A 70749-nucleotide genomic window follows, 5' to 3' on the forward strand; every position below is an offset into this window, starting at 1 on the left:
TATGCTTCAAATAAATACAAAATACAAAAAGGGTGATTCGAACTAGGGAATAAATCTGCTCCAAACAATGTTGCTGCATCCACGTCTTCAAATTTTACTCAACTTTGAGACGAGAAATTGATAAGAATTACAGCCACTTCAAACATGTATGTAAGTTTGCCCTTCAATCAAAAGAACAAATATTAGTTCATAGAACATATCAATAAGAGCATCTTTATTGGAGATATGCAAATTTGATACGAAAAACCATATTTGTATTTTGTTTTACATTTTGGAGAGACGAAATGTGAATTCTACTACAACAGATATAATACAAATTTACGATCATACTTACTAAATTTTGAAATTTGTCAATTAAAGAACTTTCCGTCCAATAAAAAGCATAAAATGTGTATTTCAAAACAAGGTAATGCTAGGGAGATCAAATTTTATAAATTAAATGATGTGGTTGCAGATGATTGAATTATTAATTAAGCGTCAATTAACCTGCTTATTTCTTATTGATGACAGAACATTTGGTTTGTCTAAAAATTTAAACCCACTAACATTACCCTTCAAAACATATTGCTAATGTCAACAACGGTAATCGCTCGTTGGAATTTGATTAATATAATATGAAAAGTGGCGTAAGCACATAGCTAATGCAGCATTAAACCCCGACAAAGAAAAGTTGCGAAAAGCTGACTTTTGACTTAATCTTCCAATATGACCTTTTGTTTCCGAAATTGAGAGCTCTAGAACCAAATTCAAGCCCAACAAAGCAGAAAACTGACTCTTGACTTGTGAAATGGAAGCTTAATCTTCCATATGACATTCTTTTTCCAGAATTCAGACCTCTCTAGAACAAAATTCGCAACATTAGAACAAATTTAGGTAAATAGTGCTTCTAGATAACTGTATTTTTGGGCCTTTAGATGAACAATACAAAATGTCTTCGAGTTAGAATGGTTAAAAGTGCTATTACATCACAAAAACGCATTTGGTAGTGCTTGATAGAAGTAGTTAAAAGAGTTTTTTTAAAATTTATGGATTGGACTACAATACTTACAAGTACTTAGTATTAGATAAATTTTATTTAAACTATATAACCTCTTCCTACACTAATCTTAAATTTTAAATATAAATTATCTTTTTTACCCACTACAATGATTACCATCAAGTACAAAATGAAATTAATAATAAAACTAAAATTTATCAATAAGGCCACACTCAATAATTAAACCATATCATTAGGCAGTATTTAATTTTATCCTGCTTCATTTCGGCTAAAACTCTAAGAGCTCTCATAGAGAAAAACAAACTTTTCTTTTATCGATGAAGGGTAATTTTGAAATTTTGAATCTTCCAACCAAGGTATCAATCAATTTATGCAAAAAAAAAAAAAGAAAAATTCAGTTGATTTCAATTTTTTTAGAGTTGAGAAGATGAAATTTTGGGTATAGCAGTGGATATGGTGGCAAAGCCTCCCCTCCCAAACATTATGAAGGAAATCTTATTATTACTTCTTCCTACTTTCTTGTTTTTTTTTTTAATTAGATGTGGAGAAGTATATAGAGGAGTTGCAATGGCATTGAGTAGTAGATGAGGATGGAGGCTGAAGAATTTTCCCTTTTTAACCTAATATTCTTTCATTTCCGACCAAAAAAAACCCTAATATTTTTTCTGGATATATTTTTAATTGATTTGAAGTTTGTTTTAACTTTTTTGCCATTACCACACATCTAGTCTTCTCAACAAATAGAAGTGTTCGTCAAGTTCACGCCATACAATCCAAAGGGGGAACCAAAAAGATAAACTATTATTAGTATATGGAAGATTCATAAACAAGTAAAAACTTCGTCAAATTATTCAACTTGTCCACATAAGTCGAACTCCATAAAGCTTTCATTCCCATAAACAAGCAGAAACTTCACCAAATTATTCACTTTGGGTTTTTTATTTTCTAAATGGGTGTAAAGATAAATTTACATTTTGAATTGGCTTTGTCAAGGTAGTTTAAGTAAAAAAATTGTGTTGAAAGAGATTAATTCTTGAATTAAAAATAATATGGGTGTAAAGAGTAAGTTAGGTATAGAAAAATGTTATATAAATTTAAATAAAATTTCTCTTAATATTATCATCATCTGACAGTTATATAGGCATCTAATGACATATTTAATCGTCAAATGGTACTAAGTGCTAGGCAGTCATTCTACTATTTTAGAGTGTTTTGTAGGAAGTACTTATGATTTAGTAATGGTATTAGTTTAGAAAATCATATTGTAGTTATAAATAGTCATTATCCTATTATAGAGTGCTTTTTAGAAACTGTATATGATTTAGCGATGTTATTACTTCTTACAAAAGCACTCTAAAATAGGAGAATGACTACATGGCCCGGGACTTGGTCCCCTAAAAAGACTCTTCTATACACTCTTATGATTGAACTCGACTATATAACTCATATAATTTAGCAAGTGCGTGAGGATAATAGTGATTCTTGTGAATGATTTTCCTTTTTATGGGGATTAAATCAGAATAAGCATAAAAGAAACTTATCCCGTCCAATCTTACGATTTTGTGAGAAAAAATTAATTTTAAATTTGGATAATGGACAAAATCTCTTTATTTACTCTTTCAGCATGCTTTAAATATAATGAGTTATATAATTTAAAACCAAACGAAACTTTTCTTTTTTATGACGCCATTAAAATTAAGCATTGAAACCACGGTCCAGACTGAATGTCCAATGTTCATTAAACATGCATTAAGCTATACAAGTTAGATCACCTTTCCTAAACTGCGTGGTTGATCATATCATGTCCCGCCACAAAATATCAAAACCTTCGCAACCATTTTTGTTAGCACTAGCAGCTCCAATTTAGAGGCAAGACGAAATGTAAACAATTTCGTCGGACCAACAAAATTACCAAATTACCCTTCTATACGCATTACGAAAACCCCATAAAAGTCAGAAACAAAAGGCATTTGAAGATAAAAAGGGTAACGAGTATCACTCTTACTCTTCATATGTTGATCATCATGGAGAGTAAGGTTGTACAAAGGCAGCAATGGTTACTTTTACAACAATAATCTTTCCAGTTTACTCATAAGACGGCATCCGCTTTGACAAATACTTCCTTAAACGAAAAAATGTTTGCAGGGATGGAACGAATAAGAATCGCCAATACATATCACAAATCTTGTATTCTTAAGTGATCCATGTCAATGCAAAGCTGCCAGCTCGACAAGCTCTTTGTATTCATCAGAGACGAATGACTTCACCTTCAGAGGACCTCTTCCATTATCCTTTTCTGGAGAGGCGTACTTAATCCCAATTACTGTTACCAAACCTGCAATATCCAGTATGATTATGATTAACTTGTTTTGCTCGTGGATTTCTTATGTGTAATAGAAAGTGAAACGGCAATCAGATACACGTGAGAGAGCTAGTAATTATAAAAATGAAAACAAAGAGCATTTTGACTGTGAAAACAAAATACTCACTGTCGTGTATACGTCCATATAACAGCCGCTCCCCTTTCCAATACTCCAAAGGTCTCGTCTTGATCCTCGTGCTTCGCCTTACACCAGATTGCCACGTTGTACCAGCCCCTAAGAAGTTGATTTTCAAACAGAAAATGAATATTAACAATAGCAGTAAAGAAGCAGCAGCAGAAGTGGATATTAGTATGTTGGCACATATGCACGAGTACACACCTGCTAGACTTTTCCTTCTAGAAACTTCTCTACTCTTCCGTTTTATCTGTGGGCGTGAGTTTGCTTTGATCTGTATATTTTCATTCAGAGCGCTGCTCGTACTCTCCAAAGTTGAGTCTGCCACGTTAAGTTCAGGCTCCTCGCTAGCCAATGTTTCCTCATGTTTGTCTTCCACCTGGATCTTGTCATAATACATCGCAAAATCAGCAAATGTTTACAGCTCAAAAATAAATATAAACAAGCCAAAAGGGTAAACAGACCTGGTCCCCATCATTAGTCACATTGTCCCTATTATCTGTATCAGCATCAGGGTGCACATTGTCATTCAGAGTGCTGCCCGCCTTTCCCAAAGTTGAATCTGCCACATCAAGCTCAGGCTCCGCACTAGCCACTGCTTCCTCATGTTCATTTTCAACCTGTATGTTGTCACAATACATCACAAAATCAGAAAAGGCTTACAATTCCATAAACAAAAAAATGTAAAAAGCCAAAAGGTAGACAGACCTCATCCCCATCATTATCTCCATTGTCCCCATTGTCCCAAGCATCCGTATCGGTACCAGGGCTATGTGATGTGTCATTTATAACCCTGTTATGCATGTTACTCCCTCCAATGTTTTCCTCAAGGTCAACATGAGATCCACTTGAGCCAACATCAATTCTCACATCATGTTTACTTGAATCTTCACTCACAGATCTTTTCAATGCATAACTCAATTCTTCAATATCCACATCAGATGTACCACCTACCACAGCAACTTCAATATTGTCATTTGGTTCAATGAAAGGTGACTTCAACGTATTAGAAACGGTAATCTGCTCTCTCATGTCAACCAGCTCAGATTGTTTGTTGCAGTTCTCAACTGATGAAGGATTTGTCTCTGGCAACCGATCAATATCATGAGCTGAAAATGGATCGCTTGATGGACTTGAATGTAAAATTCTCTTATGCAAATCCAGAATTGAAGCAAAGGGGCTTTTTGGTGGTGTTGGAGATGCAAAACGAATAGACCCTTCTGGCCGCTTTCTATGCTTCGCACCTGTTGAACTGATTAACCCTTTTAACAAATTATCTATGTCTGTCAAACAGTCACCCTTAGGGATACTTTGGAATTCTGGGAGGTCAGATTTCTCTGGTTCAATTGATTGCATTCTCAAACACTTCTGTACATGAGTAACCGCCCCATCACCTTCTAGACATTCAGTATTTAGAGACAGCAGTTCATCAAAATTTCTATTGTTCACTTCCTCAGCTAATGAACCTGTAATGGTCAGAGTTATCATGCCCCTAGGAATGAATAATAAGGGGATGGGAAGTGAAAAAATATATATGCATACTTCGCAAAGATCGTGATTTACAGTAGATACTAAAGACCTTTTTAACAGGATTTTCTTACCAGCTAAATCCATCTCCTCCTGTGCAACATTTTTGTTAGGTTCTATTCGTGTGCTATGATTCAGTGGACTACCATTCTCACTACTTTCAAAATCCATCAGCGGATAGGAATGCTTGTGCTTAGCCCGCTTTCTGCATTATAAAAAACAATGATGTCCTAATCACAAAAAGAAAAAGCATGCTACGTACCAATGCAGGCATAAAGAACATATAGACGAAAATATTTATTTTATGGCCATTAAATAAAATTTATTATTACCTTAGAATCGATGGTCGACGGGTCCGTTTAATTGGGGATGGATTGTGCTTGTGTGCATCCAACATAGCACCACCCTTCAGTTTCTCCAATTCCTTTTTAGCATCTGTGTACGAATCAGAAAGCAGTAAAATTTACAGTTGGACTAGGATTTGCAAAGATTACGAAATACAAGTGGGGTGCAATTTACTCTCATATTTTTCAAGTTCCTTGAACAATTCCTCTGGGTCTGTATATTTTTGGGCATCAAAAGGTGGTAGCAAACTCGTATCAGGTTGACTGCATGTAACAAACGTCAACCTCTATATGTAAAAGAGTAAAAGTACTTTTTAATAAAATGAAGCACCAACCATTAGCATTACCTGGAATCAGGCTTCATAGAAAACCGAGCACGTTTAAGACCCAAGGCTGGTCTTCTCTGTCGGGGACTTTCTGCACCCTTTTCAGTAACAACTTTACTTTTCTGTTTCAATGCTTGTCGATTACCAGGCTCCAGAATTTCTGATGTACCACTTACAATGTTTTCCCCTTCATCTTTAAGTTTACTTGGACTATGTTGTGAGGCCTGAAAAAAGTGCCATAAGAATTAACTTTTATTGCTTTTGTGATTAAATTGCAGTGTACATATGATTGCATTGCATGTATAACAATGATTAAATATAAAAAGTTTTATTGGAGACAAAAATTAACCCTATAATGAGGACGTACTTATACAGTCAGTCCCCCACTGTATGCAAGATGATAAGGTATAAATTCACTTTTTAAAACTTAGCAAACCTAATCATAAATAAAAAGATAAATAAATAAATAGTATTCTGGGGGCTTTCCCAAGATTAAAAATGCCAAAACTTTGAAAGGGAAAAAATTCAACCCACTCCACTCTTCATACTACCCAATTACAAGGTTCAAACAGATTGTCAAAAAACCCATATTAATATGCTTTTATCTACTTGTCATTCGTTTTCCCAGTTATAAATTTAAGGAATAAGTACACTGGAAAAGGTAGCATGTTAAGAAAAACAATATTTACCTTAGATAAACTGAGACTAAGCAGAAATAAAAGTAATTTTAAAATTTTTATTTGATATAGTAGAATTAGTAAGTGGGTCAAAAATGAGATGGAGATTAAAAAATAATATAAAAAAAATGAGATGGAGATTGTGTGACTAAGTACCATCAACTTGAGTCGGATATGGAAAGCTTGCTGATCTGCATCCAATGCAGCACCACCCCTAAAATTCTCTTTTGCTTTTCTAGCATCTGTGCACCAATCAGAAAGCATTAAAATTTACAGTTGCACAAGGGTTTGTAGTATAAATTCAGGAACACAGAGGGAGTGCAACTTACTCTCAAGCCCATTGATATCAAAAGACGGTAGCAAACTCATGTTAGGTTGACTGCAAAATGAGTATAATAAAATATCAACCTATATCTGTAAAAAGTACTTAAGGAAATGAAAGCACCAGCCATATACTTTACCTAGCCTTTTCAGGAAAACCTTCACTTTTCTGTTTTGTTGCTTGTGGATTACCAGACTTCAGAGTTTTTGAAGTATCACTTAAAATGTTTTTTACCTGATCTACAAGTTTAACTTGTGAGGCCTGAAAAAGCACCAGAAAGAATTAACTATGAATGCTTTGCACCCACTGATAGAATTCCATTGTGCAAGAGATCAGATACAGAAAGACCTCATTTGAGACGAAACTTGAACACAAAAAATTTCATTGAGAACATATTTATAGAACCAGTTTTGCATTATACTAAGCTATAAGTTCAGTAATAAAAATTAAATTGGTTCTCAGTCTGCTTGTTGAATTTTAACAAAAACAATCATAAAATAACATAAATAATATTATCAGCTTTCCAAGGTATCCCAAAAACTCCGAAAAGAAAATCAAACTCCTGTCAGATTTTCAGCTTCTCAAATTCCAATTCAAAACAAAGTGCCAAAAGTATATTTATACGTTTTCCATTAGTTTTCTCAGCAACCAACAGAAATATAGGCTTCAATTAAGCACCCACATCAAAATAGTCAAACTGAGTTCAACCAACTAGATAATAAAAACAATATACAAGATTCCAAACAAAAATGAAATTACTAATCCTATACTTTCTGGGTCATAAATTTAAAAATAAATAAATAAAATAAAAATAGCAACAAAATTTCAGAAAATTAAAGAAAACAATATTTACCCGATATAAAGTAATAAACTCACAGTAAGCAGAAATATAATTAAACTGAAAACTTTTCACCCAAAATGAAAACTGAACTCAAATCTATATTTTGGAGAGTGGAGTAGTGTTAGCAAGTACCGTGGAGTTGAATTGGGAATGGATGGCTTGGAGGTCGCGGTCGAAATCAAATGGAATGGAAGTTGAACTGTCTGGAATAACCTTGCAGCTCTGGTGGAAGAGGGCGAGGCCTGTGAAACCCTGCAGCGGATCCACTGGATCGGAGTTCCAAGCGTCGTTCATCTTTTCTCTCTCACAATTCAATTTTCCGAAGGGAGAGCCCTATGAGAGATGAAGAGACAAAATACAGGGTTTAGGGCTTGTTTTGGGTAATTTAATTAAATGGTATATTGCTACACCAGCAATAATCAAAACCATAACACTCCACCACAAATTAACTTTAAACAAACCAAGCAGCTAAATGCTACAAAGTTCTTAATTAACAATATACCAAATCCTTAAACCCGAGCTCTCAGAAACCCTTAACCCTTGTAATTGTGGTCGAAATTAACAATTTATTTCACTTCTAATACTAAGTGAACACAAATTACAGCAAATACCCAGAAGAAATAAAAAGAATTGATTTCAGAAATGGGAAAAAAAAAAAGAAAAAAAAAAAAACCTTAATCAAAAATAGAAAACAAAACGGCAAAGAAGTTGCGTACCTAAACACCATTTCAGATCTGTTTATCCTCTTCGAAAAGATGGATCGATTCCAGAGAGAAGGAGAGTGGAGAAGGGAGACGACGGAGGCGATTTACCGTCTGTGTCGTTCTCGCGGGGTCTGCGAGACGGAAGAGGCGAGGAGGATTTGAGTTTTGAAATTTTGAGAGACTGACATCGTTTTGGAACTTGAGCGGGAGTTGCATCGGAGGTACAAATCTCGTGTCCCCCTTTTATCTGTCTCCTCCGTATCAATTGCTTCCGTTGATGACACCTGGCCTAACGTAATAGAGACGTTTTGAGTGTCAAACGTGTCACCACGGTAGCATGGTACAGGGAGGGGACAGCGAAAAAGAGGACAGTGAACTTTTTTCTAACTCTTGTACTTTATTAGTTTGCAGATGTGCCCTTCAAGTTATGCGTTTTGACAGTGCGCTCCTCAGAGCCCACCACTCGCACTCGGCCACGCCACTCCTCGTTGGCAGGAGAAAGCAGCTGAGGAAAATCGAAGCAAAACCCAATTTCTGTACGGAATTGGAAGCAATTGCAGGGCCCCCAAGTGAAAGAGAAGCCAACGGTTCTCCAATTACTCTCTTCCTGCAACTAGGGTTTTTACTTTCCCCCAATTTCCTCTCTCTCTGTATTTTGATTTGATTTGGGAATTCTAATTTATTTGATGCTGTCTCTTACTGCATGAACTGTCAAGATTGTAACTTTTATACTTAATTGTTATTTTAATTTTTTAAATTATATTTCTTGGCCTGTGATTGTATAAATATCACTTGAACATGTTACCAATTGTAGGTGTATATATATTATCACGGTGGAGCTTGTGGAAACTGTGATGTTTTTCCATTAGCCTAACTGGGTTGCCGTAAATTTTGTATAGCTGTTGATTGGAAGCAATTTGGGGGTTTAAATTGCTTTTAAAAATGTCTCATTCGAAAGCCAGCCAGGGTAATGGTTCTGATAAGGCCGGGAAGCGAAGCCTTCCTTCGTGGATTAGTTCAAGAGACAATGAGAGTGAGTCTCCTGGAAAGAAATTAACTGGGGCTGCTGAAGGTGAAGAAAGCAATGAGGAAGGAAAGCCAAGGGTAGCCAGGGGGTGCGGGGGTACGCCTTCTAAGGACATCAAGAAATCTTCTGCATCCAGTTCCGGAACTGCAAACTTTTCCAAATTCATGGTACTAGATAGTGTGGAATAATGAGATTTATCAAGCTGCATTGTTCTGTTTGTCTTTTGACTTGACAATGTGAGGATAATATCATAACTCATATGTGACCAGGAAGGAGTAGTGTTTGTGCTGTCTGGGTTTGTTAATCCTGAGCGCAGCAATTTGCGGTCACAGGCTTTGGAAATGGGAGCGGAATATCAGCCTGACTGGAGTTCAGATTGCACTCTCTTAGTTTGTGCATTTCCAAACACCCCAAAGTTTCGACAAGTTGAGGCAGATTGTGGAACTATAGTTTCAAAGGTTTCTAATTTTTCTTTCAAAAGTAGACTATTGACTTGTGTGTCGTATGCATTTTTTATTCTGTATAGAAATGCATTCTTTTTAGTCAATTGAGATGGTTTGTTATTTAGGGCAGGCTACAATAAATTAAGAGATTATTTCGTATTTCATAAAGCCAAACTAAAGTAAAACTTCTATGGTATATGAGATGCACTGATTATTTATTTCTGTAGTATTAATATCTTGTCCGAAATGATAATTTGTCTTCAGCCATTGACTGGTTTTGTTGGTTCTTCTTTGTTTCCGCAAGCTGCACTAAAGTCACTACGTGCTCAGTTCTGTTATTATAGATTCATTAGCTTGTCATATGCACTCTTATGCTAAATACAAGTCCCATTTCACGAGATAAGAGCAAATTAGTTTTCTATAATCACACTCAATGCACCTAAGAGTGTTTAGTCTAATGGTCAGGCCCTTGGTTTGCTACCAAGAGGTCTGGGGTTCGACACCCCTGAAGGTACCCACCTAGCAATTGCTAGAGTTTCTTGCTTCCCAAATGTTGTGGGGTCAGGCAGGGGGGGCCTAGCAATTAGTCGGGTCAAAGATCCGGAGACACCAGTTTCAAAAAAAAAAAAAAAAAAAAATCACACTCAATGCTGATGCTTCCGCAATTGTTTTCTGAATGATAATTTATACTTTGTGGTTATTTAAAGGTGTCTATTTTGTTCATATTAGGATTGGATATCAGAATGTTACGCCCAGAAGAAGCTTGTCGATATTGAAAGTTACCTTATGAATGCTGGAAAACCCTGGCGTAAAAGCAGTGTTTCCCATCAAAACAGCCAAGGTGTAAGAATGTTTAGTGGAATTCTAACTTTTCGAGCAAGAATATCTGCTAGGTTTGATAATTCTGTACAACAAAAAGTATTCTTGTCTTAATATTTAATTTATTTTTAATTTAATTTTAATTTGTTACTACAGTTTTAATACCTCATGTTGAGTTTAATCTTTCAAAATCTTAGTTAGGATAATTTAGTTGGTCACTATTTGGTCTTAGATTCGTATTGTTGTTGCATTTATAGCTTATCAATGCTCTAGTGACTGTCTGCAGACAAAAAGGTATCCCGACCTAGTAAATCTAAGAAGCAAGATGGAGAAACACCATTGAAATCAACTGCCCCAGCAACTTCAAAGGTATGTTTTGACTAGTTTAATGATAAAACGTGTCAGATTTTACTTTTTAAATTTTTAGTAGTTTTCATGCCAGTGGAAATTTAATATACCAATGTCGGTTTCTTGTGTATATATTTAGCAGATAAAAGCTTCTAATACTGTTAAAGAGTGCTTTTCTCCTTCTCAAGTGAAGAAGTGGGCAGTTGATGATTTGAATAAGACAATATCGTGGCTGGAGAGTCAAGAAGAAAAGGTTATTGACATTCTACTATTTGTGTGTGTGTGTGTGTGTTAGCACATGTTTCTTTTTACAGCCGCTGAATTTCACGGACTCACAATTGTCATTTATAGATGTCCCTCTTGGAAATAATGTCTTCTCTCGACCCGCTGATAGAGTAGTGGTTGAGAGGTGTAGGATATTTATTAATTTCTTTTCCTCTTTCAATTGTATACGAGACTTACCTTATCTTCTGGATAAATCTGATCTTTATTCTGTTCTTCTACCTCTTACAGCCAGAGCCTGATGAGATAAAGCAAATAGCAGCTGAAGGGATTTTAACTTGTTTACAAGATGCAATAGAATTTCTTGAACAAAAACAGGTATTCCTACAGAAACTCACTTTGTCCCTTTGAACTAGTGCTAAACTTTTTTCTTGCATACTTCAGTCCCTTCCCCCTCCACCCACTCGTGTGAAAATAGAAAGGGAATAGGAAACTAATTTAGACCCTGTGTCGGAGGTACATGGAAAGTGAACATGTAATTTGGGGGTTTGGATCCTGTCAGAAACACGTATCAAATTGTTTCCCTTCACCATTTGTAGGCAGTGACATCTCTGTTGAATCACATTATCTGATATTGAAACAATCAATGGGGTATACATTTTACGAATTTTGATCTCCGTGTGCACAACAATTGTTTTTAATTTCACAAGAGTGACCAATACTTTGTATATTTTCTCTCTAATATATTTTATTTTTACAATGGTGATCAATATCCTATATTTTCTTGATTAAAACCAATCATAAGTTCCTTATACCTTTCTTTTCTTAGCGCACCATGTCTGCATTTATTTTGTAAAGACAGCTTGTGCTCGTGTATGCATAATTCAGGCCGTGCTCGATTCAATCCACTGAAAATGGGAAAGCCATTAAACAGGGCCATTTTTTTCTTTAAATATGGGATCCATGGGAATTGACTTGATCATTAGATCATTCAAAGCTGGGCACACTCACATTCCGCATTTCTGCATTTCCTGAAACTGACTTGTTAGCCTTGTTAGAGCATGAACTTGATGACATCCTAGTTGAATTAGGATTTGCGGTCATCCTGTTACATGATGATTGATCTTATTAAGAAGTGACAAAACTATATCGTTTAATTTCTTCAACAGATACCCATTGATGCTCTCCACTATTCAGTTGCAAGTTCAATGATGGCATTTGTGACTAGACAAAACAATGTTGCTTCATCCTCGAATCCAATTTCTGTTTGATGACTTTGTTTGTACTTCGCAGGATGTCCGGAAAATAACTGAGCAGTGGAATTTCATTCCTCGTGTAGTCGAAGAGTTGGCAAAGCTCGAGGGCACCGGAAGTAACTCTGCGGCAGTATTCAAGGAAGATCTCTGCAAACAGGCTGTGGACTGTAAACAAATTTACGAGGCAGAACTTAATGGTTTAGGTGATGAGTCCTCAAAGAAAAAACCAAAGGTGGAAAGACAAGAGAGGGACAGTGGGAAAACTGAAGGCATATGCAGTGGTGCAGCAGGATACGACAGCGATGATACAATTGAGATGACAGAGGAGGAAATAGATCATGCATATAATAATGTAGCTTCTAAGATCCCTAATGCTGTTTAAACCATCTCTGATGTAGATGAATAACTGTAATGTTTTCGCAAATTTTTCTTAAGGGATGGATCTTTTCTTACGCGTGCATAAAATGCTTAGAAGGATTTTGTATTATCTTGTGTGGTTGAAGCACAAGACCGTTAACTTAGGCTGTGTTTGGAAGCATTTTTAAAATGACTGAAAGCACTTTTAATGAAAGTGTTTTTGGAACCAATCTTAGTTAAAATGTAAGTGCCTCCTGCAATAAGCGTATAATTGGTGCTTCTTTCAAAATGCACTTCTAAGAGCTTTTGGAACTCAAAACTCAAAAGCATTTGTACCAAAAAAGGTTTCAATCATGTTAAAAGCATTTTGAAACGAGCCATTAATCACCAAAATGCATGTTTAGAAGTTTATAATACTGAATGTTGCTAATCTTAGATGAAAATTCAGATAGGTACCCACCATCCTGTATATAGATTTTCCACATTATCATTTCCAACTTGGTTAGGAGCTTCCTCTTAAATCCACTGCGTTCTAAGTTCAAATCCTTTTACGTCCCTTTAGTGAAGAGTAGTGTAAAATATCGCTTGTAATAAAAAATAAAATAAAAGAGAGAGAACCAAGGAAGGTAAATGTGTTAAAAAAAAAAGATGAGGTCAACCAAGCAATAAGCTTATTGATTAATTTTAAAACAACAAACATTTATGATTTTCTCTGTAGACAACAAAATACAAGCCTAATTAAATAATACCAAATAGGTAAACATAATTCTTTGAGAACAAGGAAACCTACATCTTGTTTTAAATACACCTCTCATATTTTGTTGACTACATTTAATGTGCTTAATACACATCATATTTACTTTTTTTAATTAAAGTTTATCTTAATGCACCCCACTTACTTCCCAATATTATTCCTACACCTCACACTCTACATACACCCCCACCTTCTCCACTTAAACCCCACATCAAAATCTTTGCGATTTTTGTCAATTAGGGATTTTGCGTGTTTTCTCATACTCTCTACTCAATTTTGTTAATCTTTTTTTAAAGCATAATGCTAGGAGGACCAAATTTCTAAACCAAATTTTGTAAACCAAATGATATGGACGTTGATGATTGGATTATTACTTAAGTGTTAATTAACGTTTTTATTTTCCATTGATTACACATAATTTGATTTGCAAATTTGATCTCCTTAGTGTTACCATTTTTTATAATATTGTACTTAAAGTGAGCATCCTAAACAAAAAGCAAGTCATAGTTTGGTGACTGTAGTTAATTTTAACTTGGTTTACTGATAAAAAGGTCAGTATCCCCTATATATTATATTAGTAATTCAATCAATGAACCTCGAGAAGTGATATATCGTAAGGCTTCAGCCATATTTCTCTTACATCTACCTCACAATCCTCTACCTGTTTTTATGACCTCCATTGCTGCTATGCCTTCTTCCCTCCCCGTTCCAACACCACCAATTTGCTCAAACTCACTCTAATCGACTACCTTTGTTGGCTCCGCCAAATTAAACCTTTTCTTATGGGCCAGGATTGTGCAAGGCAGCTACAGGGGTAAAACTCGGCCACATAGTGGAATTCGACCCCAAGGGGAGAAATTTGGGCAAATTTGTCATGTCTAAGAATCTATCTTCCATTGGGACAACTTCATTTTGAAAGTTAGAAACCTCTATCTTTGTATTCCGCTTGAGCAAAGTTTGATTCAAACTTCTTATAATGAGAATGATACTCAGCTACAACCTTGGGAAGAACTCAGCAAACACGGGATCAATGATCATTTGAACCACATCGGTGACATATGTCTGCATCCATGGTGTAGGTGCTTTGCCCTTATTCTTGAAGTTTGAGGCCTTGAGAGCGAGGTTAAAATGCTTATGGGCTTGGTTTCCTCCCTTAGATGGGCCTTGGTTTTATTGACCTTGGTTGGACGGCTTCTAGCCGCACCTACCACGCCTAGAATGGTAGTTCGGGAGTCAATTCTCGCTATTGTGTGGTTGAGGCACAATGGTCACGCTAGTAGGTCAAGCTTGATGATTCATCATCAAAAGTTTATTCTGTTTTTCAACAAGAAGTAAAACAAAGATCAAATCTGAAAACTTAGTGGACTTATGAGCTCTATATTGTTGTTACCTAACGATATTGGTCATAGAGAAGGTCGAATAGGTATTATCCAGAAGATCATCTTTGGTCAAGTCTTCATTACAGAACTTGAGAAGTGATCGAATTCGGAAAACTTCACAATTGTATTCATTCATAGACCTAAATTCTTGGAAGCACAAGTCTTGCCAATTGTGTCTTGCTTTAAGCAACAAGATGTCTCTTTGGTGATCAAAACCATCCGCCAAAGCAACCCATAAAGCTCGTGGATCTTCCTTAGCGAGGTACTCGGTTTGTAGTGTGTCATGAATGTGTCTTCGAATGAAGATTATGGCAGTGATCATGTGATTTGCGGTGCACTGGTGTCGCAGCCACACGGGCTAGGACCTAGAGCGATGCAGCGCAGGGGCACATAGTAACCACACAAGCTGGTGTCAATGTGAGCTGAGCAAAGCAGCTACAGTGGGCTACTGTAAGCAAGCCTAAGAGAAAAAAAAAATACTTTTTTTTTTCAATTGTTGTGGCCCAAGGTGCCAGGTGCCCAATTAAGACGTAGTGGACCATTAAAACATCCCAGCAGCTGCTAAGTGTGCTCGCTGGAGAAGAAAACATGTGTTGCCATTTTAGGCAACTTTTTTTGTTGAAAAAACTCGAGGCGAGTTTGTGATACAACTTTGATCAGGAATATGAATGGAGAAAGGTGAATTTCGACATTTAAGAACCAAAACCCTAGAAAATTCAAATTGGAATTTTGAAAAATCCAATGAGATTCGAACGAATCTTGGTCAGAGAATCGCTTGAGACACCTTCTGGTCGTCAGTGACAATGACCAAAGGTGGTCAATGACGAGGACGCCATGGATGACGTTGGGTTTCTTGGTTGCAAAACCTGGAGCCTGTGGTTGTGTGGTTTGGTCTCGCGACTCAACTTAGGAAGTCGCACCGCTGCTCTCTAGGCTTCCATCGAAATGCTAAATTTTTTTTTTCACTTTCCAAATTGTATAATTTAACAATTATGAATGTAATGCATCAACAATATATGCAAAATCTAAAATTTGTAAACGTAAAGTTAAGTGATGCATTATGGTGAATGTTCATGCTATTATGACTGCAAAAATATCGAGATAAAAATCGTTGTTTTGATGCAAAAAATTCCACGTTAGATTTCCTAGCGCAGTGGAGGAAAGTGCCAATAACGTGTTGCAGTCAATTTATCTAACAAGGAGAGCAAGGGGTGCGGCAAGAGAAAGTGTAGGGATTTCTCTGTGTGTATCAGATATGTTATTTCCTTACACTGTGCCTTTATTTATGGTAGTAAAGAGGAGAGGAATCCTTATACTCCCAAGTAAATACAATCCTGGTAAGGAAAGAATAATTATAACCAAATTTATACGGGATTTAAACCGCTAATACAACTGTTTCCTATACAATCAAAATTAAAGGCCCCTATAGTCAAAATCGGAAGACAGTAATCCAAAAGATGAGGGTTGGCAACAGTGAGGCCCACATGAGCTAATGCGTCCACCACAAAATTAGTCTCCCTATAAATATGCTTCCAACTGATATACTAAAATCCATATGCCAACCATTTGATGTCCTCTATGATAGGTTTAAGATGCCAATATGGCATCCAAACATCTTGCACCACCTGGATGACTAGCTTGGAACCCCTTCCACCATTAGTTTCTTCACACCTTTGCACTTGGCGAACACAAGCCTTTCCTTTAAAGCAACAACCTCCACAACCGAAGTGGTGGCGCCATCAAGATTCAATGCCCTAACACCAATAGCAGCTGCAGGACGATTCAAATTAACCAACCCATCAAAGTTTAATTTCACATAACCATGAGGAGGAGGGCTAGCAAATGGGGTGTTGGTGGCAAGGATCACCCTTAGAGATCTTCTTACAATTAACCTTAAAAAAAGATAGGCCTACACTTGTGGCAATGGAGACACTCCTAGCCAGACTAGGAATCATACTTCTAAAAACTTTATTATTTCTATCATTTCACATTTGCCAATAATTCAAAATAGCTTTACTAAGATCACTCAAACCATTGCATTCAACATTGTCAATTAGCTCCATCCAATAACACATTAATAAACTGAGTCAAATTATTATTCCAAGGAGTTACCGGAGAAAGGTTCCACGTTTCTTTAGCGTGCTCGTTATTAAGAAAAAGGTGATTTTGAGTCTCATCCTCATTGCCACGCATAGGGCACAATTTGTCAATATTCTGAATGAATTTACTCAATCTCATCCTAGTACGAAGTTTTTCATGAGTAAGAAGCCATGCAAAATTTTTACCTTGGGAGGTATCATTAACTTCTATATCTCCTTAAGGAGCTTCTGCCTTTTAACTTCTTGGTTATTATTACTTTGAATCCAAGTCACCAACTTAATTGAGAATGCACCAGTAGATGAGTGTTTTCATACCAAACTATCACGTTTATTTTGTAGAGAAATAGGCACCATACAAATTTTTCCCACAACATCCAGGTCTGACACTCGAGAGAGATAAACTCTATCCCAACTCTTATTATCAATAAACTCACTCATTTTAGTGTTCTAATTTATGCTTTGTCGTTGATTTTCAGGAATTAGTTGAAATAATCAGTAAGTAAGAACCCTATGATGAGTTTAAAAATAGAAATCCTCCATTACCCCGCAACCCAACTAAATTCTATGTGAATAACATGTGTCCTATTCACACTCCATAACAAATAGAAAACAAAATACATAAGCTTCTTTTGTAGAAACTCCCAAACTTCTCCTACCAAAAATTATAAAAAAAAAAAAAAGGAAAAAGAAAAGGAAAAAGAGAAGTAAAATCCTAAAAACTTCGAGGTCTTATTATATTATTCTCTCTGTGCTTCTCCTTCACCGTAGGGTTGCAGCAGATAAACGCCCCCATTTTCCTCTTTTTTCTCTGCACGCAGCTCATCACCGCCGAACGCCACACTCTCGGAACCCTCTCCGGGCACTCTAGGACGTGAGGCCCTTTCTCTTTATCCGCAACAATGGGAGCCTCACTCCCCCCCAAAGAGGCCAACCTCTTCAAGCTCATCGTCGTAAGCTCCGATTCCGCTCTCTCTCTTACTGATAATCGCTAGGATTCAAGTTTTATCACTTGTTCTCACTAACGCAATCGCAGAAGTTGAAAAGAAGCAAAACCCTAGATTTTGTGTGCGATTCTGTGCTTTGCTTGTATACCGTATTCTATCTTGCTCAGGAATTAAAGAGCTTCAGTAAAGTGTAGTAATTGGGTTTATTTCTGATTTATTTTTGGGGTTTTGAACTAAATGAATGGTTAAGTCTACGGGGTATTCTGTAATTCCGGCAGTAGCTGATTTGTTTGGCTTTCATTGGTAGGGAGGGATACCAGGTTAAGTTTTATTAGTTTTCTTTGGTTTTAGTGAGTGTAAAGATTATTACTTTTGGTACTGCATCGGTTAAAAGATTGAGTTTTCTAGTAGAAGAAAGCAATTGAAAAGTGAGATTTTGAACTGGGTAGTGATTATTATGAACAAATCAATAAATAAAAATTTATTTGAAATAACTTACCGTCTCTGGTAATTTGTTGCACCACGGTGCTACATTCTTAAGCATAATTGAGAAAATGTGCACTCCAAAGCTCTGTGGTGAACGTAAAGTTGGTTAAATATTGTCTATCCTTGTGGTGCTGATTCTAATCCCGGATTATTAGCATGGAATGCAAGCCTTTTACAGAGACTTTAACTGAGATTGACCTTATCACGAGTCACGACTGCACTACCATACATTTAACCTCTGGTTTTGTTTTGTGGACAGTAACAAAAAATCCTCATATAGTTTTACCTTTTCGTTTCCATTATATGAGCTGTCTTGGTAGAAGAAAGAGATACATCCAGAAAGTTTTACATAAATTTTGTTTTGGTTGAAATTAGTATCCAAGTTATTAGCACAGATTATTTTTATTTACCTGCTGACTTTTCCACTTGAGCTATGATTATGATGCTGGGTTTTGTTATTTTAGCCTGTTATTATATTACTATGGTGATAATAATTGGCAATGCGATCTATATCTCTTATAATTTACATATCACACATCATTAGTGTTTGAAATCTTTCTGCTACGACTAATTTAAACCTGTTTTTACTTATTTGCATTATTGTAGAAATCATATGAAACTAAACAATATAAGAAGGGACTGAAGGCAGCAGACGCCATATTGAAAAAGTTTCCAGACCATGGAGGTATGCTTACAGCCTTTACTAAATGTTATGTTTAATTTAAAATTGCTTATCCTTTGGCCCAAGTAAATGATCTGTTTTGTAGACTGATAATGAAAGCATGATGCCAGTGATATTAAAGTCATTAGTTAGGTTGTTGATTGTGTAGTATTTTTCCGTTGTTAAATATATAGTTTTCAAGAGATGATTCTGTAGTTTGGATTTGATGAGATATTTCTGTGTAGCATGTGGCTCATGAAACTGAAGATATTGGAGATGGCGATGAGCTTAGTGTGTGTGTGTGTTTTTTTTATGTTTTGCTATATTTGTTTTTACTGGGGCTATGTTATTATACTTATGCACCCAAAAGTTTCGTTTTGTCCTCTTCACCCCCCCCCCCCCCCCCCCCCCCCCCCCCCCCCCCCCCAAAACCAAAAAAAAAAAAAAATTTGCTGTGATTTTCTTGTGAACACTCATACCATTCATATATATGATTGTTTTTTTAAAGAAAAAAAAAAGGTTGTTTCTTGAGTTGTTAGTTGATTTTACTTGCTGTTTTTGTCTATGGTAGACTGATATTGACCTTGAATGTAATATACTAAATTTTTTTGTTAGAAAAACACTCTGTTTCCGATCCCTGATAAAATAAAAGATCAAACTTATGAACTCATGCTACCCTTTCAGAAACATTATCAATGAAGGGGTTAACATTAAATTGCATGGACCGCAAATCTGAAGCATATGAACTTGTCCGGATAGGACTGAAGGTCAGGATATTGTTTCAACTCTTTAGTATTGTTTCCCAGATAATTCCTAATTACTCTGTAATTTATGTGACTTACCTTTATGTCTTTCTTTACCCAGAATGACCTGAAAAGTCATGTTTGCTGGCATGTTTATGGTCTTCTTTATCGGTCAGACAGAGAATACAGGGAGGCAATAAAATGCTACAGAAATGCTCTGAGGATAGATCCAGACAATATTGAAATACTTCGTGATCTGTCACTCCTACAGGTATACATAGATGTCACTTAAAGCTTAGAACCAAGTAAATGCCTCTGTTGAATTCTTCTTATCAACTTGCATGCAACAAGACGATAGTGTTGCCTAAAAAACATAAAACAGAGCCATTGTAACTTGTCAGTGTCTGACATTGGCGCATGACTTTACATTTTCCAACCTATCGATAGCTACATATGTCTTGTTATTTGAAACTGAAATGTTATGTGTCAAGAGTGTTTTTGCATAATTGATGATATTTCCTGTTTTCTCTCATTATACCGGTATTGGAAGTTAATGCATGTCTGGAAAAGTAACAGGATGCATTATGGGTACCATATAATGATTGTTTAGATTCATTGAGATTTTATTTGCCAAAATATTTGCAGGAACTACTGACTATTATAAAGTCAGACTTGTGTAGAATTAACAAAAGGTTTTATAAAAAGGTGACTGAGTTTGGGATAGCTGAGAGGAGAGAAAGCTTCCAAATCTTGTGACCTCATTGCTCTAAATAAAGCTTTGAATTAAACTTGGAATAACATGGATAAGTTTTTTTATATGTGAGGAGAAAGCGTAATGCATAAAGTGTTGAACATTTTTGACGCAAATTCAAGGGTGGTGCAAAATGAAGTCAATGTCAGAAGTGGCTAAACAGCACACATAGGTTTGGCTGCTATTGGAGAGTTGGTCCACAGTTGATGAATTATTTGGCTATCTGTCATTACCTAAATTAATATTCTTTATGGATCTCTGGACTTTACCACCAAAGGGGATTGTGCTACATTTCATTAAGGACGAATTCCACCTGTATGTTATGTAGAATGCAAATCCTCGCCTTTGCAATTTGGTGCAGTTGTGTAGGAAGTGGGACAATAAGGACATGCTTATTTTTAATGTATGGAGATGCTAATTTCTATATATATATATGTAAGTGTAAATCTATGTATTATAAATAGGTTTATACTTGTCGCCTGGGATCTATTAGACTTGTAGAAAAGAGAATTTATATAAGAAAATATTTTGATCTCTCGCATTAGGATTTTGGTAATGTATCAGGCTTCCAGTCAATACCTTTATAAGATGAGTCTACCTTACAGGTTCACAGCAGCTTCAAACATTTTTCAGGACGGGGGTGTAAAAGTTCTGTATATTCGTGTTAATTCTCAAGTCCATCAGGGTTTTTTCTGCTTCACATACACATTTTACTGGTGTCACTAGTTTTATTGCTACTGATGTGATGCTTTTGTTACATTTTTATTCTTTCTATTGTGCTTTCTACTACAAACTTTGGCTTATTTTGTTTGATTTATTTATACAAATTTCAATCAGCTACTGATGCATTTTCCCATCATGTTACAGGCTCAAATGCGGGATTTGAGTGGTTTTGTTGAGACAAGGCAGCAACTTCTGACTTTGAAACCAAATCATCGCATGAATTGGATTGGCTTTGCTGTTTCCCATCATTTAAATTCAAAGTATGGATTATAACCTTTGATGTTTTGAATTTCGCAGTGAGTAGTACACTAAACAAATTTATTTGCTTTCTGTTAGTGCTTTAAAAGCTGTTGAAATTCTGGAAGCATATGAAGGCACTCTAGAAGATGGTTATCCTCCAGATAATGAGCGTTGTGAGCATGGGGAGATGCTTTTATATAAGGTATTTTTCATTGATGCTTTTCCTATAGGTTCAACTGCTTTCTGTTTGCAGTATGAAATGGAGAATACCTGTATGATCTGGAATTGTAAGTCCATGTGTGAATTGTCTGGGTCTGTAGAGGGGTATGCTTCCAGTATAGGGAATCTGTTCACTAAACTGTCTGTATCAAATAATTGTACCTCTTCGTTTCCTATACAAATGGAGAGGAGGCGTGCCCTTTAATATAAATATATTTATACTGTTAACATGTCAGAAGTAATGAGTTACTATGATTAGATCAATTTGGTTTGAAATTAGTTAACTATTTTAAGCATAATTTATAAGTAATTCTTTTTATATTAAGCGTATTTGATGAATATGTTTTGGAGTTTGTATAAGCCGTGGAAAGATTTAAAAGAACTTAAATGGCTGAAATTGGAAGATAAAGTTGGTGTTTGTCAGGTCAAGTTTTGATCACTACTGAGCTGTTATACCACAAGGAAAAAAAAGACTTCTACTTTGTAGTGACTGACTTTCTATTCACGGGTAGCGGTATCATCAAAAGAACATATTTTATGATGGTCGTAACCTTTCAATCATCATTCTTTTTAATAATAGCCATAACAATTTAATTATCCTTTCTGAAGTAAAGCTTTCTATATATCTTTCTTAAAAATCATATAAAGTGATTTGGGAAACTTTTTTTATTTTTTTTGTTCTTGTCATAAATGGTGCCATTGCTCAAGCTAGGAATAATTCAAAATTTGGAAAATTTCCTTCTGCATAATCATGCCTAGTTCTTCATAATGCTGCCAGCATGACTCCATTAGCTTGTTATGGTACCAGATCTTTCTACTTTCATGCAAATTAATGTTATTTTTGGTGGCTGCCTCATAAGTTTTTGATTGTTGTCTGTGAATGTTTCTAGATTTCGTTGTTAGAGGAATGTAGCTTAATTGAGAGAGCTCTTGAGGAATTGCACAAGAAAGAGTCAAGAATTGTAAGTGTGTATTTCAATTTTTCTGGTCAATACGGGCCGTTTGATTTCATGCTCTGAATATTAGTGGCTTCTGGGTGTAACCATTCTTTGTTGATTGTTTTCTAGGTTGATAAGTTAGATTATAAAGAACAAGAGGTTTCTCTTTTGGTGAAGCTTGGTCACCTAGGAAAAGGTGCTGAATTGTATAGGGTATTGCTTTCCATGAATCCTGACAACTATCGGTAATGTCCATTTTTCACTTTTCATGTTTGCATTTAATAAACCATTTACAGGTCCTAAATTTCTTTTTAGGTATTTGGATGAGGTGCAAGAATTTTGTGGGAGGAACGACGTGCTTAATTTAAGTTGAGATTCTTGAGAACAGTAGTCGGATTTTATTTTATTTTTGAACCTTAGTATTGCTGATGCTATGCTATTATAGAACAATAACTTTATTGATTAAGCAAGTTAAAGAGAAGAATGTTACTTGGGGTTGGTATTACAATAACGTTGACTCCTGGTGGAATGATTCCCAATCCCAAGTACCCCAACAGGAGTGAAACAACGAGAATGAGATCCCTAATTTATGTGGGTTCTTGTGGATCCCACATGCCTTTAGATTCTTTTATTGAAAGTAAACACTGAACAGGTTCCTTTCTCCTTCCCAATAAACATGCCCTCAATCAATGGTGTGTGACCTTGGTCATCTCCTGATAGTGTTCCATCTTTTCTGCTTTAGGTTTTTTAATATTGTTGACTAGTATTTTGGCTGAAAGTATTACTATGTATCATGTAATCTTTCTCTTACACAGTCCCTATTGTTTAAGGTGAGTTTAATTAGTTGTTTTTTCATGGTCAGATATTATCAAGGCCTGCAAAAATGTCTTGGGCTGTATGCAGAGAATGCCCAGTATTCACTTGATGAAATTGAACGCTTGGATGCCTTGTACAAATCCCTTGCGCAGAAATACAGTTGGTCGTCTGCTGTTAAGGTAACACATTCTCTCTATTGATGTTTTTAATGCTAATTCTTTTTTCCTCATTTAGAAATTTTATTTTATCTTATACTATCTTGGCGTTCCCACATTATTCCAATTTTGGGGTGTGGTGTTTGCTTAATATCATGTTTATTTTATCTCTACTGTCTTAACGTTCCTGTTTTCTTCAAACAGAGAATACCACTTGATTTCTTACAAGGTGACAAGTTTCGAGAAGCTGCAGATAATTATATCAGGCCTCTCCTGACTAAGGTAGCTACAGTCATTTGCATGCAGTTCTTATCCAACTGCCCAACTTTTGGAGTTAAATGTTGACTGATCTTTTTGATGTTTCTAGGGAGTTCCTTCGTTATTCTCAGATCTTTCTCCTCTGTATGATCACCCTGGAAAGGTTAGTCTAATCAATTGGTATTTTGGTCTGAATTTTGAGGAGTTTGTGGGGAAGTAAATTGTATTTTTGGGGTTATTAACTCATTGGGTTCAAATTTTTATTTTGGAAACTCTTATCCAGGCAGACATTCTGGAACAACTTATTCTTGAGTTGGAACAGTCAGTTAGGACGACTGGTCGATACCCTGGGAGGTAATATGCTGCTGTAATTATTACATGTGAAATTATGAATTAGGTATAAACTATATCATCTGGCTAAGCATTACATCATTATTGTCGAATCCCTCCTAGCTGACTGTGAAAAGCTATAACTTGGTGTAATGGGGTTTATACTCCTTCAGTATTATTATCTCTTCTGGTCCTATTCGTTTTTTTAATGTGTACACTTTTTTTTATATTGTGTCTTGGGGTTCTCTTAGTATTTGTTTATGCTGATGTGCTGTTTCTTTTCATCTTGGATGCAGGGTAGAGAAGGATCCCCCTTCGACCCTTTTGTGGGCCTTGTTTTTATTGGCTCAGGTTGACTGTCATTCTTTGAATATATGGCCTTTTTTTCTCTTTGGTGCTTCTATCTACACCTTTGATTCTTAATGCTTTGAATTCACATGTACTTATAGATTTTGTGCTGATGCAGCATTATGATAGACGAGGTCAATATGACATGGCTCTATCGAAAATTGATGAGGCCATAGAGCACACTCCAACTGTGATTGATTTATATTCTGCAAAGGTTGATTTGAGCCATCTGTCTGTGTTCTTTTGCTGTTTATTACCGTCTTTTGATTTTACCTGCCATGGCTTTAAATAATTGTTTTTTGAGGTGTTCCTATTCTCTATTTCTCCGTGCTATTTGCGAGCAAAACATAGCAATCGGTTAAAACTATTGAGTTGTCAAGATAGTTTATTTTAGTATTATGTTAACGCATATTTATGTTTCTTTGGGAGTTTTAATCTGAGTTGTGAATGTGGGGTGAAAATGAGATCCATGTAACAAAGAAAAATTTATTAGTGAGATGAAAGCCTTGATAACTTGAGTTCGGACACATGCCATATTGAAAGGTCAACTGTAGGTGCTGTATCTGGTCGGTTCCTATATGTTGAAAGGCTTTGAATAAAATTCTTACCCCCTCTACATTGGGGTCCCACAATTTTCCAGACTACAAGCTAGGCCTTATGCAGACTGTTTAAGTTTTATTCTTGGGCTGCTAGTGTATTTTTTATTTATTTATGTTTTGTATTAACATCCGTTCACTGTTAAGGATTGCCTTCATTTAAACTATCCAAATTAGCATCCTTGGGTAGTACTGTTTTTCTTGTCATATTCTGTCTTTGATGTGCACAAAAAAGTGATGGATTATTTTAATTGAATAATGTTTTACATGTACTGTTGGAAAGCATTTGTTTGTATCAATAACTAGTTCTGTCTTGTCTCCTGTTCACAGAGTCGGGTTTTGAAGCATGCTGGTGATTTGCCTGCTGCTGCTGCACTGGCAGATGAAGCTAGATGTATGGATCTTGCAGATCGCTATATAAATAGTGACTGTGTTAAGCGTATGCTGCAGGCTGATCAGGTTTTAATTCTCACTTTTTATGACTAATCTCTTTGTTCTGTTCATCGGAAAATCTTTTGTAGAAAGAACGGAACATAATTGCAAAAGGGGGGATGGACATAGGGTCCATTAACCAAGTCACCTAAAATAAAGCAAATAATGCCAGACTTATACCAAAACAAACGATATATGGGAGCCATATTTTGTATGCGTTTTTATCATAGAAATTGTTGTTGAATTGTGTGGCCTTTTCTATATAGTTTCTCTTAATACTGAGCTTGTTTTCATGTTTATTTCCCTCCTTTTCAAGGTTCCTTTGGCAGACAAAACTGCTGTACTGTTCACAAAAGATGGTGATCAGCACAACAACCTTCATGATATGCAGTGCATGTGGTTTGTGTCAATTTTGTCTGGGACCATTTACTGCTTGCATGAAATAACACTTTTGGTTGGGAATTCTTAATATTCCATATTTTGTCCTTTTGAAGGTATGAACTTGCTTCCGGTGAGAGTTATTTCCGCCAAGGTGATCTTGGACGAGCCTTGAAAAAATTTTTAGGTGTGGAGAAGCATTATGCTGATATTACAGAAGATCAGTTTGACTTCCATTCTTATTGCTTAAGGAAAATGACGCTGCGTGCCTATGTCGAAATGCTTAAATTTCAAGATCGATTGCATTCACATGCATATTTTCACAAAGCAGCGGTTGGTGCAATCAGGTGAAGTAGAGTTATTTGTTTGTAGTTTTTCATATACAATTTAAGCAAATGAGGTTATTTCCATGTCACAGCTTCATCCAAGATTTATTGTTATTTACACCATATAAACTTTGTTGGTTTGTAGTTTGTCATTCACTTTGAAATAGAATAATATGCAGTACTTTAATTCTAGGCCCATGTTAATATTTGTGGTTATTGAATTTGACATGCAGATGCTATTTGAAGTTGTATGATTCTCCTTTGAAATCTACATCCGAAGAAGATGATGAGATGTCTAAGTTGCCCGCTTCTCAAAAAAAGAAGCTGAGGCAAAAACAGAGAAAAGCAGAAGCACGGGCTAAGAAGGTATTGTATTTTCTTTGTATAGTGTGTGGTTGTCCTTGTTATTTTGACCATCCTAATGCTCAGCATTTGTTTAGGAGGCAGAGGGCAAAAATGAAGAATCCAGTACAGGTGGTGTTTCTAAGTCTGGGAAACGAAATGTAAAGCCTGTCGATCCTGATCCGCATGGGGAGAAGTTGTTGCAGGTTATTTTTTAATTCGCAATTGCTTCTTGCCCCTTAGCTTCATGTTTCCAACTGCTATACAGTCATCTTTAGATTTCGCTATATACTGCTGTTACATAGTAATTGGTGTTTTATTTCTCTCTTACACTCTTAAATATTTGCTCAGGTTGAGGATCCGATGTTAGAAGCTACGAAGTACTTGAAGCTGCTTCAGAAGAACTCGCCTGAGTCCTTGGAGACGCACTTACTTTCTTTTGAAGTAAATATGAGGAAGCAGAAGATTTTGCTTGCCTTTCAGGTAATTTTGAGCAAGATGTTTCTCATTGATTTTTGTTTACTTGAACAACTCCCTGTTTGTTTCATGGTTGGAAGAGTTTGAATTTAATATCCAAGATATCTGTCACAAATAACTGGAGTATAGGAGTACCTGGAATTTGTACTTGTTACTTTACCAGCTATAACAAAGTGCATTCTGCAAGGAATGAAATTTCATTATTGCTAGTTCAATCACTTTGGATTTTGGAAGATAATTGACCTGTTTTAGGTAAATCATTCTTTTGATTTGGAGAACAATTTTATACTCATTTTTGTAAGTTTTCTTTTGGCTATAGGCTTTGAAGCAGCTTCTGAGGTTAAATGCTGAACACCCAGACTCACATCGCTCCTTGGTATGTCATACATCGTGTCTTGCTTGTTTGTGTGTGTACATATATGTTGTGATTGTTTCAGAGGCCCTTATTGCAAGACTTTATGTTACAGATTAAATTCTTCCATAAAGTGGGTTCAATGCCTGCTCCTGTGACGGATAGTGAGAAACTCATTTGGAGTGTCTTGGAAGCTGAGCGCCCAATGATCAGGTTTTCTTTGAATGTGCACTTTGCTCTCTCTCTCTCTCTCTCTCTCTCTCTCTCTCTCTCTCTCGTGTGACAAATTTCAATTCACTTACCGAAGATCTGTTTTTATTCTTTCTATAGTCAATTGCAGAATAAGTCTTTGGTGGAGGCAAACAAGAATTTCTTGGAGAAACATCAAGGTGACTATTAATTTTGAACTTTAAACGATAAATGCTTGAGCTCATTATTGTTTGAATTGTTTCCTTATGACATTCTTTGTTCGTCTTTTCAGATTCTTTAATGCATAGAGCTGCAGTTGCAGAAATGCTATATGCTCTGGAATCTGACAAGAAATCTGAGGCTATTAAATTAATAGAAGAGTCAACCAACAATATGGTGCCCAAGTAATGCCATGTTCCATTTCTTTTATTTTTTTTCTTTGAAAATTGTTTACCTGTTTACATATCTTTAAAAGTAATTATCGTAAATCTTTGCATGTATTACCATATTAGAAATGAAGCGCTTGGGCCTGTCAGAGAGTGGACACTCAAAGATTGTATTACAGTCAACAAACTCCTTGAAACAATTCTTGGTGACCCTGCGGCTGCTTTGAGTAAGAGTATTTTGTTCCTCTGTACTAAAAATATTTAAAGGAGTTTTACATGGGGTTGGGTTACTTCTCACGAAATGGGAGATATTGGTAATTTGGTATCAGATGGCGCATTGGATTGCTCCAGTCTGTCTCACTTAAGTAAAAAGTGTTTGTTCCAAAAATTTGTAACCTGTACTCTTGACCTTATGTTTTTCTGTGTTTGAATCTCTCCCTGGTAGTAATCCATGTTACAAAGACACTTTTTGGTTTGGAAATAGTTAGATTTTGTATTGCGTGTATATTAGAGCACTTCATTTGTATCCATAAAATGTTCATCTGGTTGAAGACATGGGCTCCTCTAATACTTTGTTTCTTTTGTAGGATGGAAAACACGGTGTGCTGAGTATTTCCCTTACTCAACATACTTTGAGGGTAAATGCAGCTCTGCCGTACCCAACTCACCATACAACCAAAACGGAAAGGCGAACACGGAAGGGGAGCAAAGTGCAGATTCCATTGCAGTAAATGGAAATTTAGAGGCATTCAAAGGCCTTACGGTCCAATCACGAAGCTGAATAGAAACATTAACTAGAGAAACATGCAAATTCAGAGTGTTTGATTGACAAATCACAAAACCAAGCTGCAGGTGAGAAGCGTATGTGCAGGGTAGATCGGATTGCCAGCTTTTTTGAGATAACTATACCGCAGTTTTGTGCAAAGTTATGGTTTGCTTGAAGATCAGGTTTACTTGGAAATGTGTATAATCAACTTTCTATTGTGCCTCTATGGTTGGTTTTTCTTTCTGAATTTTGAATGTGCTCGCGTTTTTGTGAGGGTCTTGAGTCTGCTTCTTGGTACGTGCTTGTATGCTTGAGCTTTACTAATAGGTCGGAGGAGCTACAGAATTTCATTTTTTTTTTTAGCGATGGTTTTACATCCGGTCGGAATAGATCCAGAGGAGCAATGTTGTACTTTTACCATTTTATTTCCATTTCCTTTCATTATGTATGAACACTAGATTATTTGAAATTTTTTGCCATGGATATTACTTCAAGATCAACGCGTTTATTGTCTAGTTTTCCTTTCATTTGTTTTGCAACAAGATTTAAGATCAAAGGACCATTTTCTTGTGTTACATATGAATCTTATCATATGATTTTCTTACAAATCCAGGTGATGTTCCAAATTTCGATACCCAATGGACGTCTATTTGAACTCAAATATAAAACCGAAAACTATGGGTGCCTATATTCAGCTGTCGGGACATCTTGACATGTTCAAATCCCGACAGCCGAATATAGGTACCTGCACGCAATGGAATTTTGATCTGGTTTAAGGACGCTTCTGAGGTGGCATGCCTACTAGAAGGTAGAATACGTTTTAATTTTTTCTCTCCGTCGCAACGGATGCCAACGACAAAAAGAAGAGGGCAAAGTACGAAACTCACGGTATATTTTGAATAGTATACATGAAATTTACAGATATACTGAACTGCAAGTCCACGCAATAGAACCCGAGACAAGAGTCTCAGCTACCAAAGGCATCTCTCTGTAAAATGATATGGAAATTTCCGCACTTGGATAAACCACCCGAATTGGGTTTTAAACGTTTGAGAAATTTGAATTCTGGAGTCCCTGGCCATCACTGATCTCATCTTTTGCTTACCCTACTGTTGGCTGGAGTCCCTCGCCAATGGCGAGCCACCGCTGCTCTCTCCGACCTCGCTTTTGCATAGGGGACATGATGCATTGATTTTCAACCATTTGTCAACACACTCCACGTGAAAGACATGTAAACATGGTAGCTCCCGTAGCTCATCGTCATCTGCATACTTCGCCAAGCAAATACAACAAACCTGCACCGTATGGAAGGAGAAAAGAAATCGATCAAATGACAATTGCAGAGAAGGAAACGGTCTCGTTGTTACTTGCACTTTCCAAAAATTTAGGAATGTATAAAGCCTCGTTTCCTATAACAAACGAAAAGCTATATATAACCAATATGCGACCATATAACTCTACTTCAAGCAAACCAAGAAAGTGATTATAGCCAATTAACCATTATCATTGATTGTAATATTTTGGTTTACAGTAAATATTATAATAAGATTAAATAAAATTCTATTTGTTCGAATATCTGATACCTCCACCTAACTTAATAACTAATCACACGAGTTAGGTGATAAGTAAGAAGTATAATGTCTTTTTATTTACTGTTAGGTAGAATTTCCTGAACTCGATCGTTAAAGTTGACATGAGAATCAAATTTGATTAAGCATGGTTTAATTTCAAGACCATGAACTCGGCAGGGACAGAACTTACTCACCGCATCATCTCCAGATATCTCACGCTCCTTTTCTGTCCCTGCAGCCAAGAGCCCACCTTCACTACCTGGGCTGCCCTCCTGATCATCATTGGTCACATTTTCCTTTAACTTGAATTTGTATGTCGGGAGAGCATTAATTGATTCCACGGTGGCTCCTCTAGCCTGAGAAAGATCCTCTCGAAATCCGAGGACAGAAATGATACAAGGCAGGCAGCAGCAAATTGTTGCACATAGTATGAATGGCATGGCATATCCAATACAGCTAAAGGTAAGGAACACTATACATAACCTATAAGAAACACTGGATATGTTAAATGACTCGATAACCAAGAAGAAACCAAGGAAATGTTAGATGACTCGAACATAGTATATAGCAACATGATGTACCTGTACAGTTTAGGAGCATCAGAAGGGACAGAGTGACCTCCAAAAATCCACACATTGCCTACAACAAACCAGACTGCAAAGAAGCAATCTAAGGCCATCTTGAAATGATCCACTAACCCATTAATTCTGCAAAATTGAATGAGCTTCCTCACTTCATGACACCATCTATAAATTGCATAAAACACATAGAAAGATATAAAGAGAAGATAAGATAGATACAAGAAAGTAGTATTTAAACTGTTTGATGTAAAATGGCCTTAAAATCTTAGCGCTGTCATCGTGTTTCAGTTTATTGTCTAATTCATATGTACATATGCTAAAGTAAAAATTGATCATTATAAACCTTTTGATTTCACTCTCCAAAGTAACTAATTTTCTAATACGGCCTATCAAAAGTTTGATTTATGTCAGCATGGATGACAACCGGTAAATTGTAGAAACCCAAGTAGGAAAACCATTAGAGAAGAATTACAACAATTGCAGCGCACAAGAAACCCAAAACTGAAATTTAACATGTAATATTTTATGCAAGCCACTTCTTGGTGATCTAGCATGCACTACGACACATTTTTCCCTATCAAAATTATTGAGTTGTGAATAAATGAGAGGTAGTTCATCCTTCAAGTACCATATATCACTTGGTTAATCGATAAACCATATATATACCCTTTCAGTCCATCTTCAATGACTGGAAGGCATAAGGTTCCTAGCAAGGTATAATACTTGCTTGCATTATTGCTCAAGGAGGCTCAATACTTAAGATTACTATTTGACAGAAGAGGCCCTGTATGTTGTCTTTCACCTTCTTGGTCTGTTAAGAACACGAATGGAAGAGGTTCTTCAAATGTTAATCATTTATTTCTTCATTATCCAATTAGACAGTGGCCAATACTTTTAAGGAAAAGAGAGTTGGGTGATTCTGCCGTCTTGTGTATCTTTATTAGCTGCCCGTGCATTTCAACTTTTAGAGAAGACTTGCCTTATTTGGGACATATTGTTGAAAAGTTATGAAACGTGTGTGTAATTATCAGAACAAACACAACTTAATGAACTAAACTAAATTCATTCTCCTAAAAGCATGTTCACTAGGAAACCTGACAGGTGAGGTGACAATATAAGTAAGTAAAATGCAAGACATCACCCACCAATTAAACATAAAATGAGAAGATCAAAGAAATGGAAAACCTTGCACTTAAGGGTCCTCCAATTTGAGGGTTAGTTGTAACTGTTTCGGAGGTGCGACCGTGCTCTTCATCAGAAGCTTGTGTAATTGAAATAGCTGTATAAGACGTTGGTTCAGGAGGACTGCTTTCAGAAGACCCTTGATGCGATTGAATGGATTCTTGCTCAGAACCCCTGTTGCGGTTACGGAACCTCCAGTAAAGAACAGGAAGTGTTGCAACACAACCTGATGCATAACCCACAACCCATGCAAACAAAGGGGCTTGTGGATTTTCATTTGTTGACAGTGACAAAACAACAATAGATGCTATAATCTGACTCACAGTGACAACAAGCTCAACAGAAATCCATAACCCTGAATTTAAAGGGCTTCTTCGGCGACGACTATACCCATCACCTCTCCTCATAAATGAGGAATTCCTAGAATTCAATCTGTTTGAGGAAGCAGCTTGATAAGTGGGGGCATGTGTACTTGCTGATGATCTGTCTTCATGCTGGGGCATGTCCACTCTAGGAGGTTGGTCATCACTAGATGTACTTGATGAAGCATCATCATTCCTTGTTACATCAATTACGTGCACACGATTGTTATGACTTTCCATCTGCTCTAGTAGCAAAGGAAATTGGTCACCTTGGGTGTCACTATTTGGTTCTGCAGAGGGAACATCCATCTAACTCCACCAACCAAATTGGAAGGTGGGAATGCATAGATTTTGCTCAACTTTTTAGATTTTTCACTTTATAAAAAAGTCGTCCTCTTTCTTACTCGCAATACATGGCACAGTCTGGAACTGATAGATTCAAAGAATTTATTTCTATCTCATATCCAAGGCTGTAAGCTGCAACAAAATCAGAACTATGATTAGTTCTCTTAATCATTTCTATAAAACATAAATCGAACAATGCTAACTAAATGCAGCAGAACAGGATTGCAATATCACATAATTGGTAAAATGAGCAATGCCAGCCTACCAAAATGATCAACATCACACAACCAATCAGATGGGGGGTTACATGGTTCACATGACTAGTTGACGTTCATACATTACTAAATTACTCCCAAATTTTCAGGGATATCACCACGACAAACAAACAAGAACGAGACATTAAAAACAAAACCAAGATTTAACAACAAGGTACAACCGGACAAGCGGGAAATGAAGAAACATCTTCTACCCCATCCGATTAAAACTACAGAATTGTTCTCAAACATAATAAAAGCCTCAAATTTTCTTCCTAAGTGGATGAGCATTCACAATTATAAGTTCATCCGATGTGCATTACATTTTCGACTAATTATTCGGTCTCAAACCAGTAGTACAACACAAGTCAATGCACAAAACAGCATCAAAACACAGTTACCCACTTAGTGAAAACTCAAAATAAATCAAATCCCAGAAAATCAGAGCCTTATTTCAATCTGAGAAGCAAAACCCATGTCTGAAAAACTTCATCTATTCACTAAATTCACTAAATTACACTAAATAAAAATTAAAATCTTCCAAAAATTCACGGTCCCAAATCGATCGAACCAAAGCAATTGTGCTAAGCTATTAACTCGAATTAAAACTTAGAAACCCACTAATGATCAAACAAAATTAATAAAAAAATAATCAAATTTCACAGAAGTCAAAACCCTACAACCCAAAAATGATGATATAAAAAGGAAGAAATTGCAGGGGTTCAATCAAATATACATGATATAAAAGATACAATGAGTAGTACAGTCAGAAGAGAAGCTTCAGAGCTCACTTTTTCTTCCCCTTTCTTTTAATTTTCTCGCGGATTTTCAGTTTTCTCGAGAGAGAGAAAATATAACGTCAGCTTTTTTTCTCCATTGCTCACGCAAACGCATCAGATACAGAGAGACAGAGTAAACGTTGAGGTCAGAGATGAGCTGGGGGCAGTGACTGCGAGCGGTTTTGCGCCGTTGGATAGCGAGAGTGATATCATCATGTAGTTGGTTTTGATGGACGGTTGATATTTACTTGATTTGGTTGGAGGTATCGCACCAACACGGGCTTGTCGCGACTCGGCTACTCTCGAGTCAAAAGCCCAAGCTTCAGTCCAGCCTGCTCGAACCGGCTCAAGACCCGACTCAACTCGCTTACTTGATGTGTTTAGATTATTGAACTCTAATAATAGTTGTTCGTGTCCTCGAATTGTGTACCATGTAGTAACAATGGTTATTTTCGTTAATTCTATCAATTTTTTTGATGAATTGAAGGGTAAAGTAAGACTTTAATTAAAAAAATAAGGGTAAATTATACTTTCATACCTCAGGTTTGGAGTCTATTTCAATTCCTTACAACATCTTTAAAACATTTTATTTTCATACCTTAAGTACTATTTTATTTCAAAATAATACCTCCGTTACATTTTCCATTCATTGATATGTTAAATGCTGACGTGGCTAAAAAAATGAAACCAATGCCTTCCCCCCCCCCCAAGCGACCCTAACCCAGAACCCAAAAACATGCAAGAAGCCCCAGTTCGTCCCACTCGAGCCACCCCTTTGTCCCATCCCCCATCACCTCTCCCAAAAATCCCCCATCACCCACAAAAATTCCACCTGAGATTAGGTGGATTTACCACAAAACCAGTCCAAAAATCATCTCAAATTCAAAGTATTTTCAAAACTCACCTATAATGAAAATTACGAGATCCTGACTTGAGGGGGGAGGGGAAAGGGGGAAGGTCGCGAGGGGAGGGGGGTGGGGACGAATTGGGTTTGGGGCTTTTTTTTCCTTCTTCTTCCTCCCTCTTCTTCTTCTTTTTCTTCTTCTTGCTGCTACAACAGGTTTTTTGGGTTTTGGGTTAGCGATAGGGATGTGGGTCGCTAGGGGGGGAAAGGGATAGTGGGTTTCATTTTTTTTTTTTTTTCCAATTTTTTTTCTTTTTTTGAGAAAATTTAGGTTTTTAAAAAAAAAAATTAAAAAATTATTTTATTTGCCACGTGACAGACATTTGGCAGCCACGTGGCATATATGTGGTAGCTACGTCAGCATTTAATAGATCAATGGATGAAAAATGTAACGGATGTATTATTTTGAAATAAAATAGTACTTAAGGTATGAAAGTGAAATGTTTTGAAGATATTGTAAGGAATTGAAATAGACCCCAAACCTGAGGTATGAAAGTGTAATTTACCCAAAAAATAAAAGGAATTGGCTGGTGATGCATCGCATTGTATTTAATTTTTTTATTTTTCTTTAGTTTTTAAATTTATTATCTAAATTATCTATTGTTTGTCAACTAAAACTCTAGATAATTAGCATTTTAACTCCCTCACCAAAACTGAATAAAAAGAAAAATATGGGCAATATTAGTAGTTACATGCAACATAAGTTTTGCTATTTTGTACACCAACCTCACATGTAACATCCCACATCGCCCAAGGGAGTGGTTCTTAAATGTATATTCTCATCCCTACCTAGCACGAGGCCTTTTGGGAGCTCACTGGCTTCGGGTTCCGTAGGAACTCCGAAGTTAAGCGAGAAGGGGGCTAGAGCAATCCCATGATGGGTGACCCACTGGAAAGTTGCTCGTGAGTTCCCAAAAACAAAACCGTGAGGGAATGGTAAGCCCAAAGCGGACAATATCGTGCTACGGTGGTGGAGCGGGCCTGGAAAGTGATCCGCCCCAGGCCGGGATGTGACAATTTGGTATCAGAGTCTAACCCTGGTTGTGGTGTGCTGACGAGGACGTTGGGCCCCTAAGGGTGGTGGATTGTAACATCCCACATCGTCCAGGGGAGCGATCCTTATATGTATATTCCCATTCCTACATAGCACGAGGCCTTTTGGGAGCTCACTGGCTTCGGGTTCCGTAGGAACTCCGAAGTTAAGCGAGAAGGGGGCTAGAGCAATCCCATGATGTGTGATCCACTGGGAAGTTCTCGTGTGAGTTCCCAGAAACAAAACCGTGAGGGCGTGGTCGGGGCGCAAAACGGACAATATCGTGTTGCGGTGGTAGAACGGGCCCGGGTAGTGATCCGCCCCTGGACCGGGATGTGACATCACATCTATGTAAACATATGTACCCTATTTAAAAGTAAAAATTAAATAAATAAATACAAAAATCCCAAAGAAACTGCCCCATCATTGTTCCAATTTTCATTACTGCTTTTATTTTAAATTTTAAAAACTAATCACATTCCTTAATAAAAAGGAGTAATTAGAATCCTTTACATTTTTCCAACTTGTTTAGACTATACATATGTTCCTTTACAAAATATGATGCTTTAATCAATTGCCAACTTAACATTTTTTTATTTATTTAATAGAGATCTATCGAGATGTCTTCACTTTCTAATAAAATTTCACTGAAATGTCTTCACAATTTCGGTAGATATCTACTGAAGAATTGTCTCGTAGTTTAGAGTTCAACCAACAGTATAACAGCGTTCAAATTGGTGCAAAATAAAAAATAAAAATAAAAATATGAAATCATACATCATGTGGATCCTCCAACAAATCGAATCATTGTTTGATTCTTTAAATATAAGCACATGTCATCAAAGTGTGAGTATTTATATTTTGAGCAGTTAGTGCTGAAACTTTTTCTACAATAGATGGGAGTGTAGGTATGAGAGCTTAAAACATAAAGGAAAACTAATGAAAATGTTTTGAAAATTTTGAGTTTTAACGATAAGGACAAAATAAAGAGTAAAGTGAATAGTACCAGGATTGACTTTTTAGTATAAAAATGTGGTTTTTCGTTATTTCATTTCCAGACATTTTTCTTTTGGTGGTGCTATCTGCACACTCCTTTTTATTTTTCACACACTTTTAGTTTTTTTTTTTTCCTGTCTTTTGATCCGATTTAGTTCATTTGATTCGACTGTTGAAAATTAAGAGGAGTGTGTGGAGGGTAAAAAGAGGTGTGTAAAATTACTCTCTTCTAATTGGTAATTCACAATCATACTTGTTATCAGAGCATAATTGTCTCAATATTGGACAGTCGAAAGCATTCCAACTATGACATTTGAGTGAAGAAAGTCGAGATTCTACCATAAAACTAATTGATAATATGGCAAGGTCCCTCCTCTCATCAATGTGGATTCATTCTCAACACGCCCTCTCACGTGTGACGAATTTTCAAGCCTAACACGTGGACACTACAACTTGGCTGACGTGGAGCATGTATGGTCATTAGGTTACACACGTGAGACAACCTACTCTAATACTATGAAGAAATTGAGGTTCTACCATAAAACCAATTGGCAATATGAGAATAACCCAACTTACTTATAAGCCCATGTAATGTCCTTCATCCCATCAATGTGTGATTCATTTTCAACATGACCCCCTCACATGTGGTAAATTTTCAAGCCGAACACGTGAACAACACAACTTAGGTGATGCGGAGCACGTGTGGCAGTTGAGCTTCACACGTGAGACAACCTGTTCTGATACCATGAGAGAAGTTGGGGTTCCACCATAAAACCAATTGACAATATGAAGAGTAGCCCAACTACTTATAAGTATATTCAAGGTTCATCTTCTAATCAATGTGTGATTCATTCTCAACATGAAGTTTTGACGAGAGTGTAGGAGGGACAACATACTAGAGTCTCCGACTGCATTTGCTAGAGACGGAATAGATCAGTCTAGTCTCCAGTACTCATAACGATGGAGTAGAGTTTGATCACTTGCTTCGTTTTGAGGGCAAAATGACAATGTGGAGGTCCAGAACATAATATGCTTTTTTTTTTTTTTTTTTTTGGTAAATTTTGATTTTTAAATAACAACCTGGTGGCTTGAACGCTTGAATCATTTAAGGCCTGGGAAAAATAATATCAGCAGTAAGTAAACAAATGGGCCATCTATCTTTTATGATTATTTCATCTAATACCTAAACAAATGGACAGTCTTCACGATTTCAACCACAGTTCAAATATCTTTCATCCTCCAACAACGAAGAATTCAGATGTGATCCAATGCATCGTATCTCAATGTTTTGTGTACTGTGAGGAGGGAACATCAGAGTTCATTACTTAATAAGGGCTCCATAGGTCAAGTCGACCTCCATTTTCTCCACTTCAGTCCTGTTGCATCCAAAAGTATTTTAAGATTTTGGTTTTGGTTAAAGATCAAATCAAACTTCATTAACAACGATTAAGAGTTTATACGGGATAAGACCATCTCCAATTCATGGGATAAAACTTAAAATATAAGTTTTAAACCCCTCTCTCCCCAAAATCATCTCCAACCATTGGGCTAAAATAAGTTATGAAGAGAAAATATATCTCTGGCTAGATTTACGTCTGACTTAAATTAATTTGGACCCACTAAACTGTCATATTTAAGACCTTATTTTGATTTTTACTTATAATCTAACACCTATGATCAAATAAGATCAAATCTAAGGGTAAAAAAAAGATTTAACGGTCTAAAATTAAATCTAACTTCTAAAAATAATTTAAAAAAATAATTTAATTCAAATTTAACTTAAAACTTTATAAATACCTATGTATTTTTATGATTTTTAATTACTTATTGGAATTTAAATATTTTTATGTTAAAATCTTCATAAAAATAAATTAGGATAATCTACATAAACTTTATTTTAAAAAAAGATACCAAAACAAAAAAAATTAGGTTAAAATCATTATTTAATAATCTCGAGCTAAAATTTTAAGCCATAAGGGTTGGAGGAGAAAAATAATTTATGAGTTATGGCTTAAAATTTTCTGGTTTAAATTTTTTAAGCTTTATCCCTAAGGGTTGGAGATGGTCTAAGTAGGGGAAACTTGGGCCTCAGAGAACCTTAACTAGAAAAACCACATTCCAATTCTCGTGTTGGAGCAAGAGGCCACACATGCCTAAAGAAACATGCAAATTCATAATTACAAACTCATAAAATATAAAAAATAATTCCTTGGTGATGGAGGACCCACATCCAACCAACAAGGAAGATGACACTTGCGAGGACTAAACCTTGCATGCCAAAGAACTATATGTTGAAATATCCCACATCGATCGTATCTTTGAGACAAGAATAGCTTAAATATTCAAACTCCACTCCAACTAATATCAATGCCTTTTATGATAAAACCTCACACCTGACAGACTATGCAATTGATAACTACCAAGTTGGGGACAATATTGACGTTGTTGAAAGTGGGCTATTGACACGTTTCTCTGATAATTCTACATGATATTAGAGCTAGAGAGCGGGCCCATACTGCCACGTTATGGGTGGGTTACTTGGCCACGTATGTAGGGTGAGTCCCCTTGGCTCCACGTGGTTGTCGATGTGTGAATCTCTCATGTGTGACCCACTAATTGCGTCTCACGTGAGGGGGCATGCTAAAATATCATACATAGACTGTATCTATAAGAAAAGAAGAGTTTAAATATCTAACCCCACTCCAACTAATACCGAGGCCTTCCCCACATCTGACGGATTGTGCATGTGGTAATTATTAAGTTGGGGACAATATCTGTGTGGTTGGAAGTGGGCCTTCGTCCCATCTCTCTGATAATTCTACACTTTCAAAAAGGCTAGTAAGCCAGCTACCCCATCTCATGATCTTGAATTGATCTTTACTTAGGATTGATATGAGTGTCTATAATTTATTTTTATCTAATACTAATTGATATGGTCTCATTAGTAAATAGTAATCTATTTTTTATCATTTTTAGACTGCTGCTCTAGGTCCGTATCAAGTCATGGCTGTCACCATCGTGAATATCATTGCTATAAAAGAAAAAGACTTGATATCCAAGAACATGTTCATATATACTGCAATGAAAATAAAAATAGGAGTTTTTAGCTAGGTACGTAGTTGACCAACTACACGAAGGATTGTTTTGTTCCTGTAAAACTTATAACTAAAGTACCAAAGTGTAAAACTATATAGCAACCAAAATAGAAGTTAAGAAAAAACTAAACAAATGTCGAAGTACAATAAACCCTACCTAAAACCAAAAGAAACACAAAGCACACCATGAGATGATGAGCACTGCGTTACCGATCTCCTGGAAGGCAAATCTTCAGTGTTTTGTTCTGTTATCAACCCCAAACTAATGTGACCCAGTTATGTCCCGGAGACAAGTCCATCACGTGTGCCTCTTTGTGAGGATATTGCTTTGTATAACACAAGGGAAACATATGCTCGGTTGGAATCAAACACTTCACTTTTTAAATTAAGGGCTATGAACAGGTCAATTATGTATAATATATACCAAGACAAGTGGACAAATAATTTGTACACACAATATTGTATTATACACGATCACCTCACTTGTTTAGTTACATGATCATTACTTCTTGTCAGAAGTAGAATTATGTTACGTCTTGGGCTGGTCTCCTGATCAGTTATTAACATATACTAGTTACGTGCAGAGTGCATATATATATATATTATACATACTACATAGGGTTTATATTATAACATATTATATATTAACTCCTGGTGTAGAATGTAGTTTTAACTACACCAGCAGTTGAAATATTAGCTATGAGGCCTTGTAGGCTAAATGACCCTCCTGTAATTGTCAAGGGTACCTTTCATTTTCTTTTTTGGCTGTCATCAACTTAGCATTAGAGGCAGGGGCATCTGAAACTGCTGATCTAAAGCCGACCAGCCGATAACCTTGTATAGACAACACTGATTCGAACCACGGGTACAATGGTGTCGATGAGGACATACTAGAACTCGTGTTCTACTGCCTCTGCCTGGTCCTCAGAGATTAGGATTATATTTATAGTTTCTCAATTCACAAAACAATATATATGATGAATTGTTTGCATACTGCAATTCCCGCGCACTGATAAGGGTACTAAAATTTAGCAAGTTCCGAAATCTAGTAAAATATTTTATATAAAAAACTTGATCATATCGTGGAGCAAAAATAATTTGAAAAATCCTGAAGCTGACATGTGAAATTTTACCAGAGAATAATGGTGTAAACACTAACAAAGTGGTAAATGTCAAAGTAATATGGGTGACGTCATTCCTACATATGCAATGATGTCAAGAAACAACATGGCTTGGTGGATGATTTATCTACAACATCCTCCACTTTGCTAGTGATTGTTGTAGATAAATCATCCCTGCAAACATATCGTCCAGTTCACAACACAACCTCATGAAGGTCTTGCCCATGGTGTGGAGAAAAGCCAAAGGTACAAATTCGTCAAGATTGAAGACGGCAAATTTTTGCTACCACAAATTGGTGCTTTCATTGAGAATTCAATTTAATTCTCAAAGAAGGCTTTTGCAATTTCTTTTAGAATTTTGCCCCACGTTGATTTTCTTGTGCACTCATAGTCTCTGATTTTTTTAAAGCTCTATGATTAGTCCCTGGAGAAAAAGTACAATGGTTGGAAATTCTGAAACCACGACGAATGACACGCTACGTGCTTAGGTTTTCACCCATCGACAAAAGCCATGACTGCCATAGCCTGGTCCTGGCCAATCCACTTGCACCGCAGCTCCTAGTCGCGCCAGCCTTGCACTTTGGCACTGTATAGCTGATTTACTCGCATTTCGATGAACGTGGCAACTCAGCTTGATGGTGCTTCGAGGGAAAATGAGTACTATAATGATGCACCAAGCCAACCTACATGAGAGTTCCTCAAACCACCAGGGATCGAGAGTGAATCTTGTTTTCATAACTCAAACGGTTCCATACTAGAGTAGCCTACGGCCAACATCCCATCATTGCGAGCCAGTGGCCCAAATCTTCCTGCTGCGTACGACTTGGCTCAAGCCAACCCTAGCTTGGAAGCTCATAGCTATGTCGACCTTACCTCCATGGTTCTTCACCATGCTAATCCTGCACCACGGGTCCCTACTGTATCATCTTCTGCCCCGCAGCTCTTGGCTGCATCAATCAGGCTAATGACCCTCTAAGCTTTAAAGTGTCCAACAACGAAGTAGTCTTTAGTAGCAGGCCTTTAGCTAGCGAAAGACTTAGCAGTAAAGAAGCTTGCAATCCATTCAGATTCTCAACTGATCACTAACTAGGCCTTAAGGGAGTCCACAGAGAAACATCCAAGGATGGTGCAATGCTTGGATAAAAGCGCTTGAGCCCTTGGTCATTCATATAATGGGTGATTGACCTGGTGGGACCAATGGTGTCTGCTATTGAGGGCATATGCATTATGATCGTAGTGACCGACTACTTCACTAAATGGGACGAAACTAAACGCATGGCGACAACTACCCAGATGGATAGAACATCATCTACCAATTCGGAAGCCCACATCCCTTCATCACCACCAGAACCCCTTTCAGGCTTATCCAACTACTCACGATGAACTCAACACACTCCAACAAGCCAAAACTCACGACCTAGACACGCCTGCTAGGATCGCCTACTTTTATCAAAGTCACTTGAATAGTTCGCAACTCTATGGATAAATGTTTTGCAAGACGCTTTAAGCAAGCAAAGTTTCAAGAACATTGAAGCCAATTGATAAACTGGCACAAAGGCCACCAAAACACAAGCTAAACAACTTTTGGCTAGCCTACTCAACTTGGGATTTCTACACCCCTTACGCTTTCCTTTACACAACACAGTAGGTATTGGGACATTTGTGGAGCCAAAAATAATCCCAAAAATCCTAGAGATTATACTTGGACTTTTACCAAAGGATGAATGGTGTAAACACCAATAAAGTAGTGATTGTCAAAGTATATATGGGTTGCCTCATTCCTACATATGCAATGATGTCAAAGAACACCGTGGCTTGATGGATGATGATTTACCTAAAATAATCACTGGCTTGATTCCTATTATTTCGTGTAAAGATTTACCTAAGATTTAGTTCGGTATTTTAGTAACTTTAACAATGAGATACAATGATTGTTAAAATAAAAACATTTATGAAAGTCCAAAGATTTAAAAAAAAAAAAAAAAAAAAAAAAAAAAAGGGCGTCCAAGGAACCACTCTATTACATTTTGTCCAAGCCTTAGTCCTTAAGTCAGCCATTAGATAGTCTCAAAGCTAACATGGGCATTAGCAAAAATAAATAAAAATAAATAAAATTGAACTTTCATCCGAAACTTTAACCTGAATCGGTAACAAAAATTATGCGTTTATTTCTAATGAAAAAAAAAAAATATAAACACACACCTTTTAATTTCTTACACAATTTTGTTTAATCTTGATGATTATTTTCATTTAATTTATCGAATAGAAAGAAAAAAAATAAAGAGGGTTGTGTTAAAAAAAAAATAAAGAGGGATGTGAAAAACTAATGAAATGGCGTGTAAAAATTTATTTCCATTTCTAATAGATGTGCGCTACCACATTTGGGTTTTTAATTAGCAAATTATCTATCTTCAGTATTCAACTCTAATTCAAAATGCATAGCACTTAAACTCTAAAACAAAGTGTAGACTTGGGTTTAATCAAGTTGACTAGAACAACATTTTATTGTTTTTGCACTTAAGTTTGATTTTTTTTATCTGTAATTTAAATTAATTTAGTATAGACTATCTGTAATTAAAAATAAAAATATAAAAAAAAAAAAAACTCCCAAGGGGAAGTTTTTTCATGATATATGCACAAGATCCAACACCAAATAAATCAAAGGAGAATCCTTATACATGCAAATATTTCTCTCAATCTACAAACAATGAGAACTTTTTCAATTATTTCAACCATTTATTGTACATCCATAATCTCAAAGATCTGAAGTTTCTCCCAGTAAGTTTTATGGTTTTTTGGCTATGGCCATGGCATGGCATATGCTCCGATTAGCTGCAGCACAAAAACTTGTTCAGGTGACCTCATAAAGTACTTTACTCAAGGGTATTATCTATATAAAATAAGTTAGTCGTTACTGTGGTATGGGAAGTAATTTTTACAGTGTATTTAGCTCTCGTAGTGTATCAATAATTACCTAAATATTGAACAAAATATGATTAATAATGATGAGCATGTGGTAGAATGTATTTCTGTTGTTAAGTTATTGTAACCCTAACGATCGGGCAATGCTTTATTTTAATAGTATTGGTTTAAGTCTGTGTCTCTTCGCATAATCTCAATTATTAATTACTCACATGCGTCATATGCACTATTAAATTGTTTAGGTTATCTTTGATTTAGTCCAACATCAACCATACAACCATTCCATAATTAGACTTCAAACTCAACTATGTACTTGATCATCCTGTTACCAAAATCTTTCAAAAGATATATAGGCATGAATTATGTGCAGTACTTTAAACATTTAGATTTTCTAATGGTCATATGATGTTAGGATAATAGAGCTTCTACTAACTAAGCACTAAATTATTTATCGTGAATTATTTGGGGGAGTCATCGCAAGGTCATGTTGATTGAACGAATGAGAATCCTGTTCATTGTGCATGTTTTCTGCTCATTTCAAATTCTTAATTGATATTCTGGAGATATATTGTTGTCTGCAGTTTGCAGGGATAATTTGATGATTTAAATTTGCTATTTTGACTCAATATTTGCAGAAATATTGGTTACTCGCAACATGTGCGATACTTCTTGAAGTTTACACTTCTTTTCTCTCTACATGTTCCAATATAATCATCAATGATGCTTGGTAACATATTTAATATCCAAATATACTATCAGTAAAGCTCCTGTCACCTAATTTGTTTTTAAAAAAAAAAAAAAAAAAAAAAAAAAAATCATTTCTTAGTATGTATGCCATTATTGTTGTAGGCATGTTTGACTGAACTGTATAAAGGACAGAGAGGGAGAGGGGGCCGGCGGCAACACAAGAGAAAAGAGAGATTTAATTCTGAGGTGTGTGTTATATCACCCCTTTATGTCTTTATTTATAGTAGTAGGATAGGGAATCCTTACCTTTTAGGATTACATCTCTTAATAGGTAATCAACTCCTAATAGGAATATACAAGATACTCCTAGATACACTAGGATTTACACAATCACATTCCTAATCCGATAGGACTCTCCCTTGAGTGTGTAAAAACTCAAACAAAACGTCGCATCAGATCTTCAGTAGATGAGGTAGAACATTTGATGAAGTCGTCGGCATAACGGGTGAACGCGAGTCTTAAATATAAGAAACATAAGTATGCATTGGTAGTAAAACTCACAAAACCTCGCTATGGTAAAACTCAAGGCATGGGGAAAGCCCGTAGACTAAGGAGAAAAGCGAGAAGTATGCATAATGTCTGAAAAAAACATCAAATAGGACAAAAGTAGTGAACTCAACAGAGTATGATCATCCCAGGATGGGTACCTCGTTAAAACCTCATTAGGTAGCAAAAACCCAGTGAAAAAAATGCTCCTAATCGTAGGAAAAAAAGTACATTAAGGTCAAGTGAGTATGCTTCAGGATACTCCCCCTGAGTTAGGAATAACTTACAAATAAGACTACAAGCGGTTCAATTCAGATAATTTATGCATACCGATTCTTGGACGAGCTTTTGAAAAGTAGACTTGAGCAATGACTTCGTGAAGAGATCGGCCAGGTTGTCTGGGGAATGGATTTGCTTGACTTCGATGTTCTAATGCTATTATTGCTGGTGAAAATAAAAGAACTTCGACGCTATGTGCTTGGTGTTGTCTCCTTTAATGTATCCTTTCTTTAACTGCTCGATACATGTTGCATTGTCTTAAAAAATCATCATAGGAAGGTCAACGACGGAAGAAAGACCACTAGTGCTTCGAATATGTTCCATAACTGCTCTCAACCAAAAGCTCTCTCGCGAGGCTTTATGCAGGGCGAGAATCTCAACATGGTTTGAAGAAGTTGCAAATAGCGTTTGCTTGGTAGACCTCCAAGATATAGCGATGTCTCAAATGGTAAAGACATAACTCGTTTGAGAACGTGCCCTATGTGGGTCAGACAGATAACCAGCATCTATGTAACCAACGAGGTGAGAATTAACCCGAGGACCGAGGGAGGTGACAGTTCATTTCAAGGATTCGTGGGTGTAGAACAAGCCCAAATCCGTCGTACCCTTAAGGTAGCGAAAAATGTCTTTAACACCATTCTATTGTCTACATGTAGGCACATTGATGTGTTTAGCTAAAAGATTAATAGGGAAGGAGATGTCGAGTCTAATGCATTGAGCCAAGTACAATAAAGCACCAATTACACTTAGGTATGGAACTTCAGGCTCCAAAATCTCTTCCTCATCCTTCTTTGGACGGAAGGGATCTTGTTTAGCATCTAGAGTTTGAATGACCATAGGAGTACTCGAAGGCTTCGCTTTATGCTCATTAAAATGTCACAGCACATTCTGGGTGCAGTTCGATTAATGTACTAGGATTCCATCCGAACAATGCTCGATCTTTAGGCCAAGATAATATCGAGTTTTCCTAAGTTCTTTCATCTCAAATTCCGATTTCAAGTGCGCTATAATTTCCTCAAGCTCTACGGGAGTTCCGATGAGGTTCATGTCGTCGACATAAACTACAACGATCGCAAATCCGGACTGTGACTTCTTGAACACGTATGGGCATAGTTCGTTGTTCACATAACCCTGACTTGTCAAATATTCACTTAGACGGTTATACCACATTTGCCCGGATTGTTTCAATCTGTAGAGTGACCTTTTCAATCTAATCGAGATAGTGTTTCGTGGTCTAAAACTATTTGAACCAGTCAATGGAAGTCCTTCTGGAACTTTCATGTACATTTCCGATCTAGATCCCCATAAAGATACATGATTACCATGTCCATAAGCTGCATATTCAGTTTTTCGAAAACTACCAAACTGATAAGGTAACGAAACGTTATGACGTCCATTATGGAAGAATACGTCTCATCGTAATCAATCCCAGGGCGTTGAGAGAAGCCTTGCGCTATGAGGCATGCTTTGTATCGCACTATTTCATTTTTCTCATTATGCTTCCTCACGAAAACCCACTTGTAGCCCACAAGCTTCACATGTGGTGGCATAGGAGCTATATGCCCAAAGACCTTTCATTTTGCGAGCGAATCGAGTTTGACATGGATTGCTTGTTTCCAGCTTGACCAATCATTTCTACGTCGACATTCATCAACAGAGCGTGGTTCAATGTCATTGCTAAGCATGATGTTGGAAGCAACGATATATGCAAATGCATCATCGACAATCATCTCATTCTGATTCCAAACCTCATCCAATACTGCGTAATGGACTGAAATCTGACGATTCTCGAGAAATTGACATGTTTCATCTAAAACATCACTGTAATCTAGAATAACTTCATGCGTTGGAATGGATAAGTAAGCAATGGTTGGATTCAGACTAAGATCACTAGTTTGTGCTGTTTTCCTCTTCCGGGGTTATGAATCCTTTGAACCAGGTGGCCTACCACGCTTCAGAGTAGGAACAGGTGATTGGCTAGTCGCCATTGTACCTTGTCCTGTGGGAGGTGTGGCCATCCCACTCTCGAGGACGGTTTGGCCTTCCACGACGATGTTATGGTGTATGATCAGTATATCCATCATTGCAGGTGCGTTTGCAGCTGATATATGTGATATTGTCACATTCGCTAGATCAGTAAAAGCATCTGACATGCTTTGAGCGATGCTCTGAAGATCTAGAATGCGTTGCACTTCAGTTTCAGACTGAGGTATGCGGTGATCTAAATAAGACATATTGGGAGTGATCCATGACAATTCGCGGTGTTCTACAGGAACGTCAGTGATCTTATCTCCCCTAACGATAGGAAGACTATCTCATCGAAGTGACAATCTGCAAAACGTGTGGTAAAAAGATCTCATGTCAAGGGCTCCAAGTAGCGAATAATTGATGGCGAATCATAACCGACATAGATTCCCATTTTTCTCTGAGGACCAATTTTGGTACGTAGTGGTGGCGCTATTGGCACATAAACTACGCACCCAAACACACATAATGTAAGACATCTGGCTCGTATCCAGTAACCAATTGTAATGGTGAATAAAGTTAGGTAGCGGTAGACCTCAGGCAGACTAATATAGCTGCGTGCAATATTGCGTGGCCCTAGGCAGATATCGGCAAATTGGTTCGCATAACCAAAGTCCGAGCTATCATTTGAAGGCGTTTTATGAAAGCTTCTGCCAGGCAGTTTTGGGTGTGAACATGGGGTACATGATGTTTAACTTCGATCCCAACGGACATGCAATAATCGTCAAAGGTCTGTGACGTAAACTCTCTAGCATTATCTAGTCGAATTGACTTGATCATTTAATCAGGGTGGTGAGCCTTAAGCTTAATAATTTGTGCTAGGAGTTTCGCAAATACAGCATTGCGTGTGGATAATAAGCAGACATGTGACCATCGCGTCGATGCATCAACCGACATCATGAAGTATCTAATGGTCCACACGTTGGTTGGATTGGTCCACAAATATCCCTTTGAATCCTCTGAAGAAATTTATGGGGGGTCGTGAATAATCTTTGTAACTAAGGGTTAAGTATTTAACTTCCCCAGGGAACATGCTTTGCAAAGCGAATAGCCGAGATAAGATTTCAAGTGATGCCTATGAGATGCTTTGAGGATATGGTGCATCATATCTCTTCCGGGGTGTCCTATTTGATCATGCCAAAACAACAAAGTGTCTTGGAACCCAGCCATAGGGTTGGCCACATAGTGTGTCTCGACGGCTTGAATGGTTGTTATGTACAACCCACTCGGGAGACGTTCTAGCTTATCATGAATATGCTTCTAGCCATATTTGTAAGAAGTAATACAAAAAAATTCCAAACCATTCTCTTCAGTGGTTTCAACATGATATTGATTATCTCGAATGTCTCTAAAACTCAACAGCGTTCTTCCAGAACGTGGAGAATGGAGTGCCTCTTTAATGGTTAATTCAGTACCATTGGACAACATTGTATGGACCTTTTCATATCCTTCTATCAGGTTGGATGGGTCTGAGAATGTTGTTAGAGGTGCATTCTTAGGTATAAAGTTAGTGAAATAGTGTTTCTCACGCAATATGGTGTGCGTAATTGCACTATCAGCCAGACAACTAACTTCCCCACTAGTCATGCCTAGAAATAAATTAACTGAATCGGTCACATGCATAATATAATTCCATTCATTCAATTAATCAATTCGAGAGAATAATGTCCATAAAATAATTATCCAAAGTTCAAAACAAACCAAACCAAACAAATAATTCCAAACTTAGAAATATTGTTTGAAAAATTAAACCATAAAATTAGAAAATAGGGGGAGGGTTTGGCCACTCCTAGTGGGTTTGGTCACTAGGGTATAACACCCTAAAAACATGTCTAAATTTATTCTTCTAGAAAATCTGAAACCTCTAAAGTTGTAGTAGTAACTTCGGGAATTGCTACATGCGCAAAGTTGGACTCACGACATGAATGATACTTAGCAATGGCCTCGGAGGTAGCTTGGCATATGCATGACCAATGATCTCTTCATCCACAGCGGTAACACATGTCCAATTCAGTGGAATCCGATTAAACGATAGATTTTCCCTTGTTTTTGAAGTTTGGAGCCTTAGGGGCAAGAGGTTGGCGCTTCTGGGTCAAATTTCCTCCCTTGGATGGGCCTCTGTTTGGTGGACCTTGGGCCCAAGGTGGGGCTTGCCGCCCTTTCCCACGACCAAGATAGGATCTCCGTCGGTTGTGGCTGCTAAAAGTTATTGCATGCGCTTTAGGCACGACGTGCGAGCCATAAGGTCGAGCTTGATGATTCTTCATCAATAGCTTATTTTGCTTTTCAGCGAGAAGTAGAACAAATATCAAATATGAAAATTTAGTGAACTTCTATGTTCTATATTGTTGTTGTAGGACAATATTGGTGGCAATAAAGGTCGAATAGGTATTCTCCAGGAGATCCTGTTTGGTTAAGTCCTCGTTGCAGAACTTGAGCAGTGATCAGATTCTACAAACTTCAGAGTTGTATTCATTCATAGACTTAAAAGTCTTGGAAGCGTAAATGCTGTCAATCGTGTCTTGCTTCAAGCAAGAAGATGTCTTTATGGTGATCGAAACGATCCGCCAGGATAAGCCAGAAGATACGTGGATCTTCCTCTATGAGGTACTCGGTCTGCAGTGCGTCATGGATGTGTCTTCAGATGAAGATCATGGTAGTAGCTTTCTGAGCTTCGTCAACGGGTGCATCGTCAGTTAGTTCCTCGATGGTAGCTTTAAAACTCTTTGCAGTGAGGTGGAGCTTCACGTCTTGAACCCATTTCAGGCAGTTTCTTTCGGAGACTTCCAGAGTGGTGAAATTGAGCTTGTTCAAGTTCAACATGTCCTAAACTGAGGGTACAACAAAACGTGATTAGTCATATTGAAAGCCATGGACATACATTGTAGAACATTCGAGTTCTATAGACATGTATTGGTTTAATTTATGCATGAAAGATACAGGTTTCATGTGGTAAGTTTTGAATGAAAACTTTGGGTTTCAAAGGCACTAAATTCGAAACTATAGGTTCGATTTAGTTATGAACGTTTAGTTCATATATAGGGGTACCTACAAGAACACATAATACAATATACAATAAAGTGTAGTGGATTTATGGATTGCTTCAGGAACCCAAGTGTGATGTTTCGGAACTATGAAATATAATCAAAGATTCAAAGAGACAAAAATAATTTATGAATCGTTAATTGCCTAAAAGTGAGATTCTGGCCAATAATTTTGGATTAATTGTCAGATTAGTGGATTGCTAGTCACTTTAATTAATTAAATAGTTTGAGACCATTCGGGGTCGATCATAGAAGCAAAAATAATTATAACATTCGGGTTAAAATTATTTAAAATGCCAAAAATTAGCATTGGATTTGAAAAATATAGCCCAAACACGATGGGCATGGGTGCCGTGAGTAGGGCAAAACTTTATAGGGATTAATGGGCTCGGGTGACTGTTATGAGCAGCCCAATGCGTGGCTTCAGGCCATGGGCCGAGTGATGGGAAGCCTAGCAACAAGTTATGGGCTGAGACCAATGCATGGGGGGCAAGCCCAAAGTCTTGTGGGGGTGCGAGGAAACCCCAGCTGGAGTTGGATTTCGGTTTTTGGGCCGTACGGACAAGCCCAACCATCTGGATTGGTTTCTGGTATTGTGGGCCGTGGTAAATACAAGCCCACCAAGCCAATGATACTGTTGTAAACGGGTCGGGGCTTCAGGCCCATGTCAGGGACAAGCCCAACATGTTTTCGTCATGCGAGTGTGGGTTGGGTTTGGATCGGGGCTACAAACCCGCGTAGCAGATAACCCAAGCCGAAGCTTGGTTGGGTCTAAGAGATGTAGCAAGCCTAGAGGGCTGCACGTAAGGTCCAGGGCATTGGGGTAACACTGTCCCAAGGTGGTCCACGCAGCTGGGCTTAAAGCCAGCTCGGTGGTCCTGACGGTGGTGCTGTAGCGGTGCCGCAAAAATCCTAAATTTTGTTTTTTTTTTTTTTTTTTTCTTCTTTGAATTCTAGGTTGAAAACCTTAATTGCTTCTAAATTAATTTCGATTCTTTGACTCACAACTCCACATAGTATAAATGTGTAATGCATGAACAATTATATATATTGACAAAATATATGAACATATATACGATATGTATAATTGGAAGGAAAATATAAATATAGGGGGTTCATGCGTCATGGGGAATGTTTTCATGCTTCAAGGTTTTTTCAAATATCTTAATCTTAATTTATTTTAGAAGAACCTGATTAGCAGAAAACGATTGAAAGCCTTTGAATTTGTAGAAGATAGCCTCCTCCTACGATCCGTCAGTTCCTTAGCTTATGGCAATATTGTGCTGATAAAGTGTTGTAGGCCTATTTGACTGAACTGTATAAGGGACAGAGAGGGTGATGGGGCCGGCGGCAACAAGTGAAAAGAGAGATATTTAATTATGAGGTGTGTGTTGTATCACCCATTTATGCCTTTATTTATAGTAGTAGGATAGGTAGAATCTTTACCCTTTTAGGATTACATCTCTTAATAGGTAATCAACTTCTAATAGGAATATACAAGATACCCCTAGATACACTAGGATTTACACAATCACATTCCTAATCTAATAGGACTGCAACAATTATTGATTTTATTTTGGTATGAATAAATGATTGTCAGAGGGGGTAAAAGATATGAATCAATAAAATATTATCACATCATTAGTGAACTTAATATGTTGAATAAATTTTATGGCCCTAATGAAAAAAGCTAAATTAAATCTGATTTGGGTGAAGTTTTACACGGATGATTAATGAATAATGATGGTAAATATTAATGGTCGAGATCACGATAATCCTTTGTGTAGCAGATCGAGACAAGGGGTTAACATCGTATGAAGTTATTAACTGGTTAGCCTTGATATACAGGATCTTTCAAGCACTAACCAATTAATAATTTAATAAGGTGCTAACCACTCATTTAGTTCCACACCACAATTTTTCTCATAATTGGAACCCATCATTTGTAGGTTATACTTAAAAGATCAACTATGCAAAAGTTCACTAAATGTGATGCTTTTGAGTTATTTGAATGTGCCCTGATAAATAGTTGTATACAATGTTTTCGTAAATAATAAAATATTATATAGTTAAAGGGTTAAATTATTTCTCATTTGAGTGAGGTCTTACAAAGATTATTTATGAATAAGAATCGAAAAATGAATGGTTTGTATCAAGAGATTATTTTGTGGAGCAAACCGAGAAAAGTGGTTAGCATCATATTAAGTTATTAAATGATAATGATAATGCTCTTATATATATAGTAATTTCTCGTGAGAAATCGTAGCTTCTAGAGAGAGCCAAGAGAAAAAGTTGCCATAGGGAGAGGAGAAGCACCTTTACTTTTCCTCCTACCTTCCCTATCTCCCCTCCACTCCATCTTTTCCTCTTTCTTGTCTATTATGGTGAATTGTGTTGACTTAGTCTTTACCTAAGCCATGCTTAAATATGAGTTATCACTTCTTATTTATTCCTTTTCAATTTAATCATTCTCCCAAAATTTACCCTATAAATCTAATACCTCTCCCACTTATGAAGTTGAATCATTAGAGACTGAACCTTCCCAAATCCGCCCGATTTTATAGTTTTTTCTTGACTAGATGCGGGTGGTCCTAGGACGGCTTTCATTCAAGTGGCAACGGTGGTACTCATGGTTTTGTGTGAGGGTTTAGATTGTTTGGGTAATGTGGGCTTGTCAAGTGATTGAGATTCACTTTGTGATATGAGTTTTCTATATATTAGCGTGGCTTTTCTTCGTGTTAAATTTTTCCTTGTGGGTTGAGTCTTTTGTCTCTATCTTATGATGCAGTCTATCCAAATGCAATAGGTAGCTTTAGTGGTGTTTTTTTGTGGAACCTCTATTTTAGCGGTAACTATTTATTTCTTTTGCAATTTCTCTTTTTAAGTCAATACTACTTATATTTAAAGAGTGTTCCCTTACTCGTTATATTGGCAGTTTTGTGTGCAAAATCTCTCATGTTTTTGAAGTGACTGAATTAATTTCTAATTGCCATAATTGAAATTCTTTTGTGTTTTTGTTATTTGATGTTTCTCATGCTTATCTCACCTACAAATTCGTCAATATGGTTGAATTATTGGTCATGCTGACCTTTGCTTTTTCTTTTGAGTTTTTAGAGCATCTCCACTAATTGGTGGAAGGCAAGAGCAACAATGTTGCCCTCCAACCTAAAAACACCTCTAGCAATCCAAATAAGCAAGGGCAAGTGGTGGGCCAACCACTACTAGCCCAAGTGCCTAGCCATCTTAAGCACAGCCTACTACCTTCGGGCAAGCTGACGTCAGTGCCCTTTTTATTTTATTTTTGTTAGGCGCGTGTAACACACATGACTGAGGGAGAATGGCCGACAAGGTTGCAGCGGTGGGCCCCGCTGCAGCAGTGCAGTCAGATATTTCCAACGGTAGGTACACGTGGCTCCATTTAAAGCTGTTGGATTTCCAACCGTAAAAAAAATTATAAATATTAGTGTTGTGCCAGGCGCTATCTGATGCGTTTGATTTCAAATCAATTTGAAATCAACGGTCATGTTTAATCCAACATTAAAAAACCTTTTTAAAAAAATCATTAAAGATAGAAAAAAATTATAAAAAAAAAAAAGCAGAAAAATTAGTAAAAATTAGGATTTTTTTTTTTATATTGTTGTCCCATAGATACTCAATTATCTTCTTCATTTTCTTTCACAGCTCAATATTCATTTTCACTACAATCTTCTACTTTTGTTTTCCACTTTCCAATTCTTTTTTTATTTTTTATTTTTATTTTTGTAAATTAATTATGTTTGTTGTAATGCTATACTTTTGTCTTGTATTTGAAAGCAAAAATAAATAAATAAATAAATAAACGAGCGTTTTATTTAAAAGCATAAAAAAAAAAAAACAATCTTCTATATTTTAAACAATCTTTTTATTTTCAAAGCATAAAAGAATTAAAAAAATTTAAATTTTTTTTTTTGAATAGTACTTGCCTTTACCCTTACCCTTGCCCTTTTCAAACTAATGGAGTTACACAAAGGCAAGTACTATTTTGAGTGAATGTCAATGGCAACTTACATGCCCTTCGGTTTGAGGACCCTTCAAATTTAGTCTAAAATGCCCTCTACGAAATTTCTACCTTCTCATAATTATATATAGGGTAATGCTAGACTAAATTTGTAGACAAAATATGCAAATTAAATGACTTGTCACCAATAGAAATCAACACGTTTATCAACACTTAAGTAATAATCCAGTCATCAACTTCCATGTTATTTTGTTTACAACTTTAGTCTCCCTATAACATTACCCTTATATATGTATTATACATCAGTATAATTATTATTGGTACAGTATTTTGATAGTACATATGTATAAAATTATAGCTAGGTACATTGTACTCTTATTATTGGTATATTAACATATGCATTAAAGAAAAAACATGTGAATCAATTTACCTACAACGATACAAATATAATGACCTCCATAAATTCACACTAATATAGTTACTAGGAATTAAGGACGGAAATCAAAATCCAATCTAGCTAGCACCCAATGTTTTAATGAGAATAAGAAGCAAAAACATCTTATGTAAGGAGACATAATCAAAATTTATTAAATTAATATATAATTAAACATCAATTCAAAGTTCATGCATGCATCTTTGCAGGATAGTAGAGCCAATGTACAGGAGGACATTCAGGGACCCAATAAGCGCATTAGGGACATAATAAATGAGTGCTCACTTAATTAATTAGACAAATTGATGCGCATTAGCAACTGCATGTTAGCCAGATAGTTAGTTCAATACTTTAGTTAGCTAGTTAGGGCATTTTTTTTGAAAGTTGGTTTTGTTCAGCACAGAACAAACTCCCGTTCAACTACTGGACTCTTTGGTTTCCAATTCCTACCATATATATGCACGATATATCTTTCGTTCCCAACACATAACATGCATAAAATTTATGGCAACAACTGCCGGAATGTACACACAATACAAGTGCTAAGCAAGTCACTACAGTATATCCTTTTAATTAGTTCTCTTGTATATCCTTAACTTGCATAAACCATCAACATGGGAGGTGTGACTTGTATCACATGCATGTAATCAGTATAAATGGTACTCTAAACAAATTTTCTTTCGCTTTTGGGTTTTGTATATATAACATCACTGTTCAAAAAAGCATCCTAGCTAGCGCTTGACGGAGGTCGGATGCCCCGACAAATTAGGGCCTGGATGTTTACGAAATCGGTGAAACCTCTAGGCGGCCCTAAGCGGTCTTACCGGCAATTCTGTTATGTTTTATTTTACATATATCATTTTATATAACTCTAAGTTAACTATGGATTTTTTTTTTCATATGAAATAACTCTAAATACATATTTCATTTTATATATCCTTCCATTTTGCATTTATGTTTCAAAATACAACTATATATATGTGTGTGTAGTAGGAACCGAAGACACATATTTTGACTCATATTTTGTGAGGTTCACTCCGTAACAATATATTTCAACGATCCAACCGTCTATCTTTTATGTCTTCCCTCAAATATTATTTCTACCAAAGCCCACCCAAATTCGAAGCCATATGACCATTGGACTAAACTTAATTTTTTTTTGCAAAACCATATTCATCCATTTTCTTCACTATAAATGAATGTCTTAACGGTTTGGATTTGTCTAATTTTTTGTAAAGATGATCTATGAATGGTGAATCATCGATCATTGAACGATTTGGATCCTTAAAAAAGTTATTGAATGGGAAGCACAAAAACATGTGTCAAAATGTGTGTTCCCAGATCATAACTTATATATAAAAGTATAACTGTAAAGTGGTCGCTTATTTTTATGTGTTTTTTGTTATAATAAATGTGAAAGGAGCCATTGAGAAAACCTTTGTTTAGTATCTTTATCTGTTATCTCTATCCATTGATCAATTTAACCTAAATTCCTTTCTAGTGATGGAAATTCCTCGATCAAACACATTACCATAGTATAACTGATTTATGTGTTTAGCTCAGTCTAACCACGTACGTAGGTTAATTATATAAGAGTGGTTCTAGGAAATAGGCTCTACCAACCCCCAACCCGCCCCACCTCCAAATAGTCTCTTACTGGCAAAGCTAAGCACTGGCATGTAGCTACAAATGCAAAGTGATAGGGTTGCAGTCAGCTAAGTGGAACTAAAAAAAATGCAACCCAAATACACAAATAATTACAACACATATGAACAAGACATCGTTTATAAGCTGTGTCTGCCGGCTGTAGCGAGGCAATCAAAAAATTAGCTCGAATTTCGCTTTTGTTGTGGATGAAAATTTCTGCTGTTTTTTTCTTTGATGAAAATACACTTGCAAAATAATAATATCTAAGATTAAGGCCAAAAGTCTCATCCGCCCACGATAAATGGGAAGGCTTTGGTCGAAGAATTTCCAATGCCAAAGTTAGAATTTTGAAAAGAATGTGTTTTGGAGTTTGTGGGTAGCAAATGACTTAGTTTTTTTAGTGGAATAACAAGACTATTTATAAGGGAGTGGCCGGCCCTATTTGGAGAATAGTGGCTAGCCATATACGGTGTAATTGTATGAATAATTGCAAGATATTATGTGAAATATATAATATCTTGCAATTAATATGACAATTAATCCTAAATTAAATAGGAAAATTGGGAGTTACCTTTTGAAATGAGGAGTGATGAGAGGGTTTTGACTAAATACCATTTTGATCACCTTTGACTTTTTCTTGATTGAGCTGTTATTGTTCGTTGCATGCGCATGAGAATCCTGGTGTGCCTTGAGGGTAATTTTGTCATTTTCACCCAAAAGTCCACGTGTCATCTCCATAATTTTCTTAATTATTTTTGGCTTCACACTTGTTACTAGTAAGGTTACTCCTTGCACAGCTATAGACATATGCATGTACCATCATGCCATCGTACTGGCCAATGCATGCACAAACAAATTTTATTCATCGTTCATGCATGTACCAATGTACGAGTTCACAGATAGGCGCGTAATAACCCTAGTTCTGCATCATGATTCATACTTTTGCATGCATGACGAATGGGATGACCATACATGTATGTTGCAAAAACATTATCCCATCTTTCATGATGCAACGTTACATCCCAACTCTTGTTATAATAAAACCCCAAAAAAATGAGATAGAATTAGGCAAAGCACGACCACACTTAAGAAAGTCACATGACCTGTTCCAAGTGAGCAGATCAGATGGTGAAGATCAGATCCCACCAAATCTCAAAGCACCAATAGCCTTAGGATCTGCCCCATATCCAACTTATGGTGCCAGCCTTTATTAGTGCTTGTAGGGAAGCACATAGTCCCCACTTTTGCCTCTCATGTGACCGACCAACTAAGCACAGTTGGCCTGTCATTGCTCCCACCATGTCCTATATTTCTATAGTTCACACCATGTATAAGAACTTGCCTTTATTCATTTAAAACTGTACAAAAAAAAAAAAACCATTTCTCACCAGTCCAATTGATCCAGAAAAGCAAAATAACACATTCGAATTTCTCAAAACCCTCAAAACCCAAATGGCCAAAGAAGGTTTAGGGCTTGAAATTACAGAGTTGAGGTTGGGATTGTGTAGTGGTCCAAGTTTAGTGGACAAAAACGAGAAGAAAAGGGCGTTTTCAAAGATTGACGGTGGAGATGGCAGGTATAGTACCACATCTGGTGACTACCCGAAAAATGGTCAGACAAAGAATGAGGTTGTGGGGTGGCCTCCATTGTGTTCATACAGAATGAAGATTAATAGCTTGAATGAGACGTCGAAAATGTATGTCAAAGTTAGCATGGACGGAGCACCCTTTCTTCGTAAAATTGACTTGAGCATGCACAACGAGTATGCAGATCTTGCTCTGGCGTTGGAGAAGTTATTTGGTTGTTATGGCATCGGTGAGTACGTTGTGGTTATATCTTTTCTTTATATATTTATATGTAAGTACAACAACTAACACTTGAAGGAAATAGTAGTTTTTCTAATCAAACCTTTATCTATGCATATTCCGAAATTACCACTTGAATTACAAACTGCAAATGTAAAGTAAAATTAAAAGAAATGTTCTTAAAAGTTTGTCCGCGTATATATAACAGGCGAGGTGTTGAAGGATGCAGACAACTGTGAATTTGCACCCATTTATGAAGACAAAGATGGAGACTGGATGCTAGTGGGAGACGTTCCTTGGGAGTAAGTTTTTTAAAACCAAAATCCGAACACATGACATGACATGAATTATAATTTCTATTTTTTTATACTTATGAATTACAGTTTACAAGTGCGCGCTACGGTTATTGAGAACTTAAGACAATAATTGCAGGATTATTAGGAATTCTTGTGTTTTTTATATATTAAAAATGTAAAATCTTGCTTAATGAAATTGAACATGAAATTGTACCCAGTTCTCTCTCTAAGTACCATGCCTAAGGCAGCACCAAGACCTGGGTTACTTAAGTTGACCTGTAATTAATTGAGGAATAGAACTGCAAAATTGGATAATCTAAATTCAAACATATACAAAGATTAGAAGAGTTTTCTATATAATTTTTAATGGAGGGTATACGAATTTCCATGATCCAATTGAGCTTATAAGACAACTAAATTGAGCCAATGCTCACAAAGATAATAGCATCTTCAATCATGCTTTCTATATTTAGTTAAATTTTAACTAAAAAGACTACAAAGTTACTTTAGGAGCTCCCTACAAAATTTCTTTAGTGTGCCTGAAACACGGCTCGGTACTCTAGGTTAGGAGAAGTTTTTCAGTGTGCCAAGAACACTCAGTACACTAAGTGTAATAATACAATTAATTGAATAGTGAGTGTGATTAGAGATGACTTTTTCCAAATTCTCTCCAAAATTAAGCTAGGAGCTCATTTGAAGAGCCCATTGTAGATACTTTTCAAATCCCCTCTAAGTAAAGCTATTAGACTAACTATATTTTCATGTGGAATTTTGTTGAGTGTGAATCTCACATTAGAAAAATAAGTGTCATTAAGTAGTACATAAATAAAAGTTGATCTTGGATTACAACTGGACTTGTTCTTTGCTAATTGCATGATAAGTTTAGAATCAACATTGGTTGCCAAGTATTAGTCGTAAAGTGTATTGGGTTAACACTAATTGGTCCATAAAACCGGCACTAATTAGGCATGCATGCTATTAATTTTTCATCCTTGTAAAGATTAGAGACAGAATTATATGCGTCTTTCCATGATTTCTCACATTATTCGAATTTCTTATATTTTGGACCCCATAGTCATACTACCGACATAAGCATTTCTTATGATGATGTTGGGAAGAATAATACCAAATTGTCCTTTTCGTACGGCCTAGTCATGGCAATACATTATTTTAGAGAGGACGTAGAAGTGAAATGTATTTCACAAGTCAAAATTTTGTACAACATATTCCCAAGTTGAAATCAAAACGTAAAAAAAAAAAAACTATCTTTTTCTTATTAGGACCCGCGTACTTGATTTTAATTATTAATTTTTCTTTATGGTATATATGAAGGTGGCTTAAAAATTAACGGTTAGATATTGTATATATGAATCTGATATATCTTTATAATGGTAAATTTCATTTTTTTTTTTTTTTTAAATGTCCTTCACAATACCATCTTCCAATCATAAGAAACTAGGCAATTGTTAATTAAGTTTTTATTTAAGAATTTTGGGAAAGGATCCTCTCCCGATCATTTCCATCAAGGCACACAGTTCGGACTTTTGAAATTTGATTCAACGGCTATAGTTATTATAACTATTAAAGTGGGCCCCTATTTATAACCGTTGGATCAAATTACAAAGGCTCGGATTGTGTGCTTTGGTGGATTTAATGGAAAGGATCCGGCCATGAATTATACTAAAAAAATGACTTAGAAAATGAGATTTTTATTTATTTATATATATTTTATCAAAAAATTATTCAAAAAAAAAAACGAAACTCAACACCCACTTACTTTTTTTTTCTTCCTAATCAAGTCTCAACGCCCATAACTGGGGTCTTTGTTTTTGTTATTTTTTTCCCTAAAGTTTAAAATTTTAATTTCATTCCAAATTTAAAATGTGTTGAATTAAACTCTTTTTAATTTAATAATAATTTTTAAATTTTTCAAAAAGGCAATATATTGTATTTTGAATGTTTCACCATTTTAGTTGAAACTTTTATATGTAGGCAAGTCCTTCGTTCCAACCAAAAACAAAAATGAAATCCTTGATCCAACCAAGTCCAATTGCCAGACCTGCTTTCGTATGTTAACGACTGACTATCCCTTCCCTCTTCACTACCCTCATCATCTCAAACCTGAAGAATAACGGAAACGGAAATAATCAGATTCGAAAACCATATTTCCAAAAGAAATTAGACATCCCAATGAAACAAAAAAAATCCCAAATCATTTACCTTTGCCTCTTCGTTGCCAAAATCATGACAAATCGCCCTAAGACACCACAAAAACGCAAAATTAGTACCAGACTCTCAACCATCATCTTTTTGACCTAAAAGAGAATAAAAAAAAAATTTAAGAGAAAATTTAGTCACGTCTGGAATAAATACCTCTAGCGTGTCATGCACGAGCAAGAGACCGTAGGCAGCGAGTCAATCACGATCACCAATTCGTTGAAAACTTTTCATACAAACTCTCAAATAAATATAGAAGTTGACGTAGAGATTATATTTTGTAAACTAAATAACATAAAAATTGATGATTGATTTATTATTTAAGTGTTGATTAACATGTTTGTTACCCATGTTTTCGATATGTCTAATACTTTATAATTTATATATCAATCTATTTTACAATTTATTTATCTTAATATAATTATGTATTTCTTTAAGTATAAGTAAATATTTATTTATATACTACATAATAAATTAAATTAAAATTAAAAAAACCGTCTAAGCCACCGCCTAGACGCCTAGGCGTTACACCTAACGCTTTTTGAAACCTTGCATAAAGCCACAGCTCACAAGAGAATCTGTGGCCAAGGCAACCCTCGCTATTAACCCTCATTTTTAGTAGTGTATGTACCATTGTAGCCGGACCCCTTAACTAGCTATATCAAACTTGTAATTCATAATCTGATTAATTATGCTTGTCATTTAATTGCAGGATGTTTGTTGAGTCATGCAAGAGGCTGAGGATCATGAAGAGATCGGATGCCAAGGGATTTGGACTGCAGCACAAGGGCTTCCGTAAGGCAACAATAGAAGAGGAGCCATAAATAATCACTTCAGAAGGAAATATCGAAACGAAGATCAATATAATGATTTATTATGGCTCCTCTAAAGTGATTATTATGGCTCCTTTCATCATATGTATGCATTTTTTCATATAATGATTTATTAATTGCTGGCTTTAAGCAGAGAATTATTGTTTTAATCGCAAATTAAAGGTGAAACTTTGATATTGTTAAATTGTTAAGAATATAGGACCCTAGGAATTAAGGGGATAGAATTTTCCTTCATCATCGTCATTATTTTGCTTCATATATGTGTTTAAGATGATATCTTAATATTCAATTGGATCTTCTTTTTTCTGAATATATATTATTTTTTTGTGCTTCCGTTTGATAATGAATTCTAGTTCTCACCCTCATGAGAAAATTTTTAGGGGCTTAACGTGTTGCAGAACAACGCTGGCTGTGGTACTACTATATATTCAAAACTTTGTATGCGTGTTAAACTTTTAGTATAGTTCAAAAAAAAAAAAAAAAAAAAAAAAAAAAAAAAAAAAATTGATATAACCTAAAAGTAGAGGTGGCAAATTAAGTCATTGGGTTGTTAATGTGTACCCGTTAAGACCTATTTAATTTAGGAAGTGTTATTGACACTCCAAAAATCTCATTCTACGCTCATCATAAGTGTATTTTTCTTTCTAAATATAGAAAGTTTGGAGCGTAGAATGAAAATTTTGGAGTGCCAATAAAAATTCCCTTTAATTTAATATCACCATAATATAGAGATGAGATTGGTAGTGGTGATGATGGCTTAAGGTAAAATCAAACTAAATGAGTTTTAATGGTTCTTAATGTGCATTTGAGTTGTGAAGTTAATTATCAGACCACAATCAAGTTAGTTATGATCCATGGCTAAAACTTTTCCAAAAGTTTTGGAAATAGTGAGACTGAGAAACAACAGAGAGTATTGCCTAAATGCGACTTGGGACAAAATACTGCAGGAGAGAGGGTTAGAAGATAAAGAAATGGTCATTTACAAATCTCCTCTAATCCTCTCAGTCTCTCAGCTCCCTGCGATCTCTAGCCTGCAAACTAAGCTTTGTATGTATATATATCTTACATAAGCAACTCCCTCAGTCCCAATCATATTATAATCTCTCTCTCTCTTTCTCTCTCTCTCTCTCTCTCTCTCTCTCTCTCTCGTTTGTGTGGTTAAGTTACAGATAGAGTTCGACCTACTTGAGATCATAAAAATAGAGATCATGGGAGATTCTTCATCAGCGTCATACATACACACATGGTAACTTATTCAACTTCGAGTATAAATACATACATATAACAAAGCTATAATAATTGCAAAACTACAAGCAGATCAAACCTGTAAAGCACATGAAAATTTCACAGTTTTCACTCACTACAAGGCTGCAATGGTGGTTGGGAACACGTTTGCGTCAAAGCTAATGGCATAGTTGACATTATAAATAAAAACAACTAACAAGCAATTATCAAAGCATTAGATTTAGAGCAACCAGAAAGCAATTAATTATAAAAATCAAAGAAGATTAGAACCCTAATTATAAAGCAATTATCAAAGCATGAAATAATCCTAAAATTACAAATTCCTAAAATTTTCTAGAACCCTAATTGCTAACTTTACTAGAGTTAAGTAAATTGAAACATTACCTCTGAGAGAGAGTGTGACCGAGATCGACTGAGAGACAGGGCTGTCGGAGGAAGAAGAGAGAGTGTGAGGGGGCGAGAGGGTGACAGAGATTTAGTGAGAGAGGGCTATCATCATTTTTAGTCTCCATTCCCCTCCTCAATAAGTACGTCACCGTTATCGTTCGGGCCCACTGCAACATCGTGTCACGGAAGGCTACCGAGGTCAATTGTAATTGACTAAATCGGTATTTCGATTAAAGTCATTCCTTGTATCTGAAACGGTTTTTGGATAAGATTTGTATCTCCAAGTGTTTTCGCATCATTTTTTTATTGAAGATTCCAACAGTTGGTCAGCGACGTTGTCGACTTCGTCGTCAATAGGGTCTTATTCTGGTATAGCATACACATTCCTCTAATCTATCTTCTGAAAAACTTTCCAACCTTTCCCGGCTTTAAGGTCATCTAGATACACAATCTGTTTTGCCATGTTTGCCAAAATGTTCGTCATCTTACCAAGTTCTGTTAGTGTTCAAATATAATAAGCCATGGTCGATTTTAACATTTTCCCTTCCTATTTGGGTTTGCATCAAACCAACGACACTTAAACATGATCACTTGGCATCGGTCTTTGTAAAGCAATTGCATGACACTTGTTAGTTTGCCATAGAGATCAATGTATGTACTTTCGTCCCTACCTGGGACATGGACACCGCTGTTTTGTGTACACAACTTGGCATTTCGTGAAGTCCCCCAAAAACTTGACGCCGTTAACATGGTAACCCGAGAACAATTTATCGCAAATCGGTCTGAACGCCAAGTGATATAACTCTTCACTGCAGGTGGGGGAATTCAATGCTTTCAATTTATTCATCTAACATTATACAAAAACATACACTTGTTAGTTTGAGAAAAATAAGTAGTACAATATATATGTCAAATACAAAACACTTATAACTTACATAATCAAGAAACCACTGTGAAAACAATTCACGGTGTTTCTTGGCATACAAATGTGATGGATGTTACCTCCATGTCATTTTTGGAAAACGACTCGCCTCGTACAAGATCTCCAAAGGGTCGTGCACTTTGGGCAAAAACAGAAAGTTTCTCCTTTCTCACATCCCCCCTCGGTGTCATTATTTTGCTGAGGATGATTGAAAGTCATCTCCACATCTTTTAAATACATTCCAAAAAATGTAAGTGACTCATATTGGACCCAAGGCTCCTCTATAATTGATCATTCGAGCTTTGCCATGTTGCGTACACTTTTTTTCAACTCCCCGAGAAGCTTGCCAAAAATAAAACGATACGATACAAATTAGTAAGCGTCAGTTAATGATGAATAAACAAATGATGAGGATTATATACCTTTCTATTGGATACATCTAGCGATAGTTGATAACACCAGCAAGCAATACCTCTTTCGACAAGTGAACCATCACGTGAATCATACTTATGAAGAAAGCTAGAGGAAATATCATCTCAAACTTGCAGAGAGCTTGGACAATGTCATGGTGCAACTGATTAACGTCCGTTTTTTGCAACGTTCTTGACGTCAGTTGGGAAACAACATGATTGGCTTCACTACATCTTCTGGCAATAGGTGTCTAATACCCATAGGAATTAAGCGTTGCATAACCACATGGAAATCATGGCCCTTTAGTCTAATAAATTTACCTTCGTCAACATTCACGCAACGTGCGATATTAGAAGCATACCTATTGAGAAACTTTACTGACGATAAAAACTTTAAAAACTTTTTTTTGTCTTTCGGTTTCATGGAAAAATAATGCAAGATCCCTTATGGCTTTATCACTGTCCCTATTTATCCATAACCCCTATGTATTCCCATTCGTTCCAAATCAAGACGAGCCTTGATCGTGTCCTCTGTCTTGTCCTCGATATCTAGAATGGTGCCCACCAATGTGTCAAATACATTTTTCTCAACATGCATAACGTCGAGTTTGTGTCTCAATTTTAGTTTCCACCAATACGGGAGCTCAAAAAACATAGAACTATGCGTCCAGTTCACATGTGCAGAAGGTCTGGTCCTACTCACTGTTTGCCCGAACAGAGCAAAATCCAAACGGTTAAGCTGTTCCAAAATCTGATCACCGGACCATTCTCTAGGTCTAAGGTAATGCTCTATTTTCCTGTCAAACTCTTTATCCATTTCCCGCCACTCGTGGTCCCATGGCAACCATCTCGGATGACCATGGTAACAAATTTTTCCGGTGTGCCAACCAGATGTTACATCATCATTGCATACAGGGCATGCCATATAACCCCTAGTGCTCCACCTAGAAACCATTTCATATGTAGGAAAATCGTTCACAGTCCACATAATTGTTGCCCGCAAAGTGAACATCTTCCCATTATACTTATCATACGTGCCTACACCAGGATCCTTAGTTATCAAAAGAGTCATCATCATGTATTCTTTGTTTTCATGCATTTCAAAGGTGGCAAATTATATGGAAATACAAAAATCGGCCAAATGTTGTGGTGTTAGTTTAGAACCCCGAACGGATTGAATCCATCAGTGGCCAGTCCCAATCTAACATTCTGGGGATAAGTAGCAAACTCAAGGAACGTTCAATCAAACTCTTTCCATGCCTCCCCATCTACAGGATGCCTCATCACATTGTCGTCTACCCGTTTTTTCTTATGTCATCTCATGCCGGTGGCAAAATGCGTTGACATATACAATCGCTGCAACCTAGGTTTTAAAGGCAGATAACGTATGACTTTTTAAGGGATCTTAGTCATTTTATTCTGAGATGTCATTTTGAACCTCGACACATTGCATACAGGGCATTTATCCAATGCTTTATTCTCTTTGTAGAATAAAATACAATTGTTTTTGCAAGCATGAATTTTTTCATAATCCAATACGAGATCATTCAACACCTTTTGCGCATGTCTATGGTTTTTCAACAAACAATTGTCCTTTGGAAACATTATCTTGAAAACCCCCAAAAAGTAATTGAAACACTGGTTCGACAAACGATACTTTATTTTTCCGTGCATTAGTTCCACAATGACCATGAGAATTAAAAAGCTCTCACACCCTGGGTATAACTCTTGGTTGATATTTTTTAATAGTTTTTCATATTGTTCGAACTCTGCACTGTCCATTGGTGTAGGCACATCATCTTCCCCTTCAAGATTGGTGTTTGTCAATGCAAATGGAAAAGCATCATTATAATATCCATGACTTGTTCATTAGGATCCACATTAGGTTCAACATTGCCTACTCTTGTGGCATTTGAAGATGAAGCATTGTCTAATTGTTCCCCATGATGGTTCTAAGTATTATAGGTCTCTACCATTCCTTTCCTTACGAAATGAAACTGAACATTTTCAATTGTGTCCCTTAAAATATTGTTACACCTCCTACATGGACAATGGATTCTAGTTGCACCTGAGTTGTGTGTATGTGCAAAGTCAATAAAATCCTCGATTCCAACCAAGTATTCGTCTGCACATCTATTCGGGTTCTGTATCCACGTTTTGTCCATAATTCCTGCAACCACAATAATAGTACAACAATCACAACAACTTCATACAAATGATATTGTCACCTTATGCCTCCGGTAAGGGCCCTATCCCATTCGGGAATGCAAAGTTATGTCATGTAATTTACGGCTACATCAAATTAGATTTCGACGTGGAGGAATTTCAGCAGCATCTCAGGTACAATTCTTCAAATGGATGACATAGATATGAAATACCTATGTGCCACTTGAATAATGTATAGAGATGATACCGAAATCTTCACAACCGAAACCTAATCCTTCAAGCATAAACTACGCATCATAACTATGCATTCCCAAACTGTCTAAATAATGGGACAATTCAAGAATCAATTGGACTGCAGTCATGCTTTCGTATCCTTGCACGAAATCCATGCTTTCGTATCCATGCGCAAAATCCAACTAATCCTCAAATGGGAAACTAAGTTTTAATAATAAAAAAAAAAAAAAAACAAGTACGAAGTTAATTACAATTAACTGCGTACATCACAACACATATTTGTACGTCACGTGCAAATTTAACACATAATATAAATATAATTTCACAATAGAATATAAACATAACAACATATAGTTCCAACATAATTTAATTAATTTGCACGTGACGTACAAATATGTGTTGTGATGTACGCAGTTAATTGTACAACAGAATATAAACATGCATAACAACTTATAGTTCCAACATAATTTAATTAATTATATATATATTTTTTTAAATAAAACAAAGAAAATACCTTCTAAATTGTTCTCCACCAATCGCTAATCACACACAATATCCCTATAGACAATGAATTTCATGGTGTTAGTATGAATTTACATTAATACTTTTACCCTAACAAAAAAAAAAAAGCACTTGCCAGACACACCGAGATAGCTCGATCAACCTGGAGAAGAAGATGGAGGGAATATTAGATGATGACATTGAGAGAAAAAGAAAGCGACAGATGCCGGATTAAAGAAAAACGAAAGGGGAGGAGGTGCAAAGGCAGATTCTGCAGTTTTACAGCAGTTTCTGCCTTTGTAGCTAAATCTAGATTATAAAGATTACTTTTGCATGAATGATTTTGCGTGACGAACTATTTGTCGCACAAAGTATATTTGCGTGACTAATGTATTATTCATCGCGCAACTCTAAATTTTTTTTTTTTTTTCGTTTGCTTTATTATTTATTAATGTAAACAAGTTGTGCTACAAATACTCTGTTGGTAGCGCAACATGCATATTTTAAAAAAGAAAAAAAATTCATTTTTTTCTTTTTCTTTTTAACTAATGTAAATTTTTATTTTAATCTAAATAAGAAACTCAAACTTAATTAAACATTACCAAAATAATTAATAAAACTAATTTATTATCCTATATACATATTATAACTAATGTAAATATTAATAGTCATCCATATAACATAAATTTATTAATTAAAGTCAAATATAACGTCCAAATAAATCTTATTTCATAAAAAAAAAAAAAAAAAAAAAAAAAAAAAAAAAAAAAAAACCAAATAAACTTCAATCCTCCTCATGCGGAGCATCAGTGGCGGCATCAGGAACTCCTCCACACTCCGCATCCTGTAACACATCGAACTTCCACTCTTGGACATGCATCTTGAAAAGGTCACCCAGATACAATGAACCTATATTAATGTCAATAACAATAAATTAGTAATTAAAAAAATAATACTTTTTAACAAAAATAATTATACATTTTTTAATACAAACTTACCGATAACTCCCCACCATGGACTTCTTCAACTCCTCAGGCACCATTTTCCAAGACTTAAACTTGGTAGAACATTGGCTCCACACCAAACCCCCAATATCAAACCTAAGTTCGGCGTACACATCAACCCTACCTTTGTCTTCAAAGTAAGGCACTCGCTTACGACGGTATCTCTCTATTCGCAACACCTTTTCTAACATCTCAGTCTCGACTATGCCGTAACACGATATTGTCCACTTTGGGCCCCGACCACACCTTCACAATTTTGTTTCTGGGAACTCACAAGAGAACTTCCTAGTGGGTCACCCATCCTAGGAATGCTCTAGCCCGAACTCGCTTAACTTCGAAATTCTGATGGAATCCGAAACAAGTGAGTCCTCAAAAGGCCTCATGCTAAAGGAGGTGGGCATGTACATATGAGGTACATCACCCCCTCTCCGTTGGTCGATGTGGGATCTCACACCTTTCCTCATATCTTTTTCTACCACAAAATTTTAAAAGTAATAAATGATTTCAACCATATCAAATATTAAAACAACTAATTCAACAATAAATTTCTTTTTTACCTTTCCCTTCGCAAGAGTTTTATCCCACTCAACTTTTCGTTGGATCAGGAACCGAATCGACCATTGCCTTTGAAACAAAACCTTTGAAAAGTAGGGTTCTGAAATTGTGTTTATATATAACCCGTAACGCTTTGGGCAATGAACCACTTCGTCGCGCAAAATGTGTGGTTCGTCGAGCAAAATGCCTTATAAATGCGCACTAAATGGGAGCGGTTGAAGGGTTATCTGATCATTTCAATGAAAATTGGCATGACGAATATGTAGAAATTTTCGTCGCACAAACATTTGGCGGCAAAATATTTTTCCCGCTTCTTTTTGTCGCGCAAAATGTGTGGTTTGTCGAGCAAAATGCATTATAAATGCGCACTAAATGGGAGCGGTTGAAGGGTTATCTGACCGCTTCAATGAAACTTTGCATGACTAATGTTTTCGCCACATAAGTTTATTTATTTTTTCTATCATGCCATTTTTGCGCGACGAATACATTTTTTTGTCGCGTAGGTGCCACTTAGGCAATGAAAATTGTTTCGTCACGCAAAATCTGGTCGCACAAGCTATTTTTTCTACTAGTGAATATGTGGTTGAGGTGTCGGAAAGGACCTATTGACTGACCTACACTGCTTAATCAACTGCAACATCTACAAAATCCAATTGAATAACCAAAATTTAAAACTATGTTATTAATACCAATTTATATAATCAATACAAAAGCCTAAAATTTAAAAAGTAAAAATTGAACCTTATAATTCTACAAGTAACACAAAATTTATGAACTTGTAAAAGCAACCCTAGAATTAGTTAATTAATACAAAAAATTTCAAATTGATACCTACAACCTAAATATTAATCCTAAATTCATATAATTATATTAAAAATGTAAACCTATAAATGTTTAAGTTAACAAAATTAACTAATTTAACAAATCAATCCCAACAAATAATACTTCGTCCAAACTTTTTTTTTTTAACCCTACATTAATAATATTATACCTACAACTAAAATCTTAATTCTAAAATTAAAAAATTAAACTAAAATTCTAAACCTATAATTTTAAAGTTAACAAATGAACAAGTAAACTTGAATAAATTGAAAATTAAATGAAATTTGCATGAAAATTATGAAATTTAAAATTTTAACCCTACCCCGCACCACCCATCCCTGCGCCACCGCAACCCAACCCCCACCACCACCCTCCCTCACCCCCCCCCCCCCCCCCCCCCCCGCCGACGCCCACCCAAGCCCTACTCCCCAAATTTCGAAATCCCTAAATTCCCTATTTCTAAAATCCCTAAATCCCCAATTTCGAAATCCCTGGATCCCCAAATTGAGATAAACCCTAAATAGAGGTTCTAGAAAATGAGAGAAAGAAAGGCTCTCTGGAACTAATAATGTGAAGGACTTTGCACGACAAACACATTCGTCGCTCAGTTTTAATGAATTTTGTAAAAAACCACCCTATTTTTGGTTAATTTGAGATCAATACGCGACAAAAGGAAAACCTTCGTCATGTATAAGTAAAAAGCGTGACAAATATAGCATATTTTGTCACGCAATATTTAATGAACATTTAAA

At 36.3% G+C, this 70749-nt stretch overlaps 5 protein-coding genes and 1 long non-coding RNA gene across 15 annotated transcripts; 3 read left to right on the plus strand and 3 right to left on the minus strand.

Moving 5' to 3' along the window:
• Positions 1 to 2966: 2966 nt before the first annotated feature.
• Positions 2967 to 8505, minus strand: LOC137708665 (centromere protein C). Of its 4 annotated transcripts, none has more exons than XM_068447787.2 (14): positions 8249 to 8505; positions 7665 to 7865; positions 6831 to 6952; positions 6699 to 6748; positions 6526 to 6611; positions 5714 to 5916; positions 5542 to 5630; positions 5355 to 5457; positions 5097 to 5227; positions 4204 to 4961; positions 3960 to 4115; positions 3700 to 3874; positions 3487 to 3594; positions 2967 to 3332 (listed from the first exon to the last, which is right to left on the minus strand). In XM_068447787.2, the coding sequence occupies exons 2-14, from the start codon at positions 7824 to 7826 to the stop codon at positions 3205 to 3207; spliced, it is 2271 nt and encodes a 756-aa protein (XP_068303888.2). In that variant the 5' UTR covers positions 7827 to 7865; positions 8249 to 8505; the 3' UTR covers positions 2967 to 3204. The 4 variants fall into 4 exon arrangements, with proteins under 4 accessions (XP_068303888.2, XP_068303887.2, XP_088545777.1 ...); XM_068447786.2 differs by having other exon boundaries at positions 3700 to 3880; positions 8249 to 8453; XM_088689651.1 differs by having other exon boundaries at positions 3700 to 3880; positions 4204 to 4952; positions 8249 to 8420.
• A 158-nt stretch (positions 8506 to 8663) lies between these two features.
• Positions 8664 to 12803, plus strand: ATXRCC1 (BRCT domain-containing DNA repair protein). Of its 4 annotated transcripts, none has more exons than XM_068447576.2 (8): positions 8664 to 8854; positions 9136 to 9430; positions 9533 to 9721; positions 10436 to 10547; positions 10812 to 10894; positions 11016 to 11126; positions 11387 to 11473; positions 12389 to 12803. In XM_068447576.2, the coding sequence occupies exons 2-8, from the start codon at positions 9179 to 9181 to the stop codon at positions 12731 to 12733; spliced, it is 1179 nt and encodes a 392-aa protein (XP_068303677.2). In that variant the 5' UTR covers positions 8664 to 8854; positions 9136 to 9178; the 3' UTR covers positions 12734 to 12803. The 4 variants fall into 4 exon arrangements, with proteins under 4 accessions (XP_068303677.2, XP_088546015.1, XP_088546016.1 ...); XM_088689889.1 differs by having other exon boundaries at positions 8683 to 8823; positions 11013 to 11126; XM_088689890.1 differs by having other exon boundaries at positions 8683 to 8823.
• A 4774-nt stretch (positions 12804 to 17577) lies between these two features.
• LOC137749180 (N-terminal acetyltransferase A complex auxiliary subunit NAA15) lies at positions 17578 to 29290 on the plus strand. Its single transcript, XM_068489295.2, has 26 exons — positions 17578 to 17890; positions 18977 to 19055; positions 19716 to 19798; positions 19896 to 20045; positions 21393 to 21508; positions 21585 to 21690; positions 22598 to 22669; positions 22775 to 22890; positions 23508 to 23640; positions 23821 to 23898; positions 23984 to 24037; positions 24158 to 24228; positions 24501 to 24555; positions 24671 to 24766; positions 25479 to 25607; positions 25897 to 25979; positions 26075 to 26305; positions 26518 to 26650; positions 26725 to 26832; positions 26978 to 27109; positions 27423 to 27479; positions 27571 to 27668; positions 27786 to 27844; positions 27937 to 28048; positions 28157 to 28257; positions 28618 to 29290. Exons 1-26 carry the CDS (start codon positions 17840 to 17842, stop codon positions 28809 to 28811), a joined length of 2697 nt encoding a protein of 898 aa, XP_068345396.2. The 5' UTR covers positions 17578 to 17839; the 3' UTR covers positions 28812 to 29290.
• A 381-nt stretch (positions 29291 to 29671) lies between these two features.
• On the minus strand, positions 29672 to 34084 carry LOC137749183 (RING/U-box superfamily protein). 4 transcript variants are annotated; one of them, XM_088689085.1, is made up of 5 exons: positions 33828 to 34084; positions 32134 to 32969; positions 30949 to 31074; positions 30562 to 30850; positions 29672 to 30091 (listed from the first exon to the last, which is right to left on the minus strand). In XM_088689085.1, the coding sequence occupies exons 2-5, from the start codon at positions 32799 to 32801 to the stop codon at positions 29903 to 29905; spliced, it is 1272 nt and encodes a 423-aa protein (XP_088545211.1). In that variant the 5' UTR covers positions 32802 to 32969; positions 33828 to 34084; the 3' UTR covers positions 29672 to 29902. The 4 variants fall into 4 exon arrangements, with proteins under 4 accessions (XP_088545211.1, XP_068345399.2, XP_068345397.2 ...); XM_068489298.2 differs by having other exon boundaries at positions 33883 to 34048; XM_068489296.2 differs by having other exon boundaries at positions 30949 to 31113; positions 33883 to 34025.
• A 23860-nt stretch (positions 34085 to 57944) lies between these two features.
• On the plus strand, positions 57945 to 62063 carry LOC137708499 (auxin-induced protein IAA6). Its single transcript, XM_068447591.2, has 3 exons — positions 57945 to 58415; positions 58614 to 58707; positions 61631 to 62063. The coding sequence occupies exons 1-3, from the start codon at positions 58052 to 58054 to the stop codon at positions 61740 to 61742; spliced, it is 570 nt and encodes a 189-aa protein (XP_068303692.1). The 5' UTR covers positions 57945 to 58051; the 3' UTR covers positions 61743 to 62063.
• Positions 62064 to 68340: 6277 nt separating this feature from the next.
• LOC148689596 (uncharacterized) lies at positions 68341 to 68750 on the minus strand. The gene is made up of 2 exons (XR_015958440.1): positions 68615 to 68750; positions 68341 to 68525 (listed from the first exon to the last, which is right to left on the minus strand). It is a non-coding gene; the product is annotated as an uncharacterized LOC148689596 (long non-coding RNA).
• Positions 68751 to 70749: the final 1999 nt, after the last annotated feature.

This window comes from Pyrus communis, chromosome 17 (genome assembly GCF_041283825.1).
Source record: "Pyrus communis isolate YQ-2024b chromosome 17, ASM4128382v1, whole genome shotgun sequence".
NCBI lineage: Eukaryota > Viridiplantae > Streptophyta > Magnoliopsida > Rosales > Rosaceae > Pyrus > Pyrus communis.

What these genes read in the sequence shown, in the direction of transcription:
- LOC137708665 (XM_068447786.2), bottom strand. Translation starts at nt 7,826, where the DNA reads ATGAACGACGCTTGGAACTCCGATCCAGTGGATCCGCTGCAGGGTTTC. An exon ending in TCTATGAAGCCTGATTCCAG is followed by an intron (nt 5,631 to 5,713) that starts GTAATGCTAATG and finishes TGTTACATGCAG; the next exon opens with TCAACCTGATACGAGTTTGC. An exon ending in GGAGGAGATGGATTTAGCTG is followed by an intron (nt 4,962 to 5,096) that starts GTAAGAAAATCC and finishes TGACCATTACAG; the next exon opens with GTTCATTAGCTGAGGAAGTG.
- ATXRCC1 (XM_088689889.1), top strand. Translation starts at nt 9,179, where the DNA reads ATGTCTCATTCGAAAGCCAGCCAGGGTAATGGTTCTGATAAGGCCGGG. An exon ending in CTGCCCCAGCAACTTCAAAG is followed by an intron (nt 10,895 to 11,012) that starts GTATGTTTTGAC and finishes GTATATATTTAG; the next exon opens with CAGATAAAAGCTTCTAATAC. An exon ending in TGGAGAGTCAAGAAGAAAAG is followed by an intron (nt 11,127 to 11,386) that starts GTTATTGACATT and finishes TACCTCTTACAG; the next exon opens with CCAGAGCCTGATGAGATAAA.
- LOC137749180 (XM_068489295.2), top strand. Translation starts at nt 17,840, where the DNA reads ATGGGAGCCTCACTCCCCCCCAAAGAGGCCAACCTCTTCAAGCTCATC. An exon ending in GCAGCGGTTGGTGCAATCAG is followed by an intron (nt 26,306 to 26,517) that starts GTGAAGTAGAGT and finishes TTTGACATGCAG; the next exon opens with ATGCTATTTGAAGTTGTATG. An exon ending in ACCAACAATATGGTGCCCAA is followed by an intron (nt 28,049 to 28,156) that starts GTAATGCCATGT and finishes TTACCATATTAG; the next exon opens with AAATGAAGCGCTTGGGCCTG.
- LOC137749183 (XM_068489296.2), bottom strand. Translation starts at nt 32,801, where the DNA reads ATGGATGTTCCCTCTGCAGAACCAAATAGTGACACCCAAGGTGACCAA. An exon ending in GATGCTCCTAAACTGTACAG is followed by an intron (nt 30,851 to 30,948) that starts GTACATCATGTT and finishes TGTTTCTTATAG; the next exon opens with GTTATGTATAGTGTTCCTTA. An exon ending in AGATATCTGGAGATGATGCG is followed by an intron (nt 30,092 to 30,561) that starts GTGAGTAAGTTC and finishes CATACGGTGCAG; the next exon opens with GTTTGTTGTATTTGCTTGGC.
- LOC137708499 (XM_068447591.2), top strand. Translation starts at nt 58,052, where the DNA reads ATGGCCAAAGAAGGTTTAGGGCTTGAAATTACAGAGTTGAGGTTGGGA. An exon ending in ATTTGGTTGTTATGGCATCG is followed by an intron (nt 58,416 to 58,613) that starts GTGAGTACGTTG and finishes TATATATAACAG; the next exon opens with GCGAGGTGTTGAAGGATGCA. An exon ending in GTGGGAGACGTTCCTTGGGA is followed by an intron (nt 58,708 to 61,630) that starts GTAAGTTTTTTA and finishes ATTTAATTGCAG; the next exon opens with GATGTTTGTTGAGTCATGCA.